Source organism: Lithobates pipiens, unplaced genomic scaffold (genome assembly GCF_037356315.1).
Source record: "Lithobates pipiens isolate NorthernLeopardFrog02 unplaced genomic scaffold, aLitPip1_a1.2 Scaffold_61, whole genome shotgun sequence".
Lineage (NCBI taxonomy): Eukaryota > Metazoa > Chordata > Amphibia > Anura > Ranidae > Lithobates > Lithobates pipiens.
Genome location: NW_027507883.1, coordinates 1,263,218 through 1,335,306, shown reverse-complemented (window position 1 = coordinate 1,335,306; position 72,089 = coordinate 1,263,218). Strand labels below are relative to the sequence as shown.

Sequence of the window (72,089 nt, the reverse complement as noted above, 5' to 3'; positions counted from 1 at the left end):
ATATATCACAGCTATTAAGGTTAATCATTAGGCTCTGGGCAATAGAGCAAGTAAATTACTGGCCTATATTTTAAAAGAACACAGAGCCCGTACCAGAATCCCTTATATTAAATGCTCTGTGGGCAACGGCAGGATCATTGATCCTAAGGGTATTGCTGATGCCTTCGCTAATTATTATTCTACCCTGTACAACCTCCAGCAGGATGGAAACACCTATCAACCCTCAGAATCAGACATACAAGGTTTTTTGGAGGAGATAGCTCTCCCGGCCCTTTCCCGGGAACAACTACAATCTTTAAATGCACCAACCTCACCACTAGATATACAGAAAGCAATCCACTCTCAACTGATTGGCAAATTCCCAGGTCCAGATGGGCTACCCAATGATTATTACAAAACATTCGCCTCCACTCTAGTGTCTCCTCTAAAAGATACATTTACTCATGCAATACACACATTTTCGTTCCCCCCCTGAAATGCTTAAAGCATACATTGTCACTATACCCAAACCGGGGAAAAGCCCTGATGAGCCCGCCAATTTCCGTCCAATTTCTCTTTTAAATACAGATGTTAAATTATACGCTAAAATAATTGCCCAGAGACTAGCCCAGTTTATTCCTCTTTTGATTAATCCTGACCAATCGGGTTTCACACCTGGTAGGCAGCCATCGGACGCAACTCGCAGGGTGGTGGATATCCTCCACTGTAAAAATTCCTGTCAGACGCCTTCTCTGCTCCTATCTTTGGATGTGGAGAAGGCGTTTGACAGGATACACTGGGAATACATGGTCCATACCCTTAAAAAGTTTGGCCTTGGGAGACCTATATTGTCAGCCATATTAGCCTTATACTCCTCACCTTCCGCACAAGTATACACATCCAATACACTATCGCGATCCTTTACAATCTCCAACGGGACTAGACAGGGGTGCCCCCTCTCCCCTTTTATTTTCAATCCTCTTATGGAGCCTCTAGCAGAAAAAATTAGATCCCACCCAAATATCACAGGTTTCTCTTTCCCCAATCATACTCATAAAATAAATGTATTTGCCGACGATGTTATTTTATTCCTAACCTCCCCGTCACATTCCTTAATCAATGCCCACACAGTCCTTAACGAATTTAGGAAAATCTCCTATTATAAAGTTAATTTCACCAAATCACTAATTCTCCCTATACATGTCCCACCTGCTCTTCAAAATCGACTACAACTCCAATTCCCCTACTCATGCACTGCAGAACAAATAACTTATCTTGGCCTCCAAATTACCAAAGACCCCTCTAAATTAGCAGATACTAACTATCATGCCCTTATACAGAAATGAACCTTACAAACCGCTCGACTTGCCAAATCCGAATTAACATGGTCTGGACGCCTAGCGTCTTTTAAGATGTTACTTCTTCCCCAAATCTTATACATCTTCCGCACCCTCCCAATACCCCTCAAGACCACCCATTTAAAAGCACTAGATTCCATACTGACAAAATATATCTGTAACTCAAAAAAAACTGAGATGTACCACAGTCATATTAGCTAAACAAAGAGGGGCAGGGGGTATGGGGTTCCCAGTCCTGCTGGACTACTACCGTGCATCTCTGCTCACTCAACTTAGAACATGGTTCCTATGTGGAGCGGACATTCCGTGGCGCAAACTAGAACAGACCCTAAGCCCCACCAGAGATCTTTCTCACCTTCTTTTCCTTGATAGTTGGAGCCATGTTCCTTTACAAAACTTACCCATGACCCTCCGGGCCTCATTAAAAGCTTGGAGGGATCTATGTGGTGCCTTAACCCCGTCGGATAAACAAATAGAAATACCAATACCCCTGGTTACAATTGAAGGTGCTATTCCAAACATTAGACTTATTAATTGGACGTCCAGGGGGATTACCCAGTTAAGTGATATGTTCCATAACGACTTCCTAAAAACATTCCCACAGCTGCAAGAACAATACGGTCTTCCAAGTAGTGAACGTTACACATATGATCAGATCTCCCATCTCTTAAAACCGTTAGGGGTTCATCATTTATATATTCAAGAAGCTGCATGGAAATGTTTCACAGTCTCTGCTGCTACCCCAAAAGGGATCTCCATTTTTTACACGCTTTTTCAACGCAAAACCACCTTTATTAAATCAGTACCATTTCAGAAATGGGAGACAGAAATGCAGACCACATTCACATCTCAACAATGGCAAAAAGCCCTAAACACTGTTTATAAATCATCAAAGTGTGTGAATCACTGGGAATTGACTCAGAAAATCACGTTGAGATGGTACTTGACTCCATACCGTCTTCATAAGTTTTTTCCAGGTCATTCCTCTTTATGCTGGAGGGGATGTGGAGAGGTGGGTAACATTATGCACATCATGTGGACCTGTAAACATATAACTAGTTTTTGGAATGCTGTGTTTCGATTAATTTCCTCTATTACCGGGTTGATTACATATCCAAAGAACAGCTTGGCTCTATTGAACCTGGGAATTTAGGTATTTCCGCCAGATTTTCGCACGGTGGTTACACATATACTAATTGCGGCTAGATTACTTATTACTAGGAAGTGGAAAAGTGATGTTCCCAAAAACATTTCGGACATATATCCTATCATACAAACACACTACAAATGGGAAGCCTTATGGGCTGTAAAATCAGGTTCCAAGAGACAGATTGATGGTAGGTGGAAATGCTGGCTGGAAAAATTTCCACAGTAGTCATGAGATTATACTGGTAAATACTGAAGTTTGCCCAAAAGGGTGAGTCCATTACTTTCAAGAGATAAGGCAGGAAGTTATTTATGCTGTACCATAGCGGATACATACCTATAGGTCCATACTGGAGGTCCAAATTGGTAATATAATACTCTTCAGATTATATTTTGTTAGAGGATTTGTTGCCAGACCACTTAAATCCTGGTCTTGGTTGTTCTCAGTTATCTTTTTCTTTTTTTCTATGGTCTTCTTTTTCTTTCACCTTTTCTATATATCTGCTTTCCTAACTTAGAGGCGTATATATCCTTTTACGTGTAAAGGAAAGTCTGCAACTGTTAAGTACTACATTAATCACCTGTAAAATTTTTGAATCAATGCTGTTGACTATTGATCCAAATGTTCCATGTGTGATATATGTATACGGTCTCAAGATTTACTGCTGATTGTTGATACTATCACGACATTCTGGAATTTTATACACCTATAACGACCTCTTGTAACAAATATGTATGGAAATGTATACTTCTGTTATGTTCTGAAAATATTTCTAATAAAAACTAAACTAAAAAAAAAAAAAAAAGAGGATTGAAGGTGCCCAAAGAGATTGACTACGGCCACATCACCCTGAAAGCGCACCATGTCATCTGATCTCGGAGACTAAGCAGTGGCGGTCCTGGTTAGTACTTGGATGGGAGACCGCCTGGGAATACCAGGTGCTCTACGCGTCTTTTTTTTTTTTTTTGCCATTGAAATGTTTTTACTTTGTTTTCCATGGTGGCAATCTTGGCGTTTGTCAAGAGGGTTGAGGGTGCCCAAAGAGATTGTCTATGGACTCATCACCCTGAAAGCGTCTGATCTCAGAGGCTAAGCAGATTCAGGCCTTCTTAGTACCTGGATGGCAGACCGCCTGGGAATACCAGGTGCCATAGGCTTCTTTTTTTTTTTTTTTGGGTTGTTTTTTTTTTTTTCCTTGTTTCCCAAGGTGACCATCTTGGCATTTGTCAAGAGGTTGAGGGTGCCCAAAGAGATAGCCTACGGCTACATCACCCTGAAAGATCCTGATCTTGGAGGCAAAGGAGGGTTGGGCCTCGTTAGTATCTGGATGATAGGTGACCATCTTGGCGTTTGTCAAAGAGGGTTGAGGATGCCCAAGAGATTGCCTACGGCCATATCACCATGAAAGTGCCCAATCTCATCTGATCTACCTGGATGGAAGACCACCTGGGAATACAAGGTTTTGTAGGTTTCCTTTTTTTTTTTTTTGGGGCGTTGACTTGTTTTTTCCCTTGTTTCCCAAGGTGAATCTTGGTGTTTGTCAAGGGGGTTAAGGGTGTCCAAAAAGATTGGCTACGGCCACATCACCTTGAAAGAGCCCCATTTTGTCTCACCTCGGAGGCTAAGCAGGGGCTGAGCCTGGTTAATACCTGGATGGCAGACCGCCTGGGAATACCAGGCCCCTGGGCTTCTTTTTTTTGCATTTACTTGTTTTTTTTCCCTGGTTTCCCAAGGTGACTATCTTGGCGTTTGTCAAGATGGTTGAGGGCGTCCAAAGAAATTTCCTATGGCCACATCACCCTGAAAGGGACCAATCTCGTCTAATCTCGGAGGCTAAGCAGGGTCAGGCCTGGTTAGAACCTGGATGGGAGACTGCCTGGTAGGGATGAGCTTCGTGTTCGAGTCGAACGTACGTTCGACTCGAACATTGGTCGTTCGGGCGTTCGGCGAATTCCGAACGTTTGGGCCGTTCGCGGCAAAATTCGTGTGGCCCACAATGCACTGCGATGGCGCAGTGCATTGCTGGCTCATGATTGGCCAAGCATGCACTGTGACCCCGCATGCTTGGCCAATCGCAGCGGCAGCAGCGAGGAGAGCCATGATTGGCCACGGGCGTCCTGCCTGTGGCCAATCATAGCTCAGGCTGTGTAGTGCACGCCCCACACTATATAAGGCCGCATTTGAGGCGGCCTCGTGTAGTGTGTTGGCATCTGAAGCAGTGGGTGTTCTGTGTACCTTCAACACAGTTACACACCAATCGTTTTTGGCTGATTTCCTATCTTGCTCTTGTGTAGTGGTTATTGTCTGTGCCCTGACCGTAGTATACACCACTATATTCACCTCACCTATATAGCTAGTGATCTATCTTTAATAATAGAGCTTGCAGTCAGTAGTGTTAGGAGATAGTGCGTGCTGTCTGCGTGCTCTGTGCCCAGTACATACCGCTATAATCCACCTACATAGCTGTTCTCTATTTGGGCCCAATTGTCATCTGCAGGAGTTATTGGAAGTTGTGTGTGCTTCCAGCACAGCACAGTATACATCTGTATATACCCCTTTAACTCTGCTGTTTTCTGGTTATTGTCTGCGTGCCCTGACCGCAGTATACACCGTGATATTCACCTCACCTATATAGCTAGTGGTCCATCTTTAATAATAGAGCTTGCAGTCAGTAGTGTTAGGAGATAGTGCGTGCTGTCTGCGTGCTCTGTACCCAGTACATACCGCTATAATCCACCTACATAGCTGTTCTCTATTTGGGCCCAATTGTCATCTGCAGGAGTTATTGGAAGTTGTGTGTGCTTCCAGCACAGCACAGTATACATCTGTATATACCCCTTTAACTCTGCTGTTTTCTGGTTATTGTCTGCGTGCCCTGACCGCAGTATACACCGTGATATTCACCTCACCTATATAGCTAGTGGTCCATCATTAATAATAGAGCTTGCAGTCAGTAGTGTTAGGAGATAGTGCGTGCTGTCTGCGTGCTCTGTACCCAGTACATACCGCTATAATCCACCTACATAGCTGTTCTCTATTTGGGCCCAATTGTCATCTGCAGGAGTTATTGGAAGTTGTGTGTGCTTCCAGCACAGCACAGTATACATCTGTATATACCCCTTTATCTCTGCTGTTCTATAAAAAAGGCATCTGCAGGAGTTAGTGGGTGTTGTGTGCCTCCAGCACAATATAAACTACCCAACTACTGTTTTACCCAACTCCCTTCAGGCCATTACCATGTCTGGAAGGCCAGCAAGGAGAGGCAGACAGGCGCGAGCCGATAAAAGAGGGCAAGCAGGCTCTGTGTCTAGAGACAACAGTGCTGGTCGTGGACGCGGTGCATTGTCATCAGCACGTGGCCATGGGACATGCTTGTCCTTCTTTTCTGCAGCTGGACATGTTGAACCGCAACATGCCAACGACTTGGTAGAGTGGATGACCAAGCCCTCTTCATCCTCCTCATCCTCTCTCACCCAGTCTCAGGGTAGTAGCAAAGCAGCTGCCAACACATCGTCTTCCCTCCTCTCAATGTCATCATCAGTGACTCCTTCCCTAGACCCACCACGTCCTCCTGAGGAGTCTCCTGAACTCTTTGAGCACAGTGTTGGGTACATGCTCCAGGAGGATGCCCAGTGTTTGGTGGGCTCTGATGATGACACTCAGCTAGAGGAAGGCAGTAGCGTGAGCGCAGAGAGAGGGGATGCTCAAGAAGGACAGCAATCTGGCAGTCATGTTCCACAAGCTGCAGCATACTGCCAGGTTTGCTACAGCGATGAAGAGGGAGGGGATGATGAGGGCACTGACTCCACGTGGGTGCCTGGAAGGAGGGAGGAGGAGGAGGAGGAGGCACATGTCCAACGAGGCAGGATGCCCTCCGGGGGTCAGCTTAGGGGCAGCACACCAACTGAATCACACCGCAGAGCTCCGCCTGCGCAGAGCGCTTCCTCTGCGCGTTATTCTAAAAGTTCTTTGGTGTGGGCCTTTTTTGAGACGAGTGCATCAGATTGCACCGCTGCTATTTGCAACATATGTCTCAAGCGTATCTCACGTGGCCAAAACATCAGCCGCTTGGGCACCACATGCTTGACCAGACATATGTTGACCTGCCATGCAGCTCGTTGGCAAGCGTACCTCAAAGACCCACACCAAAGAACAAAGCGGACCTCTCCTTGCTCCTCATCAGCTGGCATCTCCAACCCCACTAGACCTTCAGTCCTCTCTGAAACCTGCTCTGAGAGGAATGAAGGTGTAGAATTAGGTGTGTCACAGCCAAGTGCTTCCGGGAACTCTGCTAGTGGTACATCCACATCCGATTATAGCAGGCAAATGTCCCTGCCCCAGCTGCTGGACCGGCGGAAGAAGTTTACTCCCAGCCATCCACATGCCCAGCGGTTGAATGCTAGCTTGGCTAAATTGCTAGCACTTCAACTGCTGCCTTTTCAGTTGGTAGACTCGGCCCCCTTCCGTGAGTTTGTACAATGTGCGGTTCCTCAGTGGCAGGTCCCCAAACGCCACTTTTTCTCACAGAAGGCGATTCCGGCTCTCTACCGGCATGTGGAAGGCAATGTCCTTGCCTCGCTGGACAGGGCGGTCAGCGGTAAGGTGCATATTACCGCTGACTCATGGTCCAGCAGGCATGGACAGGGACGTTACCTGTCTTTCACGGCCCATTGGGTCACTCTTCTGGCTGCTGGGAAGGATGCAGGACAAGGTGCAGTAGTGTTGGAGGTTGTTCCACCACCACGCCTCCAAAATGCTACAGTTGGTTGTGACACACCTCTCTCCTCCACCCCCTCCTCTTCTTCTTCCTCCATGGCCTCTTCCAGTGCTCTGTCCTCAGAACCAGCGGTGCTCCGTAGGCGTTCCAGGGGCTACGCAAGTACGCAGGCAAAACGATGCCATGCCGTGCTTGCGCTGGTTTGTTTGGGGGACAGGAGCCACACTGGGGCGGATGTTTTGTCAGCTCTGCAGGGGCAGGCCGAGAGGTGGTTGACGCCACGCCAGCTTAAGCCAGGAATGGTGGTTTGCGACAATGGCACCAACCTCCTCTCTGCCCTCCGACAGGGACAACTGACCCATGTGCCCTGTGTAGCTCACGTCCTTAACCTGGTGGTGCAGCGGTTCTTGGGCAGGTACCCCGGCTTACATGATGTCCTGAAGCAGGCCAGGAAAGTCTGTGTGCATTTCCGCCGATCATTTAATGCCTGTGCTCGGCTGGCTGAGCTCCAAAAGGAGTTGAACCTGCCCAAGAACCGCCTTATATGTGACATGCCCACAAGATGGAACTCAACATTGGCCATGCTGCAGCGGCTGCACACGCAGCAGAGGGCCATCAATGAGTACCTGTGCGACTACGGCACCAGGACAGGGTCAGGGGAGCTTGGTTTTTTCTCACCACGCCAGTGGGGCATGATCAGGGATGCATGCACTGTCCTGTCACCGTTTGAGGAGGCCACAAGGATGGTGAGCAGTGACAGTGCATGCATCAGTGACACTGTACCTCTTGTCCACCTCTTGGAGCATACGCTGCGTGGAATAATGGACAGGGCACTTGAGGCAGAACAGAGGCAGGAAGAGGAGGACTTCCTTGCCTCTCAAGGCCCCCTTTATCCAGACAGTGTTCCTGCTGTGCCACCCATCACACAGGAAGAGGGTGAGGAGGAGGAAGAGGAGGAGGAGGATGATTGTGTCAGCATGGAGGTGGAGGCTGGCACTCAGCATCAGCATCAGCAGCAGCAGTCTTATAGGGATGATTTACAGTCCCAAGAAACACGTGGACTTGTACGTGGCTGGGAGGAGGTAGCTGCGGATCATGTTGTCCTTAGTGACCCAGAGGACTCCGGACCGAATGCCTTAGCTAACCTACGCTGCATGGCCTCCCTGATCCTGCAAAGCCTGTGGAAGGATCCTCGTATTCTTCGGATCAAGGAGAGGGACCATTACTGGCTGGCCCCTCTCCTTGATCCACGGTACAAGGGTAAGGTTGCCGACCTTATCTTGCCATCGCAGAGGGAGCAGAGGATGAGACATCTCCGGGAGGCCTTGCAGAAAGCTCTGTGCAACGCGTTCCCAGAGACTGGGAGGTCACAAACTCCTGGTCCTGGACAACGTGTTGCTGAGGCATCAGTCAGAAGGAGCGGTGGAGAAGGTGGCCGTCTGACTGATGCTTTCAGACAATTTTTTAGTCCGCAGCCCCAAGGTATGATTGGTTCCAGCACCCATCGCCAGCGTCTAATTTACATGGTGCAGGAATACCTAGGGGCAAGGTCAGACTTGGACACCTTTCCCACTGAAAATCCTCTGGCTTACTGGGTCTTGAGGATGGATCACTGGCCAGAGCTTGCACAGTATGCAATTGAGCTACTGGCCTGTCCTGCATCCAGCGTTCTTTCGGAACGCACCTTCAGTGCTGCTGGTGGCTTTGTTACCGATCACAGGGTGCGCCTGTCCACCGAATCAGTTGATCGACTGACCTTCATCAAGATGAATCAGTCTTGGATCACCCACAGCTACCAAGCACCTGAAGCTGATGTAACCGAATAATTTTTTTTGAAATACCACATCCCTTCAAGACTGCCTATGCTGATGCTGAGTGACTGTCCTGTTATGTTGATTGTCTATCCTCTTCCTCCTCCGCTGATATGTTGGAAGAACATTTTTGGTTCTGGGTGATGCCAGCAGCCCAATTTTTCTGCCCCTGTTTAACAGGGGCGTTTAATTACAATTTTTGATGCAATGCTTTGCAGCAGGGCTAATTCCTGCAATAAAACTAGAGTATATGGCAGAGGTTGGAGTGTGGTGGCACCAGCACCAGTGCCTAAGGCCCAATTTTTCTGCCCCTGATTAACAGGGGCGTTTAAGTACAATTTTTGATGCAATGCTTTGCAGCAGGGCTAATTCCTGCAATAAAACTAGAGTATATGGCAGAGGTTGCAGTGTGATGGCACCAGCACCAGTGCCTAAGGCCCAATTTTTCTGCCCCTGTTTAACAGGGGCGTTTAATTACAATTTTTGATGCAATGCTTTGCAGCAGGGCTAATTCCTGCAATAAAACTAGAGTATATGGCAGAGGTTGCAGTGTGATGGCACCAGCACCAGTGCCTAAGGCCCAATTTTTCTGCCCCTGTTTAACAGGGGCGTTTAATTACAATTTTTGATGCAATGCTTTGCAGCAGGGCTAATTCCTGCAATAAAACTAGAGTATATGGCAGAGGTTGCAGTGTGATGGCACCAGTGCCTAAGGCCCAATTTTTCTGCCCCTGTTTAACAGGGACATGTAATTACAATTCTTGATATAATATTTCACAGGAGGGCCCCTTCCTGTGCCCACCCAGAGTAACGGTGAGGACTTATAGTGTTGTGGCACCAGCACCACAACCACCAAGGGTCAATTTTTCTACCACTGTTCAACAATGGCATGTAATTACAATTCTTGATATAATCGTTCACAGCAGGGCGCTCCAGCGCCCACCAAGAGTCACTTTCAGGGCTTACAATGTTGTGGCAAAACCCAACACCTTGTTCCGCCATTTCTGCAGAGCATATAGGGCAGGCCCCTACTTTCAAACATCCAACAGCTAACAGTTTTTTTGGTAGCGTTTTATATTTAAATCCGGAAGGCAGTGCTTGGTTTTCGGGGCCTGTGTGTCTCTCCCCCTGTGTGTGTCCCCCTGTGTGCGTGTGTGTGTGTCCCTGTGTGTGTGTGTCTCCCACTGTGTGTGTGTCTCCCACTGTGTGTGTCTTCTCCTGTGTGTCCCCCTGTGTGTGTGTGTGTGTGTGTCCCCCTGTGTGTGTGTGTCCCCCTGTGTGTGTGTCCCCCTGTGTGTGCGTGTGTGTCCCCATGTGTGTGTGTCCCCATGTGTGTGTGTGAGTGTCCCCCTTTGTGAGTGTCCCCTTTTGTGAGTGTCCCCCTGTGTGAATGTCCCCCTGTGTGTGTCTAGTGTCCCCCTGTGTGTGTCTAGTGTCCCTGTAAGTGTGTGTGTGTGTCCCCCTGTGTGTGTGCCCCCTGTATGAGTGAGTGTGCGTGTCCCCCTGTGTGTGTGCGCGTGTGTGTGAGTGTGTATCCCCCTATGTGTGTGTGTATCCCCCTGTGTGTGTGAGTGTATCCCCCTGTGTGTGTGTGAGAGTGTATCCCCCTGTGTGTGTGTGTGTGTGTGTGTGTGCGAGTGTGTCCCCCTGTGTGTGTGTGTGTGTCCCCTGTGTGTGTGTGTGTCCCCGTGTGTGTGCGAGTGTGTCCCCCTGTGTGTGTCCCCCCTGTGTGTGTGTGTCCCCCTGTGTGAGTGTCCCCCTGTGTGAGTGTTTTCTCCTTGTGTGAGTGTCCCCCTGTGTTTGTGTCCCCATGTGTGTGTGTGTGTCCCTGTGTTTGTGTGTGTCCCTGTGTTTGTGTGTGTGTGTGTGTGTCCCTGTGTTTGTGTGTGTGTGTGTGAGAGTGTCCCCCTATGTGAGTGTCCCCCTGTGTGTGTCTCCCCGTGTGTGAGTGTCCCTGTGTGTGAGTGTACCCCTGTGTGGTGTGAGTGTGTGTCCCCCTGTGTGTGTGTCCCCCTGTGTGAGTGAGTGTGTGTGTCTCCCTGTGTGTGCGTGTGTGTCCCCCTGTGTGTGTGTGTCCCCCTGTGTGTGTGTGTCCCCCTGTGTGTGTGTGTCCCCCTGTGTTTGTGTCCCCATGTGTATGTGTGTGTGTGTGTGTCCCTGTGTTTGTGTGTGTGTGAGTGTCCCCCTGTGTGAGTGTCCCCGTGTGAATGTCCCCCTGTGTGTGTCTAGTGTCCCCCTGTGTGTGTCTAGTGTCCCTGTAAGTGTGTGTGTGTGCCCCACTGTGTGTGTGCCCCCCTGTGTGTGTCCCCCTGTGTGAGTGAGTGTGCGAGTCCCCCTTTGTGTTGCGCGTGTGTGTGAGTGTGTATCCCCGTGTGTGTGTGTGTGTGTGAGTGTATCCCCCTGTGTGTGTGAGAGTGTATCCCCCTGTGTGTGTGTGTGTGAGAGTATATCCCCCTGTGTGTGTGTGTGGTGTGAGTGTGTCCCCCTGTGTGTGTGTGTGTGTGAGTGTCCCCCTGTGTGTGCCTCCCCTTGTGTGTGTCTCCGCTTGTGTGTGTGTGTGTGTGTGTGTGTCTCCCCCTGTGTGCGTGTGAGAGAGTCTTCCCCCTGTGTGTGTGTGTGTGTGAGAGAGTGTCCCCCTGTGTGAGTGTCTCTGTGTGAGTGTGTCCCCCTGTGTGGTGTGTGTGTGTGTCCCTGTGTGTGTGTCCCCGTGTGAGTGTGTGTGTGTCCCCGTGTGATTGTGTGTCCCCCCGTGTGATTGTGTGTCCCCCTGTGTGAGTGTGTGTGCCCCCCGTGTGAGTGTGCGTGTCCCCCTGTGTGTGGTGTGTGTGTCTCCCCTGTGTGTGTGTGTGTGTCTCCCCCTGTGTGTATGTTTCTTCCCCTGTGTGTGTGTGTCTCCCCCTGTGTGTGTGTGTGTTTCTTCCCCTGTGTGTGTGTGTCTCCCCCTGTGTGTGTGTGTGTGTTTCTTCCCCTGTGTCTCTCCCCCTGTGTGTGTCTTTCCCCCTGTGTGCGAGTGTGTCCCCCTGTGTGTGTGTCCCCCTGTGTGTGTTTGTGTTTGTCTTCCCTTGTGTGCGTGTCCCCCTGTGTGCATCAGTGTGTCCCCGTGTGTGTGTGAGTGGTTCCCCCTGTGTGTGTGTGTCCCCCTGTGTGTGTGTGTGCGAGTGTGTCTCCTTGTGTGTGTGTGTGTGTCCCTGTGTGTGCGTGTGCGTTCTTCCTCCAGTTTCCCCCTGTGTGCTCCCCCGTGTCTCCCTGTGCTGGTGTGGCGCCCAAGGGGGCCCCATGAGCTTCTATTGCCTGGGGGCCCTATTAGTTGTCAGTCCGCCCCTGGTCACCGAGGACCCTTTTGGCATTCAAAGGTCAGGAGTGTGCCTTTTTTAGTCACCAAGGACCATTTTGGGCATTTAATCACTTCAGCACCGGACCATTTGGCTGGCCAAAGACCAGAGCACTTTTTGCGATTCGGGACTGCGTCGCTTTAACCACTTGCCGACCATTGCACTCTGATGTACGTCCCTACTTTGGGGGGTGGCCGTAGTCTGGGACCAATAGCCCAGAGTCTCGGTCCAGAATGCAGGGAACAGGGGCAGACTGAGCCATGGTTGGCTCCGGCTCCAGCTCCAGCTTTAGCTCTGCCTCGCTTCCACCCGACTTTACTCTTGGTCACTGATTGCTATAGCCGCCTGGCGGCTAGCAACCATTAACGTCACTGCCCACTGTGCCCACACTGCCCAACATTCAAAGCATAGGAGGATTCCACTTCCTCCTCCTCCGCGCTAGTGCTCGTGGGGCCTGGCCTACGACTTCTGGTCTGGATTGTCCCGCTGGAGGGAGAGAAAGGGATGACGCCACCATCCTGAGCAGAATTCGCAGCGGGTCCCTTAGCCTACACTCCTCCAATCTTAGTCCTCTCCCAGCTTGCTGTGCTGGAGCAGGAAGAAAGTGGAAATGACAACGCGGCGGCCGCACTACATCAATACCCACTTGGGCGGGCGGCTCTCCTCTTCTCCTCTGGCTGCCTTGCACACCAGCAACACGGATGAGCTGCTGCTGTAGTACCTGAACACATGAAGTCTATCTCCTCCTGGTCAGGTAGGTCAATCAGAGTGTGTGTGTCAGGTAGGTCAGTGTATGTCAGTGTGTGTCGTGTAGGTCAGTGTATGTATGTCAGGTAGGTCAGTGTAGGTCAGAGTGTGTCGCGTACGTCAGTGTGGGTCAGGTAGGTCAGTGTATGTATGTCGGGTAGGTCAGTGTGGGTCACGTAGGTTAGTGTATGTATGTCGGGTAGGTCAGTGTGGGTCACGTAGGTCATCTTTTTTTCCCACAAATAGAGCTTTATTTTGAAGGCATTTGATTGCCTCTGCAATTTGTATTTTTTTGCGATATAAACGGAAAAATCTAAAATATTGAAAGAAAATGATATTTTCTGCTTTTTGTTATAAGAAAAATCCAATAAACTCAATTTTATTCATACTTTTAGGTCAAGATTTATTCAGCCACATGTCTTTGGTAATGTAATAAGCGTATATTTATTGGTTTGCGCAAATGTTATAGCGTCTGAAAACAATGGTACATTTTCTGGAATTTACGCATCTTTTAGTTTATGACTGCCTATCTCATTTCTTGAGGTGCTAATATGGCATAGTTGACTTCTTTTTTTCCCTTGTTTCCCAAGGTGACCATCTTGGTGTTTGTCAAGAGGGTTGAGGGTGCCAAAAGTGAGTGCCTATGGCAAGATCACCCTGAAAGCATCTGATACTAAGCAGGGGCGGGCCTGGTTAGTACCTAGATGGGAGACCGCCTGGGAATACCCTCTTGAGAAATGCCAAGATTTTGTGGTACCTTGGGGAACCACAAAAAAAGGCGGTCTCCCATCCAGGTACTAAGCAGGCCCATCTCTGCTTAGCCTTCAAGACCAGATGAGATCGGGTGCTTTCAGAGTTGAGTGGCCATAGGCAATCTCTTCTGGCACCCAAAACCCTCTTGAGAAATGCCAAGAAGGTCATCTTGGGAAACCAGAAATAAAAAAACAGGTCAACTCCAAAAAAAAAAAACCTACAGCACCTGGTATTCCCAGACGGTCTCCCATGCAGGTACTAACCAGGCCCGACTCTGCTTAGCTTCCAAGATCAGGTGCTTTCAGGGTGATGTGGCTGTAGGCAATCTCTTTGGGCACACTCCACCCTCTTGACAAACGCCAAGATGGTCATCTTGGGAAACAAGGCAAAAAAAAAAAAAAAGATGCCTACAGCACATGCTATTCTCAGGCGGTCTCCCATCCAGGTACTGACCAGGGCTGACCCTGTTTAGCCTCTGAGATCAGATGAGATTAGGGCTTTGAGGGTGATGTGGCCTCAGGCAATCTCTTTGGGCACCGTCAACCCTCTTGACAAATGCCAAGATGGTCACAAGGGAAAAAAACAAGTCTAACGCAAAAAAAAAAAAAAGGAGACTGCAGCTCCTGGTATTCCCAGGCGGTCTCCCCTCCAGATGCTAATCAGGCCCGACCCTGCTTAGCCTCCGAGATAAGACGAGATTTTGAGCTTTCAGGGTGATGAGGCCATAGACAATCTCTTTGGGCACCCTAAACCTCCTTCACAAATGCCAAGATAGTCACCATGGAAAACAAGGAAAAATAAGTCAACGCCAAAAAAAATAAAAATAAAAGAAGCCTATGCTACCTGGTATTCACAGGCAGTCTCCCATCCAGGTACTAACCAGGTCTGAGCCTGCTTAGCCTCCAAGATTAGACGAGATTGGTCGCTTTCAAGGTGATGTGGCCATAGGAAATCTCTTTGGGTGCCCTCAACCATCTTGACAAATGCCAAGATAATAAACATGGGAAACAAGGGAAAAAAATAAGTCAAGGCCCCCCCCCCCGCAAAAAAAAAAAAAGGAAGCCTACAGCACCTTGTATTCCCAGGCTGTCTCCCATCCAGGTACTAACCAGGCCATACCCTGCCCATAGGCAATCTCTTTGGGCACCCTCATCCCTCTTGACAAATGCAAAGATGGTCACTAGGCCCGACGCTGCTTAGCCTCCGAGATCAGACGAGATTGGGCGCTTTCACAGTGATATGGCTGTAGGCAATCTCTTTGGGTATCCCCAACCCTCTCTGACAAACGCCAAGATGGTCACCTTGAGAAACAAGGGAAAAAAACAAGTCAAACAAACGGCAAAAAAATAAAAAATGACGGCACCTTGTATTCCCAGGCGGTCTTCCACTCAGGTACTAACCAGGCCCAACCCTGCTTAGCTTCTGAGATCAAACGAGATCGGGTGTGTTCAGGGTGTCGTGGCCATAAGCAATACCTTTGGGCACCCTCAACCCTCTTGACAAGCACCAAGATGGTCACCTAGGGAAAGTAGGGAAAAAAACAAGTAAACGCCAAAAAAAAAAAAGAAGCAAATGGGACTGGTTATTGCCAGGAGGTCTCACATTTAGTTACTAACCAGGGCAGACGCTGCTCAGCCTCTGAGATCAGACAAGATCAGGCACTTTCAGGGTGATGTGGCCATATTAAATCTCTTTCGGCACCCTCAACCCTCTTGAGAAACGCCAAGATGGTCACCTTGGGTAACAAGGGAAAAAAAACAAGTCAACAACAAAAAAAAAGAAACAAACGGAGGAGAAGCGAAAGCATGGAGAACTATTGAAAGATCCCATAATGGAAAGACTGGCCTCCTGGGGGGTTTAATGTTTAGATAGGCTCTGTAAATTGGATTACCAATGGGTGGAATGCCCACTTAGTATCTGTTTTAGCTGACAGAGCTGATACCTGAACCTTTAGGGTACTTAAGCTTAGACCCTTGTTGACCCCCGACTGGAGGAATTCCAGGACCTGAGAGGGTTGCGGAGAAAGGGAATTCCATCCTTTCTGTTGTGCCATGAAGCAGAATCTTCCCCAAACCTTTGAATAGATGGTATTGGTAGTGGCTTTCCTGGCTTGCATCAGGGTTGACTTCATGAGAACAGCCTTGCGCTCTTAGTCTAGCCCTCTCAATCTCCAGGCCATCGGGTGCAATTTCTCTGATGCAGGATGTAAAAATTTACCTTGAGACAGAAGATTCGGAGTTATTGGGAGAGGAACTGGAGGTTGAAGGCTGAGCTGTAAGAGTCGTGAACCACGGCCTCCTCGGCCACAGTGGAATAATCGTAAATACCGTCACCGAGGATCTCCTAAGCCTGGATAGGAACCTCACAATTAACGGAGTTGGAGGGAATATATACCCCAACTTGAAGTTCCATGGGTGAACTAGACAGTCCACTCCCTCCACCGATGGGAATGAACCTCTTGACAGGAATCTGTGGCACTTGGTATTCGTCGGAGTGGCTGCTAAATCTACTTCCGGCGTTCCCCAGATTTCCGTAAGGAGGGAGAAAGTCCGAGGGTTCAACCACCACTCGTTGTTGGATAGCGTTTCTCGACTCAGGCAGTCGGGTAGTATGTTCTGTGCCGCTGGGACATACACTGCTTTTAAACTTGTTAGATGTATCTGAGCCCATTCCAAGATGGGCCGAACTTCTTCCATCAAGGTGGCACTCCTGGTACCCCCTTGCTTCTGAACATAAGACACTGCTACTTGGTTGTCCATTCGAATGAGCACATTCTTGTCCGTCAGAAATGGTGCAAATGCCCTTAAGGCATAAACGGCTTCCCTGAGCTCTAAAATGTTTGAGACCAAACCTTGAGACTGAATATGCCACTGGCCCTGGGCTGCCTGGTCTTGATAGTGGGCCCCCCAACCGCTCTGGCAGGCATCCGAAGTGACTACTTCCGGGTCTGGAGGGACTATCGGTTTGTATTTCCTGAGATTGCTCGGGCGCGTCTACCACCATATTGATTGCTTCACCGATCTGGAGATGAAGATGGGCTGACGCATTGAGACTCCATCCCACTGCCTGAGGAATGAGTTCTGTAAGGTTCTCATGTGTCACTGTGCCCATCGCACCATGGGTATGGTTGCGGACATGGACCCTAGTACACTCAGACAGGCTCTGGCTGGTAAGTGATTCCTTGATAGCAGCTTCTACATTTTCTGTATCAGAGGCCGGATCTTCTCTTGTGGGAGCTGTATCTTGTTTGTTTTGGTGTTTAGATCTGCCCCTAAAAATATCATATTTTGTGTGGGTCGCAGACAGCTCTTTTCCCAATTGATTATCCACCCACTTCTGGAGGGTTGTAAGGAGGATCTCTCGGTGATGAATCAACGTCTCTTGATCCTTTGCTAAAAGTAGGATGTCGTCCAGATAATGGTGGACGCGTAATCCCTTTTCTCTGAGGAAAGCCACCAACGGTAACAATACTTTTGTAAATGTCCTGGGTGCCGAAGAGATGCCGAATGGGAGGCACTGGAATTGGAAATGATGTTGGTTTATGGCTAACCGGAGAAACTTTTGAAAGGCCGGATGAATTGGTATATGCAGATAAGCGTCCGATAAATCTATTGAAAGCATCCAATCGCCCAGATTTATTGCTAGAAGTATGGATTGAAAGTTTTCCATTTTGAAAGCCTCCACTTTGATATCCTTGTTGAGCATCTTGAGGTCTAATACAGGATCCAAATCCCCTGTCTTTTAGCAGAAACAAGGAAGAGTAGAACCCTCTTCCCTTTTGGCATGATGGGACCTCCAGGATCGCTCCCTTTTGTTTCAATTCTGCTACGTACTTTACTAGCAGAATCCTTTGGGGTACTGAGGATGGTACTCTGGTTGCCTGGAAATGATTTGGTGGGAGTCTGTTTTTGAATTTCCACCTGTGTCCGAATCGGATTGTGGACAATGTCCATAAATCCTTTATATGGTCTGACCAGATCTTGGTGAAGTTCCTTCTGTTCCCCTGCCGGGGTGGCCTTAGATTTCTGTATCCTTTGAAAAGAAGGTTTTGTGTTTTTCCAGTCCCTTCTAAATTCCCTACCAGGAGAGTAGGACCTGGACTCTTTATATTTGTCCGGAAGATTACGTCTGTAAACAGGTCCTTTCTGTGTCTTGGGTCTCCTGTCGGAGGGGATCAGGCCTGACTTCCCTCCTGTTACCTTGGATATGGCAGAGTCTAACTTGGCACCGAACAGATTTGCGCCATCATATGGAATTCTGCACCAATTTATTTTTGATGCTGTATCGGCCATCCACGGTTTGAGCTGTTACGGAGGCCAGCATAGCCTTGGCTGAAGATCTTATAATATCTACTGATGCCTCTGCTAGCTTGACTTCTTGCAGAGAGGAAATAATCTTTCCCATTTCAATGCCATCCTGTAGGTCTTTTTCTATTTTAGATGCCCATCCTGAGATGGCTGTGGCCACTGCTGCTGTGGTAATTGCTGGTCTACAGGCTCCCCCAGCCATGGAATATGCCTTCTTCAATTCTAGGTCCATCTTTCGGTCGAGCACATCCCGAAAGGAAACAGCATCCTCGATTGGTAGTGTGACGTGGCGGGTGAGGCACATTAATGAGGAATCGATGATGGGAGCATTAATTAAAGGCTTCACTTTTGACTCTTTTAAAGGGTACATCTTGGCTAATCTGTTTGTAAGACTAGATCTTTTGTCAGACCTCTCCCACTCGTCTTTAATGAGATCCTCCAGCTCCACTATAAATGGGAAGGATAACGGATCTCTTTTTAGGTTTGGAAAATATTTCCGTATTTTCTGAGGTTCCGCCGCATCATCTTGCCAGCCGAATGCTTCTTTAACGCCCTTTGCAAAGGGTTCCACCAGGGAAAAATCAAAGCCCACTGACATCTCCTGACCCTCATCTTCAGAGGAAGATTGTGATGCTTGAGTGAGATGGGGGTCTGCTGAAGATGTACTGGGAGCAGCTCTATCTAATGCTGGTGTTGTTGTTTCCAGTATGGACTCCCGCACTGATTCTCTTATGAGGTCTGTAGCAATTCTTGCGTCTGCGATAGGCTTTATTATCTGTTAGTTATCTGGCAGTGCCGGAGCGCCGCATACCCAGCAAGCGTTTGCTGCAGGTTGGGTGTGGCGGCTTTGACATTGTGAGGAAGGAGATCTCCTGCGACTTGATCGACTGTGGCGTGAGTAGCTATGTTGTGAGTGGCTGTGTCTTCAGTGCCATGAAGGAGATCTTGAGCGGCTCCTGCGGGACATCCTGCTAGACGTATGGCTAGACCTTCTCCCATGGCTGGAACTTGCGCCTCTTGATCTAGACGGGCTGCCAAAAAAATGCAGCATTTAACGTCTGGCACTCTTTTTTTCTCCCCTTCAATACTTACCTTGCCCGGTAAAGCCTCTTACCTAACTTGCTGATGGTGGTCTGCGTGGGCAGTGGACTCCATAGAAAAAAAAGGGGTGAAGGACAGTCTGAGATATACAGAGAAATAATGTGTACATATATACATATACACACACACACACATATATACATACACATACACATACACACACACAATTCACTTAAATATATATATATATAAATATATATATTATTTATTAACAAAGTTTATTTGCAAGAAACAATATAATAACAATAATAATAATATATATAATAATATATATAGGAGTCCCACAGGGACTTACCTGGAGACTGCAGAGTGATCTACATGCAGAGGCAGCAACCTTCCTTAAGTTTTGCAGATTGCACAGAAGAATCACAGAGAAATACAGCTCTGTATTTGAAAATAGCGCCATTGTGGCGGCTAATTGATGCTCTGCGCATGCACAGAAGCGTCCCGAGTGTTCCGGCGCCATTTTGGATAAGGGAACACACATTGAAAACATAGGGGGAAAAAAAAAGAGTGGCCGAACGGCGCCATCTAGGCTGAAATTACAGCATAGAGAAAACACCACTGAAGGAGAAACAAACGGCGGCCATGACAGGGGACTACAAGAGACAGCAATCCCAAAGGTAGAGAAAAAAAGGGAATATAAACCACCACTTACTATAGGAATAAAAGATGGATATTATTTAAATAAGAGGAATTAATAGGCAAAGGAAGAAGGGGAGTCCACTGCAAAGGTAAAAAAGCTTCTTTAAAGCTTTGGTAATGCCAGAAATCCAGTAGCCCCTTGAGACCACCAGAGCGGGGGTTCCCTCCATAGAAGCTCCTTTAGAGACTGTACAGGAGGGACTTCCAAACAGGAGAGGCTTGAACCTGCTGGGGCGAATGCGGTAGAGGCTTATTTATCTGTAACAGGAAAACTCCGTCCGTCCAACCTGTCAGGTGAGGATAAAAAAGAGAATGCAGCAGGGTGTCTCCCCTTCAAATTTATAGTTAATCCAATCCTGTCAGGTTGTGGGGGCGGAGTCACAACCCAGTGTGTGCTGCCATGAAGGCGTCAGGAAATTTATTTTATCATCATCCATGATTTTTATGTAGGTACCCACCATCTGCTAATGCTGCAGAAGCAGAAAAGGGATTCCGTCTTGCTTGGAGTGTGCCTGGCTTCCCATCTTGCTTTGAGAGATCATAGCTTCCCATCTTGCTTGAAGATTTCATGGCTTATCAAACAGTCATGAAAAAGAGAAAATTTACAATGGCATTATGCTTACTTATCCAGAGATAATGAAATCTGAGGTTTGGGTTAAAAATACACAATCGAAACCATGGCACGATATACATTTTTTTTACTGTTAACCTAAAATGCTTACTTCATGGTTAAACCTGGCTTAACCCTTTCATGACTAAGCCTATTTTTGGCATTTGGTGTTTACAAGTTAAAATCCATATTTTTTGCTAGAAAATTACTTGGAACCCCAAACATTATATATATATATTTTTTTAACAGAGACTCTATAGAATAAAATGGCGATTGTTGCAATATTTTATGTCACACGGTATTCGCGCAGCGGTGTTTTAAATGCAACTTTTTGGGAAAAGGGACACTTTCATGAATAAAAAAAAAAAACAGTAAAATTATCCCATTTTTTTTTTTGCATAATGTGAAAGATAATGTTACGCCGAGTGAATAGATACCAAACATGTCACACTTTATAATTGCACGCACTTGTGGATTGACGACAAAGTACGGTACCTAAAAATCTCAATAGGCGACGCTTTAAACATTTTTTACGGTTACCATGTTAGCGTTTCAGAGGAGGTCTAGTGCTAGAATTATTGCTCTCGCTCTGACGATCGTGGCGATACCTCACATGTGTGATTTGAACACCGTTTACATACGCGGGCACGACTTCCGTATGCGTTTTCTTTGCTTCGCGAGCTCGCGGGGACGGCGGGCGCTTTAATAAAATGTTTTATTATTTTTTTATTTATTTTAAAATGACTAAATTGTTTTTAAAAATAAAATAAAAAATGTGATCACTTTTATTGCTGTCACAAGGAATGTAAACATCCCTTGTGACAGTAATAGGCGGTGACAGTTTTCAAGTTGTTGTTGGTGATCTTTTTTTCCATTGATCCGGAAATAAAGTTGCGTGTCGTCAGCATAAGAGTGGAAGCAAAGATCTGAGCATCTGATGATTTGAAGGAGTGGGTGAATGTAAATGTTGAAAAGAACGGGTGACAAAGGAGAGCCTTGAGGGACTCCGCAGGTGACTGCCTGAGTTTCGGAGAGGAATTTTACTAGTTTCACTGTCTGTGACCGATTTCCTAGCAAGGACGCGAAACATTGGAGATCTATGTCTTGGACTCCGGCTACTTCTGTGAGTCGGACGAGTAGAGTATTGTGATCTACTGTATCAAACGCTGCACTTAGGTCTAGGGACATTCAGGGTGACATGACCGTAGGCGATCTTGCTGGCCACTCTCAAACCTCTTGACAAACGCCAAGATGGTCACCTATGCAAATGAGCAGAAAAATAAAACAGGTCGTCGACGCCAACAACATATTAAAAAACCTGCAGCCGGATGTTATTCCTGCGGCTCCGGTTTTCACTGTCTTCTATGCGGAGCTGGTGTTGCCGCAACCGGGAGAGGTGAGCCGCTTGATGATCGGCTTGCTCAGCGGGGATTGCTCCGTTTGTCCCTGCTGAGCCGGCGGATAACAGGGCGCTCCCCGCACACTGTGCAGGTACCGCCCTGTCAGCTCTCAGTTCTCCTCTATGGGGGATCGGATGAACACGGACCATCTGTCCATGTTCATCCGATCCGCTCTGCAGACGGATAGAAAAATAGTATTTTCTTCCGTCTGCAGAATCGGACAATGGCTGAGGCGGACTATATCGGGTGTCTGCGGATGTTCAACCACAGACACCCGCTATCCCATAGGAATGCATGTATGTCCGTATTTTATCCGCAAACGGATGGATGAAATATGGACGTACTGTCCACATGTGTGAAAGGGGCCTAAAACATGTATCCAATGACTGGATCTGAAAGGTAAACAAACTGATATTGTAGCAATCTAGGAATTGGTAAGAACAAGTCCAAGAAGCAACAAAGTAGCTAAGATAGTCCTCATAGTAGATGAAGGGAATACACACCTTGATCTGCAGAAAATTTGTAAGCAGCTGAAAGCAACAGACAGCCCCAAGACAACTGACTGCCTGTGAAGGATACCCTCTTGTAGAGCTAGACAGGGCTGCTCTATATACACACCCCAGACAGGTGTGTGGCTGACTTGGCCATCACCAAGGTGCACACCCACACCCCCTAGTGGCCAACAGCCAGAACTACCACTGATGGAAAAATGCCACTTAGAGCAGATGTGACCCATCAAACACGGAGGGGATGGTAAAAGGGGAGATAGTGGGGCAGAGGATGGTTGGCCTGTAAGATGACGAGAACAATTAGGGGGAGGAAAGAAGGGAACCACAAAGGCTCCGACCACAATGCACCCCACAATCAGATTATATAAATACTGTATTGCGGCTCCTTTTGCCACAAGTTGCAGGAATATTTAAAAAAAATTTTTTTTTTTTGCACAAAGTTGTCACTAAATGATATATTGTTCACACATGCTATGGGCATAAGTGAAATTACACAACAAAATTAATTCTGATGCTTCTCCCGAGTACGGGGATACCACATGTGGGGGACTTTTTGGGAGCCTAGCCACGTACGGGACCCCGAAAACCAAGCACTGCCTTCCGGATTTAAATGTAAAACGCTATCAAAACGTGGGTGTTAGCGGTACTGTCACTAACCTAGCGCTGCCTGGGGCGACGCAGACCCTCACCCTAAAACCTAATTGATATCACCCGCGATCAGGGGGTTAAACCTTTATTGGGTAATAAATGGTGGGTGCCCTGATGCTATAAAAAGCAAACTAACCAGAGTCACCCGTAACACTTACACGGTGATCACTGGTGAAAGGGTTAACTAGGGGCAATCAGGGGGTTCAAATTTTTATTAGGTAGTATATGGGGGTCCCTGGCATTAAAGTTGAAGATACCCACGATGCTTTTAATTTTTGCAATGGAGTGCCCTTTAATAATCAGACCATAATACTAGATGAGGGTCAGGTATTAAAGGGGAACCCACCAATTTTTTTTTTTTGTAAGCTCCGATGTTCCACTTTAATATCCATACTAGACCCTCATCTAGCATTAGTTCAAGTGAACATTCAAGTGAACCCCGTCACCCCTCAGGTAGAGCCAGTTATCCCCTTCCAATTCGGAATGGCGAACAGCAAGGCCACCATTCCGCACAAAAAATCTAGCCACCTCCTTATTGAGCTTGATCCGAGCCTTATTCAGCCTCTCCACCGATCTTGCTAGACGCCAGGAGGCCCTACCCACAATGTCGGACCAAACCAGAAGAGTCTGTGGAAAAAAGGAGCGTAAACGCAAAAAATCAAACTTTATGTCCCTGATCAATTCCCTAGCAGGACGGAGTCCTAGATCATTCCCCCCAGCGTGCACCACTAAAACATCAGGAGGCCGGTCCAATCTGGCATAGCGGTGAACCTCTGGCAACACCCTCGACCACACCATCCCCGGGACTCCAATCCAGCGCACTCTTGCCAACCTTCTAGGGAAACCGAGTTGGCGGCCGTCCGGGCGAACCGCAGCCCGCTTTGCACCCCAAAACACATAGGAGTGTCCGATAATCCACACCAAACACTCGCTCTCTGAAAGACAAAATACAGTAAAAACAAACAACACTTAGACAAACACCCACCAACATGTGGCAACACAGTACATAACACAACACGACCACCAACAACACACCCAGGTAAACACGATGCAGGTCTCATCACAGGAGATGTGGACGCACATACAAACGAAAACGCCGGGATTCCCAACGACCAATCCGCTGTAAGATTCGGTCGTCTAAACCCCACCTGGCCGCCTCAGTGGCTGCCCCAATACGAAATGAATGAGAGGCATAAGCCCCAGGATCCAAACCACCCGCCCGCAGACATTTCCGAAAAACCGCCACAAATTGAAAACGGGACAATGCAGAACCGTCAGCGTGAGTCAACAACGGGCCCGGGCCAGCCGTCCGCAACCCTAACCAACGGGCCACGGTCGCTACTGGGCAAGCCGGGGATGAACCCACCCGACCGAGCACCATGGTAACTCCGCGGCCCGCCTGATCAGTTTTAGATCTCCTTATACGCAAGTACAACCTTTCCCCTTGTAACCTAACGTCATCGACTCCTAAACCCCCGGCGACTTTAGTCGAGGGGCTCACCAACTCCCCTATTCTCATCGCCCCAAAAAAGGCCAAAACAAAAGCCGTCTTGAACAAGATCGCTTCCAAAGGCGACGAACAGACCCCTGGTAATTTGTCCAAAAGCATTCCCAAAATGTCAAAAGACACCGGGCGTCTAGAATCGGGCAACTGCTGCCCTTTTCTATAACCCCTCAAAGCCTTGCGCACCAAGAAAGATTTTGTCAGATCCCCCAACCCGTAAAGCTGGAAAAAGAAAGCCAGCCCCGCCATTTTCCTATTCAAGGACGCGATCGAAACCCCTTCTTCAAAGTTCTTTCCGATAAAATAGAGTAACACATGTAACTTATCCTCACTACTCACAACCTCACCTACCGAACTCACCAGCCTTAGCCATTCCTCCCAAACCCGCTCATAAGCTGCCCAAGTGCTGGAACAAACTGACCTGCGAATTAAACCAGTCACGGTGGAGAAACGATCTTCCACAAATAATCCAGGCAGGGAATTCCAAACCGCTCCGCCTCTGGCGCCAACTGACGGAATTTGTCCCACTGTTGACGAGAAAGAGCATCCGCCACCGTATTAGCCACCCCTGGTAAATGTACCGCATACACAAATAAATTCAAACTCAAACACTGCAGCACCAAATGCCGCAGCAAGCACACCACAGGCGGAGATGAAGAACTCACCGAGTTGATCGCTTGCACTGCTCCCAGATTATCGCAATGTAACCGCACGCGTTTGTTCCGAAAGTCCTGACCCCAAATGGCCACCGCTAGAACTATGGGGAACAGTTCCAGCAAAATCAAATTGCGAATGAAGGCCGAATCTCTCCATTCAGCCGGCCAACACCCTGCACTCCACCTCCCACCCAAATAGGCAGCATATCCGACAGACCCAGCCGCATCGGTATAAAGATCCAAATCAAAGCTGGAAACCGCCGCGTCCATCCACAGAGATCTCCCGTTATAATGATCAAGGAAAGACTTCCACACCCGTAAGTCCTCCCGATGCGACCGAAGCAGCCTAATGTAATGATGTGGAGAAGTCACCCCAGCGGTGGCCGCCGCCAACCGCCTGCAAAAAACCCTCCCCATGGGCATAATGCGACAAGCAAAATTCAGCTTGCCAAAAAGAGACTGCAGAGCCCTCAACTGCAATTTTTTACAATCGCACGCAAGCTCCACCTCTCTGCGAAGATCCGCCAATTTATCCACGGGCAGCCTACATTCCATCTTCCGTGTATCAATCGTGATACACAAAAATTTCAGCTCCTCTGACGGGCCCTCCGTCTTCTCAGGCGCCAACGGCACCCCGAATTTTTGGAACAGATGCTGCAAAGTAGACAGCAGGATCTGGCATATCCGAGTCCCAGGGGGACCCACTACCAGAAAGTCGTCCAAGTAATGCACTACAGATTGCCACCCGGAGACGTCACGGACAACCCACTCCAAAAAGGAGCTAAAAGTTTCAAAGAATGCACAGGAGATAGCGCAGCCCATGGGTAAACAGCGATCTACAAAATACCGCCCTTCCCAAACGCACCCGAGGAAACGAAAACTCTCCGGGTGAACCGGTAGTAGGCAAAAAGCCGATTCGATGTCAGTTTTCGCCATCAAGGCTCCTTGCCCAAAGGCCCGCACCCATTTGATGGCATCATCAAATGATGCGTACGAAACCCCACACAACTGAGGATCAATGGCATCATTGACCGAACCACCCCGCGGATGAGACAGATGGTGAATAAGACGAAATTTGTTGTGCTCTTTCTTGGGAACCACCCCAAGCGGTGACACCACCAAATTCTCAACCGGGGGGGAAGAAAAAGGCCCAGCCATCCGCCCAAGGGCCACCTCCTTTTCCAATTTGTCAGAAACCACCACCGAATGGACTCTAGCCGATCGCAAATTTTCGCTCTGGGAAGGCACCGTGGATAAAGTACAGGGAATCTCAAAACCTTCGGAAAAAACCTTGGAAAAGAAAACGCGCCGCGGCTCTATCGGGATATCTATTGAGGAAGGGAACCATGTTTTCCACCCTCACCGGGGTTTTCCCTTTTTCCAACCTCAGGTGCCTTACCTTTTCCGTGTTTAAAACACTTGGACAAAGGGTGGGCACCGCCACATCCGGAACACTCATGCCAGAAACGGCACGACACCCCGAACTTGCAAGAGCTGTCGTTGAAACGCCAGCAATACCCCTTCCGATTTGCGGCCGATGTTGAGGAGGCACTAGCACCCTCGGCCCCCCCAGGAAAGGGTTGCGGTGCCACTCTCGCTTGCGTCATCAGCTTCATCCACAACCCTATATCCTTGTGATCCCAGCGCAGCGAAGGCCGCACCGCCTTCCGTTGCCGAAATTGTTCATCGTAGAGCAGCCACGCTACGCCCCCATAAACCCGCTGAGCCTCACTAATGGAGTCCAGGTAGCAAAAAGGGGGGGAACAGCACTCCGGCGATTTTTCACCAATCACGCTAGCGTAAATGGTGAAAGCCTGTAGCCAGTTGTTGAAAGTTCTGGGAATCAAGCGATACCGGCGCCTTTCTTCATCCTCCTTTTTACTGTCGTCCGGCCTAACCTTGTCAAGATTACATTTTTCCAGCGGCAACAACGCGAAGATCTCCACGTAGTCCCCTCTCCAGATGCGTTCCTTCACCTCCGGTTTCAAGTGTGCTCCGAGGGGTCCCTCGAAGCACACATAAACCTCCCCTCTGGCAGCGTCCGCCATTCGAATCCCATCCGCCGTTCCTTCCGTAGGCTTGGGATCCACCGTAGCCTGCGCTGCACTTGGTCCCGCAACCGCCTCCACTGTCGTCATCGTCTGACCACTGGATCCATCCAGCGAGCTTCCCGCGGCGAGCTGTCCACTGTCCCCCGCCGACATCCAAGCACTCACTGGCGAAACCCCTGGGGCAGGAGCGCGGCCAGACCCGCCAGCCAGCAACTCCTTGCAGCCCGCCAACCAAGTGTGTAGCATGCGCTCCACCATAGGCATAGCTGCACCCCCCCCCCCCAGCCCTCCCCACTTACCGCATTACCTCCCCCCACCTGTCCCAGCTGGGACTCAGTAGTGCAAGGAACCAACACTGGAAGGGGAGGGGCGGGCAACGGAGGAGGGGGGACAGACACCGATACAGCAGGGGGCACATCAGACACAGGCACAACAGAAGGGGGATACATAGACAACACAGGAACAGACAAAGAACACTTACCAGGCTGCCCCGGAACAAGACTCCATCCAGCCGCCGTTCCAGCCTCCTGACGTTCAGCTTCCCCAGCCACAACCGATGCCTGACGGAGCTCCTCATCTTCGGACGCGCTGAGCTCCCCTTCAGAGCGATCGTCTCCTCCTCTCTGTGCTGTGGACTGGAAAGCGCTCGGACCGTCTCTCCCCGCCGGGCGCATGCCGATGACGTCATCCTCCTCAGCCGCCGACGCACGGCCGCACGCTCTGCTCCTCCCACGCTGTGCGCTCTGCCTCTCTCCTCCAGAGACATTCGCCGCTCTCCCCTCCTGCAGCGGAGATGGCGATCGGGACTCCTCACGTCTGCCTCCATGTCTTCTGTCCCGGGGGGTCGCAGCCGCCTCAGTAACCAGGCCAGCACCCGCCGAGGACACTCTCCCCCGCCGAGCTCTGCCAACAGGAAGGGGGCCCCCCCGCGTAGCAGCAGCCGCTGTTCGTCTCCTGGTGGGCTCAGTGCAGGCATCAGCAGGGTGGTCATTACACCTGCCTGGGTCCCGCCGAAGAAGAGGATTCCTCCCGGCCCCAGAGGCAGTAGAGGGAGTTTGCCTCTTAGCCCTGGGTGCCGAAGGGTCCCGTTTGCCGGGGCTCCTAGTGCGGCGGCCGACCCTGGGGGTCATTTCGGGGCTCAAACACTCAGGAGGGTGAGACCTCCTAGCGCGCTGCGTACGTGGGGCAGGACCAGCGTGAACCTGCCCTGACCCCTGCAGCATGCCAGCCAGCTGCTGTTCAAGCCACTGGGGCCCATTCACTAAAGCTGCCGCCCGCAGCCGGCCTAACATGCCCTCCACATCAGCCATCAAGAAATTTCCAGCACTGACCTTGAACTGTAAATTCTCCTTCCCTGGCTAATTCTTGACTGACCCTGTGAAACCCCCCTTACAGCCTACACCCTCTTAGACTCCGCCCTGACTTGACCTACTCCCCCTACCACGCCTTCCCCTGACCCAATGACTGTGTACCTCAAATTTTTGTCCTAACCCCTTTTAACATCTGCCTAACTACAGCCTACCCTGCCCCCCCAGTCATGAGGGCCTTCCACTATCAATGCTCTGCATTACATTCCAGGCCTTCTCCTGTATGACTGGGCTGCTGTTCGATCTGAAGTAAGTGAAGGGTACACATTATTTCTTAATTTTATACATTTATTTTTCTTTAAAGATGCATTTAGCCTTTAACTCCAGGGCACGTTCATCCCATTGGTGGTCAATGGGCAGCATGTCTCCCCTTGGTGGTCAATGATGGGCAGCATGTCTCCCCTTGGTGGTCAATGATGGGCAGCATGTCTCCCTTTGGTGTGTCAATGATGGGCAGAACGTCTCCCCTTGGTGGTCAATGATGGGCAGCACGTCTCCCCTTGGTGGTCAATGATGGGCAGCACGTCTCCCCTTGGTGCTCAGTGATGGGCAGCACGTCTCCCCTTGGTGGTCAATGAGGATTCACTATTGAGTTGGCCCACCCTTTTGCAGCTACAACAGCTTCAATTCTTCTGGGCAGGCTGACCACAAGGTTTAGGTGTGTGTCTTTGGGAATGTTTGACCATTCTTCCAGGAAGAGCATTTGTGAAGTCAGGCACTGATGTGGACGAGTAGGCTTGGCTCGGGATTCTCTGCTCTAATTCATCCCAAAGGTGTTCTATTGGGTTGAGGTCAAGAATCTGTCCAGCCCAGTAAAGCTCCTCCACCCCAAACTCGCTCATCCATGTCTTTTATGGATTATGCTTTGTACACTGGTGCACAGTCATGTTGGAACAGAAAGGGGCCTTCCTCAAACTTCCCACAAAGTTGAGAGCATGAAATTGTCCAACATTTCTTGGTATGCTGACACCTTAAGTGTTGCCTTCACTGGAATTCAGGGGCCAAGCCCAACCCCTGAAAAACAACACCACACCATAATCCCCCCTCCACCAAGTGATTTGGACCAGTGCACAAAGCAAGATCCATAAAGACATGGATGAGCGTGTTTGGAGTGGAGGAACATGACTGGAATGCAGAGTCCTGACCTCAACCCAATAGAATACCTTTGGGGTGAAATAGAGTGAAGGCTGCGAGATGGGCCTTTCTCGTCCAACATCAGTGCCTGACCTCACAAATGTACTATTGGAAGAATGGTCAAATATTCCCATAGACACACTCCTAAACCTTGTAGACAGCCTTCCCAGAATAGTTGAAGCTGTTAGAACTGCAAAGAGTGTGCCAACTAAATATTGAACCCTATGGACGAAGACTGATATTCCATTAAAGTTTGTGTGTGTTCGTGTGTAAAGGCAGGTGTCCCAATACTTTTGATAATATAGTGTATGTGTAAGGGGGCACTCTGCCACACTCTGATGCAAGGGGGCGATACTCTGCTATAAAGTGGGACTCTGATGTAAGGTGTTGTGGGTGATGCAATGGGCTTTGGGGAGATTCGATGTTCTGGGGAGATGCGATTGGGCGATGGGATTCGATGTGTTGGGGCGAAGCGATTCGATGTGCTGATGTGATTCGATGTGATGCGATATGCTGTGATGTGCTGGGGCGATGCGATGTGATGTGCTGGGGGCGATTTGAAGTTCTGGGGATATGTGATGCGATTGGGCGATGGGATTCTAGGTGTTGGGGTGAAGCGATTCGATGTGCTGATGCAATTCGATGTGTTGGGGGTGATGCAATGTGCTTTGGGCGATGCGATGTGCTGGGGGTGATTCGATGTTTGTGGGAGATGTGATTCGATGTGCTGGGGGAGATCCAATTCGATGTGCTGAGGGTGATGCGATTCGATGTGCTGTGGGAGATGTGATCCTATGTGCTGGGAGCAATGTGGTGCGATGTGCTGGGGGCGATGCGATGTGCTGGGGCGATGCAATTTGATGTGATGTGCTGGGGGCGATGTGATTCGATGTGTTGCGGGTGATGCAATGTACTTTGGGAGATGTGATGTGCTGGGGGTGATTCGATGTGCTGGGGAGATGTGATTCGATGTGCTGGGGGAGATGTGATTCGATGTGCTGGGGGAGATGCAATTCGATGTGATGCCAAGTGCTGGGGGGCGATGCGATGTGCTGGGGTGATGCAATTCGATGTGATGTGCTGGGGGCGATTCGATGTTCTGGGGAGATGTGATGCGATTGGGCAATGGGATTCGAGGTGTTGGAGTGAAGCGATTCGATGTGCTGATGCGATTCGATGTGTTGGGAGTGATGCAATGTGCTTTGGGCGATGCAATGTGCTTTGGGCGATGCGTTGTGCTGGGGGTGATTCAATGTGCTGGGGGAGTTGCGATTCGATGAGCTGGGGGAGATGCGATTCTATGTGCTGGGGGAGATGCGATTCTATGTGCTGGGGGCAATGTGATGTAATATGCTGGGGGCGATGCGATGTGCTGGGGCGATGTGATTTGATGTGATGTGCTGTGGGCGATGCGATTCGATGTGTTGCGGGTGATGCAATGTGCTTTGGGGAGAGTCGATGTTCTGGGGAGATGCGATGCGATTGGGCGATGGGATTCGATGTGTTGGGGCGAAGCAATTCGATGTGCTGATGCGATTCGATGTTTTGGGGGTGATGCAATGTGCTTTGGGTGATGCGATGTGCTGGGGAGATGCGATTCGATGTGCTGGGGCCAATGTGATGTGCTGGGGGCGAATCGATGTGCTGGGGTGATGCAATGTGCTGGGGGTTATGCGATTCGATGTTCTGGGGAGATGCGATTCGATGTGCTGGGGCGATGCGATGTGCTTGGGTGATGTGTTTCGATGCGATTTGGTGGGGCAAAGCGATTTGATGTGCTGATGTGATTCGATGTGTTGGTGGTGATGCAATGTGCTTTGAGCGATTTGATGCGCTGGGGCGATTCGATGTGCTGGGGGAGATGCAATGTGCTGGGGGAGATGTGAATCGATTTGCTGGGGAGATGTGATGTGCTGGGGGCGATGAGATGTGCTGGGGCTATGCGATTCGATGTGCTGATGCAATTCGAAGTGTTGGTGGTGATACAATGTGCTGGGGTGATGCGATTCAATGTTCTGGGTGAGATGCAATTTGATGTGCTGGGGCGATTCAATGCGATGTGCTTGGGTGATGCGATTTGATGCGATGGGTGATGCGATTTGATGTGCTGGGGCGATGCGATGTGCTTGGGCAATGCGTTTTGATGCTATGTGGTGGGGCAAAGCGATTTGATGTGCTGATGCGATTCGATGTGCTGGGAGATGCGATTCGATTTGCTGGGGCGATGCGATGTGCTGGGGCGATGCAATTCGATGTGATGATGCAATTCGAAGTGTTGGGGGTGATGCAATGTGCTGGGGTGATGTGATTTGATGTTCTGGGGGAGATGCGATTCGATGTGCTGGGGCGATTTAATGCGATGTGCTTGGGTGATGTGATTCGATGCGATGTTTTGGGGGCGGCGCGATTCGTTTTTCTGATGCGATTTGATGTGTTGGGGTGATGCAATGTGCTTTGGGCGATGCAATTTGCTGGGGGCGATTCAATGTGCTGGGGGAGATGCGATTCGATGTTCTGGGGAGATGCGATTCGATGTGCTTTGGGCATTTCGATGCGCTGGGGGTGATGCAATGTGCTGGGGGAGATGAAATGTGATGGGGGAGATGCGATTCGATTTGCTGGGGCGATGAGATGTGCTGGGGTGATGCGATTCGATGTACTGATACAATTCGAAGTGTTGGGGGTGATGCATAGTGCTGGGGGTGATGCGATTCAATGTTCTGGGGGAGATGCAATGCGATGTGCTTGGGTGTTGCGATTTGATGTTCTGGGAGAGATGCGATTCAATGTGCTGGGGCGATTCAATGCGATGTGCTTGGGTGATGCGATTTGATGCGATCTGTTGGGGGCGACGCGATTCAATGTTCTGATGCGATTTGATGTGTCGGGGTGATGCAATGTGCTTTGGGCGATGCGATGAGAAGTGTTGGGGGAGATGCGATTCGATGTGCTGGGGGCGTTGTGATGCAATGTGCTGGGGTGATGCGATTTTACGGGGAGGGGGGTGATGCGATGTGCTGGGGGAATATTTTCTTATTTTTAACCCGATTATCTATGTAACATAGAGAAAGTTGTTTGTGCAAATAGTTGTAAATAAGCAGTTTTTTTAAATACTCCCACCATCCCATCTAAGGCCCCATTCACACATGCGGACATTATGTGCGTATTTCATCCATCCGTTTGCGGATGAAGTACGGACATACATGCATTCCTATGGGATAGCGGGAGTCGGCGGATGAACATCCGCAAACACCCGATATCGTCCGCCTCCGCAATTGTCCGATTCTGCAGACGGAGGAAAATCCTATTTTTCTATCCGTCTGCAGAGCGGATCGGATGAACACGGACAGACGATCCCCCATAGAGGAGAGCGGAGAGCTGACACGGCGGTCCATGCACAGTGTACTGGGACCGCCCTGTTATCCTCCGGCTCAGCGGGGACAACAGAGCGATCCCCGCTGAGCAAGCGGATCATCACGGGGCGGATCATCACTGATCCATCCCGTGTGAAAGGGGCCTAACAGCAAAACACAAGCACAATTTTTCAAAATTAATATGCACAGTTTGAACTTCATAAAGTCGTCTTCAATACGTCTAGATGCATAAATGAATTGTGTTGCTGACATTATTATTTTTTTAATTATTTTTTTTTTCTTTTTAAATGAAAAGCTGTACAGAAAAAAGTATCAGCTGAGTGTAGATATGTGTGTGTGTGTATATGTACAGAACACGATATATATATATAGTGTGTGTGTGTGTTTCTTGAATAATATTTCTTGTACATGCAGTATATTTACTGGTTCCTGGAGGGAGGAGGGGTTTGCATAGATATGGGTGGCAACTTCCTCTAACACTGCCATTGCCATGGAAACCTGACCTGAAACTTATTACACTGCTTGTGCAGCATTGAGCATGTGCGAGATCGGCAAGGCTGAAATCCAGGAAGAAATACGGTCTGGCTTCAGATGCCCACACTTAAGATGGCCACAGTCTGCTGCTAGTTTATAAACTTTCAAAATGCTGTAATAACCTAACAAAACGGACCTTAGTTTACAGACCAACTTTACTGAATACATTAAGCTTGTGTATTATAGGGGTATTTTTATTTAAAAAGTGTAATTTTGGCCTGAGCACCACTTTAACCACTTGCTTACTGGGCACTTAAACCCCCCTCCTGCCCAGACCAATTTTCAGCTTTCAGCGCTGATGCACTTTGAATGACAATTGCGCGGTCATACAACACCGTACCCAAATGGAACTTTTATCATTTTTTTCCCACAAATAGAGCTTTCTTTTGGTGGTATTTAATTACAGCTGGGAGTTTTATTTTTTGCTAAACAAACAAAAAAAGATGCAAAAAAATAAAAAAATCATGTTTAATAGTTTGTTATAAAATTTTGCAAACAGGTCATTTTTCTCCTTCATTGAAGTGCACTGATGAGGCGGCACTGGTGGGCACTGATAGGCATAGTTAAGGCGACACTAATAGGCACAGATAAAGTGGCACCGATAGGCACAGATAAAGTGGCACCGATAGGCACAGATTGCCTATGAGTAGGGTCGGGCCTGGTAAGTACCTGGATGGGAGACCGCCTGGCAATACAAGGTGCTGTAGGTTTCCTTTTTTTTTATTTTATTTTTTTTGGAGCGTTGACTTATTTTTTCCCTTGTTTCCCAAGGTGAATCTTGGTGTTTGTCAAGGGGGTTGAGGATGTCCAAAAAGATTGGCTATGGCCACATCACCTTGAAAGAGCCCCATCTTGTCTCACCTCGGGGGCTAAGCAGGGGCTGAGCCTGGTTAATACCTGGATGGCAGACTGCCTGGGAATACCAGGCCCCTGTGCTTCTTTTCTTTTTTTGCATTTACTTGTTTTTTTCCCTTGTTTCACAAGGTGACTATCTTGGCGTTTGTCAAGATGGTTCAGGGTGTCCAAATAAATTGCCTATGGCCACATCACTCTGAAAGCGACCAATCTTGACTAATCTCAGAGGCTAAGCAGGGTCAGGCCTGGATGGTACTTGGATGGGAGACTGCCTGGGAATACCAGGTGGCATAGGCTTCTTTTTTTCTTTTTCTTTTGGCGTTGAATTTGTTTCCCTTGTTTACCAAGGTGACCATCTTGGCGTTTTTCAAGAGTGTTCAGGGTGCCCAAAGCGATTGCCTAAGGCCACATCTCCCTGAAAGCAACCGATCTCATCTGATCTCGGAGGCTTTGCAGGGTCGGCCCTGGTTAGAACCTGGGTGGGAGACCCCCTGGGAATACCTAGTGCCGTAGGTTTCTTTTTTATTAATTTTTTGGCGTTGACTTGTTTTTTGTCTTTTGTTTCCCAAGGTGACCATCTTGGTGTTTGTCAAGAGGGTTGAGGGTGCCGAAAGAGATTTCCTATGGCCACATCACCCTGAAAGTGCTCGATCTTGTCTGATCTCGGAGGCTGAGGAGCGTCTGACCTGGTTAGTAACAAATGGGAGACCTCCTGGGCAGTGGCGGTTGGTGAAGTTTTAGGATGGGGGGGCGCAAGACCACACCCCCTCAGATTTGCCCCCCCACTTATCACAAGCCACACCCCTTAGTGAATCAACATCATATAACAGGCTGCACATTATACACTGGGCTCTACTAAAGCAGATGAATCATGCCTATCTTGTGTATAACCACATCAGGCACCTTTTCTACAACCTGTAAATTGCACATATTTGCATTCTGCAACCTGTAAATCACACATATCTGCCTTCTGCAACCTGTAAATCACACATATTTGCATTCTGTAAATCGCACATAACTGCATTCTGCAAACTGTAAATTGCACATATCTGCATTCTGCAACCTGTAAATTGCCCATATCTGCATTCTGCAACATGTAAATCACACATATCTGCATTCTGTAAATCGCATTCTGTAAATCACACATATCTGCATTCTGTAAATCACACATCTGCATTCTGTAAATTGCACATATCTACAACCTGTAACTTGCACATATCTACAACATACAAATCGCACATATCTACAACCTGTAAATTGTACATATCTACAACCTGTAAATAGCACATATCTGCATTCTGTAAATCACATTCTGTAAATCGCACATATCTGCATTCTGTAAATCGTACATATCTGCAGCCTGTAAATAGCACATATCTACAACCTGTAAATCACACATATCTACCCTCTGCAACCTGTAAATCACACATATCTGCATTCTAAAAATCGCACATAACTGCGTTCTGCAACCTGTAAATTTCACATATCTGCATTCTGCAACTTATAAATTGCCCATATCTGCATTCTGCAACATGTAAATCGCAGATATCTGCATTCTGTAAATCGCATTCTGTAAATCGCACATATCTGCATTCTGTAAATCACACATCTGCATTCTGTAAATCGCACATATCTGCATGCTGTAAATCGTACATCTGCATTCTGTAAATCACATTCTGTAAATCGCACATATCTGCATTCTGTAAATCACACATATCTGCAACCTGTAAATAGCACATATCTACAACCTGTAAATCTTGTTTGGGGGGAGTATGCTGCCGACCACCGATAATAACCCTTTTTTTTTAAATCTTGTTTGGGGGATATGCTGCCAAACATCGATAATAAGTTATTATTGGTGGTCGGCAGCAAACCCCCCCAACAAGATTTAAAAAAAAAAGGGTTATTATCGGTGGTCTGCAGCATTAACCCCCATACCTGCCCCCCCAAACAAGAGTTTTTTTTTAAAAAGGGTTATTATTAATAACCCTTTTTTTAAAGCTTTTTGGGGGGGATGTATGCTGCCGGCCACCGATAATAACACTTTTTCTTTAAATTTTTTTAGCAGGGTGGGTGAAGGGGGTTGGGGTATGCTGCCGAGTGCGACCACCATAGTAACCCTGTGGATTTGGAGGGGGTACCGGCGGAGGCGCTGAATAAATAATAACGAATTTGTAAGCTGCCATGCGGCAGCCCCTTACCTGATCCTCTCAGGCGGGCAGAACAGAGAAGTGCTGTGCCAACGTCACTTCCTTGAGTGACGTCGGAAGCACCGCCCACCGCTCACTCAAAGTCTTTTTTTTTTTGGGTGTTGACTTGTTATTTTCCCTTGTTTACCAAGGTTAACATCTTGGCATTTTTCAAGAGGATTGCGAGTGCCCAATGCGATTGAATACGGCCACATCTCCCTGAAAGCAACCAATCTCATCTGATCTCGGAGGCTTAGCAGGGTCGGGCCTGGTTAGAGCCTGGATGGGAGACCCCCTGGGAATACCAGGTGCCGTAGGCTTTTTTTTATATTTTGTTGGCGTCGGCGACTTGTTTTATTTTTCTACTTGTTTGCCAAGCTGACCATCTTGGTGTTTGTCAAGAGGGTTGAGAGTGGCCACCAAAATCGCCTACGGCCACATCACCCGGAATGTGCCTGATCTCGTCTGATCTTGGATGCTAAGCAGGGTCGGGCCTGGTTAGTACCTTGATGGGAGACTACTTGGGAATAATAGGTGCCGTAGGCTTTTTTTTTTAATATGTTGTTGGCGTCGATGACCTGTTTTATTTTTCTGCTTGTTTGCCGAGGTGACCATCTTGGCATTTGTCAAGAGGGTTGAGAGTGACCGGCAAGATCGCCTACAGCCACGACACCCTGAATGTGCCCGATCTCGTCTGATATCGGATGCTAAGCAGGGTTGGAACTGGTTAGTACATGGATGGGAGACCACCTGGGAATACCAGGTGCTGTAGGCTTTTTTTAAATATGTTGTTGGTGTCTACGACCTGTTTTAATTTTCTGCTTGTTTGCCGAGGTGACCATCTTGGTTTTTGTCAAGAGGGTTGAGCGTGAGCAGTGATGTGGTGATGTGGCAATCTTGCTGACCACTCTCAACCCTCTTGACAAACGCTAAGATGGTCACCTCGGCAAACAAGCAGAAAAATAAAACAGGTCGTCGACGCCAACATATAATATATATATACAAAATAGCTTACGGCACATGGTATTCCCAGGCGGTCTCCCATCCAGGTACTAAGCAGGCCCAACGCTGCTTAGCATTCGAGATCAGACGAGATCAGGCGCATTCAGGGTGATGTGGCCGTAGGCAAACATTGTGGCCACTCTAAATCCTCTTCACAAACGCCAAGATGGTCACCTCGGTAAACAAGCCAAAAAATAAAACAGGTCGTTGACGCCAACAACATATTAAAAAAATAAGCCTACGGCACCTGGTGTTCACAAGCGGTCTCCCATCAGGCCCGACCCTGCTTAGCATCTGAGATCAGACGAGATCAAGCATATTTCAGGTGTTGGGGCCGTAGGCGATATTGCTGGCCACTCTCAACCCTCTTGACAAATGCCTAAATGGTCACCTTGGCAAGCTTGAGAGGGAATGGGATGTTTATCCCAGAGCGTGTGGAAACCGATGACCTTTTCCTTAAATAGTTTGTGTGTCTGCATGTTAGAGTGAATGATGTGGAGGGATGTTGGTTTGTGCGTACCGAGAAAGGGCCAATGTCACCTTAAGTCAGTCGGTTGAAACATGTGAATCAAAAAACAATTAACAGATGCATCATAGTAACTTTTAGAACCATAACTATAACCAAAAAATAAAAAAGAAAAGAAAAGAAAAAACAGCCGTCCAGAATTCAGCTGGGCGGTATTATCTCGTAGATGAGCTTGATCTCTGGGCACATGTATATAGAAGCCTGTCAGGTGGACGAGCCTGGTTCCGCAAGAAAGCCATAGGTAAGCAGTCCCCAGATAACAGTGACCATCTTGGCATTTGTCAAGAGGGTTTAGAGTGGCCAGAAAGTTTGCCTACGCCCACATCACCCTGAATGCGCCCGATCTCATCTGATCTCGGATGCTAAGCAGGGTCAGGCCTGGTTAGTACCTGGATGGGAGACCGCTTGGGAATACCAGGTGCAGTAGGCATTTTTTTAGTATGTTGTTGGCGTTGACGACCTGTTCTGTTTGTCTGCTTGTTTGCAGAGGTGACCATCTTGGCGTTTGTCAAGAGGGTCTAGAGTGGCCAGCAAGATTGCCTTTTCCACATCACCCTGAATGCACCCGATCTCGTCTGATCTTGGATGCTAAGCAGGGTCGGGCCTGGTTAGTACCTGGATGGCACACCGCCTGGGAACCCCAGGTGCCGTAGGCTTTTTTTTATATGTTTTTGGCGTGGACGACCTGTTTTATTTTTCTGCTTGTTTGCTGAGGTGACCATCTTGCCGTTTTTCAAGAGGGTTGAGAGTGTCCAGCAAGATTGCCTATGGCCTTATCACCCTGAATGCACCTGATCTCGTCTGATCTCAGATGCTAAGCAGTCGGGCTTGGTTAGTACCTGGATGGGAGACCGCCTGGGAATACCAGGTGCCGTAGGCTTTTTTTTAATATGTTATTGGCGTCGATGACCTGTTTTATTTTTCTGCTTGTTTGCCGAGGTGACCATATTGGCATTTGTCAAGAGGGTTGAGAGTGGCCAGCAAGATCGCCTACGGCCCCATCACCCGGAATATGCCTGATCTCGTCTGATCTCGGATGCTAAGCAGGGTTGGGCATGCTTAGTACCTGGATAGGAGACCGCCTGGGAATACCAGGTGCCGTAGGCTTTTTTATAATATGTTGACTTTGACGACCCTTCTTCTTCTTCTTCTTCAGATGTTGCCTCGTCGAGTCCTCCGCTCACTATAGCTCTGACCGGGCACGCGGCGACTTATATAGGGACATCACCGGATGATGTCCCCGCCCATTATGGTGTCACAGTCCCAGAGGATGCTGGGACTGTGACATCATAATAGGCGGGGACATCATCCGGTGATGTCCCTATATAAGTCGCCGCGTGCCCGGTCAGAGCCATTGTGAGCGGAGGACTCGACGAGGCAACATCTGAAGAAGAAGAAGAAGAAGAAGAGAAGAACAGAACAGAAGGCGGCGGCGGCAGCAGCGGTGACAGCGGCGACAGAAGACCGGGCCACCGCCTGTAAAAGAGCTATAAGAAGGCGCGGTAGCCCAGCAGAAGAACTGAAGAGGGGGGACAAGACCCCTGAAGTCGGAAGAAGAGGGCAGCGGCGAGGAAGAAAGCCGGACTCCTCCGCTAGTAAAAGAGCTACAAGAAGATAGCGGAGGAGTGCGGCGAGAAGACCCCCGAAGATGGAAGACCCCCGGAGCTGTGCAATAAATTATTTTACCTTGTGTGTTGTGTTTTTTTTTGTACTTTATTTTACAGGTGAATGGGTAAGGGTACATTGTACCCCATACTCATTCACATAGGGTGGGGGGCCGGTATCCAGGGGCCCCCTTATTAAAGGGGGCTCCCGGATTCCGATAAGCCCACGCCCGCAGACCCCGACAACCAACGGCCAGGGTTGTCGGGAAGAAGCCCTTGTCCTCATCAACATGGGGACAAGGTGCTTCAAGGTGGGGGGGGCCGCGCGGCCCCCACTTCCCCAAGGCACCCCCCATGTTGAGGGCACGTGGCCTGGTACGGCTCAGGAAGGGGGGGGGGGGCGCTCGCTCGCCCCTCCTTTCCTGGCTGGCTGGGTAGCGTGCTCGGACAAGGGTCTGTTGTGGACTTGGGGGGGACCCCCACGCGGATTTTTTTCAGCGTTGGGGTTCCCCTTTAAGTCCATACCAGGTGCCTACCTGGAGACCCGCTCGAAATGAGCGGACTTTTCTCCGGGCGGGAAAAGTCCATTCATTTCAAAAGTACGGCGGACTGGCACACACGCGGCCGGATTGTCCGCCGAAATGCGAGTCCAGCGGGAAGATTGGAGTGCAAAACTACTTTCTAAGTCCGCCGTACTTTCGGGTCAAAAAAGTATGCCAGAAGCCTACACACGGGGGGATTGTCCGGTGGACTTGAGTTTGCCGGACTTTTCCACCCGCTTGTTTGATCGTGTGTACGCGGCGTAAGAGTAACTAAAGATGAATTTGGATCCATGTGTACATGATCTGTATATTTTGACAGCAAGGTAGCCTTCCTGCTGTCAGAATTCAATAATACAGTGGAGAGGATTCCAGCACCCACATTGAGTGTGTGGATGGAGGAATCCAGTCAGGTGTTGTTTTTTAAATTTAACCCACTAGCTGAATAAAAAAAACTGACATGTGCATGGCCAGCGTTAGAGATTCAGGGGTTAAGTGACCTGGAGATATTGAAGCACAGTGGTTTGGGCAGCACAGTGGTGTAGTGGTTAGCACTCTCATCTAGCAGTAAGAACGGTTGCTGGTTTAAATCCCAACCATGACACTACCTGCCTGGAGTTTGCATGTTCTCCCTGTGCCTGTCTATATTCAACCTTATAATTAAGCCAGGTTTAACCATGAAGTAAGCATTTTAGGTTAACAGTAAAAAAAAATGTATATCGTGCCATGGTTTCGATTGTGTATTTTTAACCCAAACCTCAGATTTCATTATCTCTGGATAAGTAAGCATAATGCCATTGTAAATTTTCTCTTTTTCATGACTGTTTGATAAGCGATGAAATCTTCAAGCAAGATGGGAAGCTATGATCTCACAAAGCAAGATGGGAAGCCAGGCACACTCCAAGCAAGACGGAATCCCTTTTCTGCTTCTGCAGCATTAGCAGATGGTGGGTACCTACATAAAAATCATGGATGATGATAAAATAAATTTTCTAACATGCTATAGAAGCAGTGTCAGAGTTATGAGCTTTAATCATAACTCATTGTTTGGGTTTAGCCACTGAATTTTGTGGACCCAAAAATATTTCTAGACTGAGTTAGGAATGAAAAAGTATATAGCTCCAATCAACAGCAGTGTTCAGGTGCAATGAACATAGATTTTTTGCTGCCCATTTCTTGCAGCTAGGCTTTAAACAGGACCCCCCTCCCAAGCCCACTGTAGCCATGAAATCTTCAAGCAAGATGGGAAGCCATGAAATCTTCAAGCAAGATGGGAAGCCATGAAAACTTCAAGCAAGATGGGAAGCCATTAAATCTTCAAGCAAGATGGCAAGCCATGATCTCATCAAGCAAGATGGCAAGCCATGATCTCTTCAAGCAAGATGGCAAGCCATGATCTCTTCAAGCAAGATGGCAAGCCATGATCTCTTCAAGCAAGATGGCAAGCCATGATCTCTTCAAGCAAGATGGAATCCCTTTTCTGCTCCTGCAGCATTAGCAGATGGTGGGTACCTACATAAAACTCATTAACCACTTCAGCCCCAGACCAATTGTCAGCCTAAGGACCAGAGGTCTTTTTACAATTTCGCACTGCACTGCTTTAAATGGTAATTATGTGGTCATGCAATGTTGTACCCAAACGAAATTTACGTCCTTTTCTTCCCACAAATAGAGCTTTCTTTTGATGGTATTTGATTGCCTCTGCAATTTTTATTTTTTGCGATATAAATGGAAAAAGACCGAAAAGTTAGAGAAAAAAATATATTTTCTACTTTTTGTTATAAGAAAAATCGAATAAACTCAATTTTAGTCATACATTTAGAGCAAAATTTATTCAGCCACATGTCTTTAGTAAAAAAAATGTCAATAAGCGTATATTTATTGGTTTGCGCAAAAGTTATAGCGTCTACAAACTAGAGTACATTTTCTGGAATTTACACAGCTTTTAATTTATGACTGCCTATCTCATTTCTTGAGGTGCTAAAATGGCAGGGCAGTACAAACCCCCCCCCCCAAATGATCCCATTTTGGAAAGTAGACACCCCAAGGAAATTGCTGAGGGGCATGTTGAGCCCATTGAATATTTTTTTTTTCCCAAGTGATTGAATATTGACACAAAAAAAAAATGTTTACAAAAAGTTGTCACTAAATGATATATTGCTCACACATGCCATAGTCATATGTGGAATTGCACCCCAAAATATATTCTGCTGCTTCTCCTGAGTACGGGGATACCACATATGTGGGACTTTTTGGGAGTCTAGCCGCGTACGGCACCGGTTCCAAAAAAATGCATTGTTAGCGGGATCAGCCCAGATACCTGCTAGCACTTGCGTTTTGCCCCTCCGCCCAGCCCACCCAAGTGCAGTATCGATCAATCACTGTCACTTACAAAACACTAAACACATAACTGCAGCGTTCGCAGAGTCTGGCCTGATCCCTGCGATTGCCAACTTACAAACATCAGACAGCAGCAAGTGAGATGAAAAAAGATGGACGACAAAACAAATTATACAGGGGTGATAACCCTTCCCTATGTTTTCCAAAAAGCTTAAAAATAGTTTTTTTTGACTGGAGCTACACTTTAAAAATGTACCAGTTGAAAATTACAAACAGATTCAACTTAACACAACAAACCTACACAGTCCCTGTCTTGTTTGCACCGCCTGTATACTGCTGTTCTGAGTATATAGGGCCTGGGGGCCACACGCATTTCCTTTTTTTAATATGGGTACGGGGTTCCCCTTAATATGCGTACAAGACCCAAATAGGCTGGTAATGGGCAGGGAGGGCTACCCATGCCATTTTTCTGAATGATTTTCAACCATATTGCAGGAACCAGATATAACATTAAAACCGCAAGCAGTTTTAAATGGTGTTATTTCCGTTTACCGTATATACTCGAGTATAAGCCGAGATTTTCAGCCTCTTTTTTGAGGCTGAAAGTGCCCCCCTCGGCTTATACTCGAGTCACCGCTGTCTGAATGCCCGAACAGCGTGTCGAGCAGACAGACAGCGGCCATTCTACCTTTCAAAAGCCGCGCCTCCGCCTCCGCCTGTGATAGGCGGAACACTCAATTTCCCAGCAGTCAGTGTTCCGCCTATCACGGACATCGGCTCATCCTCGTACTACGGACGAGGATGAGACGATGTCCGTGATAGGCGGAACACAGACTGCTGGGAAATTGAGTGTTCCGCCTATCACAGGCGGAGGCGGAGGCGCGGCTTTTGAACAGGGGAATGGCCGCCAGGGCGCCGACGAAGAGCGGCGATCCTGGCATGGGACGACACGGAGGCTCGGGACGGGACGACACGGAGGCTCGGGACGGGACGACACGGAGGCTCGGGACGGGACCGGACGGAGGCTCGGGACACAGGTAGGCTGGACACACAAGGCTGCACGGACACACACACACACACACACACACACACACACACACACAGATGGATGGACACACACACACACACACACACAGGGAGGGATGGATGGATGGACACACACACACACACAGGGATGGATGGATGGATGGACACACACACACACAGGGATGGATGGATGGATGGACACACACACACACACAGGGATGGATGGATGGATGGACACACACACACACACACACAGGGATGGATGGATGGATGGACGCACACACACACACACAGGGATGGATGGATGGACACACACACAGGGATGGATGGATGGACACACACACAGGGATGGATGGATGGACACACACACAGGGATGGACGGACACACAGGGATGGACGGACACACAGGGATGGACGGACACACACAGGGATGGACAGGCATATCTCACCCTCGGCTTATACACGAGTCAATAGGTTTCCCAGTTTTTTGGGGGTAAATTGGGGGCCTCGGCTTATACTCGGGTCGGCCTATACTCGAGTATATACGGTAATGTCATTTTGTGCAGGGACTGTTCTAAACACGGGAAACACGTGGCACTTCACAGGCATACTACAGACACCCCCCAGGCACCATATTTAAAGGAATATTTCACTTTTTTTTTTCACTTTAATCGTCATTAAAATCAGTGCTCCCGCCAAAACGGCCGTTTTTAAAACCTTTTTTTGCATTGACCCATGTCCCCTGAGGCAGGAGTCAGGTCCCCAAACCCTTTTTAGGATAGTATCTTGCATATTAGCCGTTAAAATTAGCACTTTCCATTTCGAACGTTCGAGTCCCATAGACTTCAATGGGGTTCTAACATTCGTTTCGAACGCGGGGTCCGTTCGAAAGTTCTGGTGCGAACCGAACCGGGGGGTGTTCGGCTCATCCCTACTGCCTGGGAATACTAGGTGGCATAGGCTTCTTTTTTTTTTTTGGCGTTGACTTGTTATTTTCCCTTGTTTACCAAGGTGACCATCTTGGCGTTTTTCAAGAGAGTTCAGGGTGCCCAAAGCTATTGCCTAAGGCCACATCTCCCTTAAAGCAACCGATCTCGTCTGATCTCGGAGGCTTAGCAGGGTCGGGCCTGGTTAGAACCTGGGTGGGAGACCCCCAGGAATACCATGTGCCGTAGGTTTCTTTTTTTTTGGGCGTTGACTTGTTTTTTCCTTTTTTTCCCAAGGTGACCATCTTGGCGTTTGTCAAGAGGGTTGAGGGTGCCCAAAGAGATTGCTTGTGGCCACGACACCCTGAAATCAACCGATCTTGTTTGATCTCAGAGGCTAAGCAGGGTCATGCCTGGTTAGAACCTGGATGGGAGACCCCCAGGAATACCATGTGCCATAGGTTTCTTTTTTTTTTGCCATCGACTTTGTTTTTTTCCCTTGTTTCCCAAGGTGACCACCGTAGCGTTTGTCAAGAGGGCTGAGGCTGCCCAAAGAGATTGCCTATGGGCACATGACCCTGAAAGCGCCTGATCTCAAAGGCTAAGCAGGGTTGGGCCTGGTTAGTATCTGGATGGGAGACTGCCTGGGAATACCCATTGCCACAGGCTTCTTCTTTTTTTTTTTTTGGCGTTGACTTGTTATTTCCCTTGTTTCCCAAGGTGACCATCTTGGCATTTTGTCAAGAGGGTTGAGCATGCGCAAAGTGGTTGCCTAAGGCCACATCACCCTGAAAGAGACAAATCTCGTCTTATCTCGGAGGCTAAGCAGCTTTGGGCCTGATTCGTACCTAGATGGGAGACTGCCTGGGAATACCAGGTGCCGTAAACATTTTTTTTTTTTTTTTTTGGTGTTGACTTGTTTTTTTCCTCTTGTTTCCCAAGGTGACAATCTTGGTGTTTGTCAAGAGAGTTGAGGGTGCCCAAAGCAATTGCCTATGAGCACATAACCCTGAAAGCACCCCATCTCGTCCGATCTCGGAGGTTATGCAGGGTCGGGCCTGGTTAGTACCTTTTTAATTTTTTTGGTGTTGACTTGTTTTTTTCCCTCGTTTCCCAAGGTGACAATCTTGGCATTTGTCAAGAGGGTTGAGGGTGCCCAAAGAGATTGTCTACGGGCACATCACCCTAAAAGCGCCCCATCTCGTCGCATCTCCGAGGAGAAGTAGGGGCGGGCCGGGTTAGTACGCAGATGGGAGACCGCCTGGGAATACTAGGTGCTGTAGGTTTCTTTTCTTTTTTTCTCTTTTTACCCATGGATACCATCTTGGCATTTGTCAAGAGGGTTGAAGTTGCACAAAGAGATTGCCTACGGCCACATCACCCTGAAAGCGCACCATCTCATCTGATCTCGGAGACTAAGCAGTGGTGGGCCTGGTTAGTACTTGGATGGGAGACCGCCTGGGAATATCAGGTGCTATAGGCTTCTTTTTTTTTTCTTTTTCTTTTTGGCATTGACTTGTTTTTTTCCCTTGTTTCTCAAGGTGACCATCTTGGCGTTTGTCAAAAAGGGTTGAGGATACCCAAAGGGATTGCCTACAGCCATATCACCGTGAAAGAGCCCAATCTCATCTGATCTCGGAGGCTAAGCATGGTCGGGCCTAGTGACCATCTTTGTGTTTGTCAAGAGGGATGAGGGTGCCCATAGAGATTGTCCACGGGTAGGGTCGGGCCTGGTAAGTACCTGGATGGGAGACCACCTAGGAATACAAGGTGCTGTAGGCTTCCTTTTTTTTTCATTTGGGGCGTTGACTTGTTTTTTCCCTTGTTTCCCAAAGTGCATTTTGGCATTTGTCATGGGGGTTGACGGTACCCAAAAAGATTGGCTATGGCCACATCACCTTGAAAGCGCCCAATCTTGTCTCACCTTGGAGGCTAAGCAGGGGCTAAGCCTGGTTAATACCTGGATGGCAGACCGCCTGGGAATACCAGGTGCCGTAGGCTTATTTTTTTTTGCGTTTACTTGTTTTTTTCCCTTGTTTCCCAAGGTGACTATATTGACGTTTGTCAAGATGGTTGAGGGTGTCCGAAGAAATTGCCTATGGCCACATCACCCTGAAAGTGACTAATCTCGGAGGCTAAGCATGGTCAGGCCTGGTTAGTACCTGGATGAGAGACTGCCTGGGAATACCAGGTGCCACAGGCTTCTCTTTTTTTCTTTTTTTGGCTTTTTTTTCAAGAGGGTTCAGGGTGCCCAAAGCAATTGCCTACAGCCACATCTCCCTGAAAGCAACTGATCTCATCTGATTTCGGATGCTTAGCAGGGTTGGGTGTGGTTAGAACCTGGATGGGAGACCCCCTAGGAATACCAAGTGCTGTAGGTTTCTTTTTTTTTTTGTTGTTGACTTGTTTTTTTTCCCTTGTTTCCCAAGGTGACCATCTTGGCGTTTGTCAAGAGGGTTTAGGGTGCCGAAAGAGATTGCCTATGGGCACATGACCCTGAAAGCGCCTGATCTCGGAGGCTTAGCAGGGTCGGGCTTGGTTAGAACCTGAATGGGAGACCCCCTAGGAATACCAAGTGCTGTAGGTTTCTTTTTTTTTGTTGTTGACTTGTTTTTTTTCCCTTGTTACCCAAGGTGACCATCTTGGCGTTTCTCAAGAGGGTTGAGGGTGCCGAAAGAGATTTAATATGGCCACATCACCCTGAAAGTGCCTGATCTTGTCTGATCTCAGAGGCTGAGCAGCGTCTGCCCTGGTTAGTAACAAATGTGAGACCTCCTGGCAATAACCAGTCCCATTTGCTTCTTTTTTTTTTTTTGGCGTTTACTTGTTTTTTTCCCTACTTTCCCTAGGTGACCATCTTGGTGCTTGTCAAGAGGGTTGAGGGTGCCCAAAGGTATTGCTTATGGCCACGACACCCTGAACACACCCGATCTCGTTTGATCTCAGAAGCTAAGCAGGGTTGGGCCTGGTTAGTACCTGAGTGGAAGACCGCCTGGGAATACAAGGTGCCGTCATTTTTTATTTTTTTGCCGTTTGTTTGACTTGTTTTTTTCCCTTGTTTCTCAAGGTGACCATCTTGGCGTTTGTCAAAGAGGGTTGGGGATACCCAAAGAGATTACCTACAGCCATATCACTGTGAAAGCGCCCAATCTCGTCTGATCTCGGAGGCTAAGCAGCGTCGGGCCTAGTGACCATCTTTGCATTTGTCAAGAGGGATGAGGGTGCCCAAAGAGATTGCCTATGGGCAGGGTATGGCCTGGTTAGTACCTGGATGGGAGACAGCCTGGGAATACAAGGTGCTGTAGGCTTCCTTTTTTTTTTTTTGCGGGGGGGGGGGCCTTGACTTATTTTTTTCCCTTGTTTCCCATGTTTATTATCTTGGCATTTGTCAAGATGGTTGAGGCTAAGCAGGCTCAGACCTGGTTAGTACCTGGATGGGAGACTGCCTGGGAATACCAGGTAGCATAGGCTTCTTTTATTTTTATTTTTTTTGGCGTTGACTTATTTTTCCTTGTTTTCCATGGTGACTATCTTGGCATTTGTGAAGGAGGTTTAGGGTGCCCAAAGAGATTGTCTATGGCCTCATCACCCTGAAAGCTCAAAATCTCGTCTTATCTCGGAGGCTAAGCAGGGTCGGGCCTGATTAGCATCTGGAGGGGAGACCGCCTGGGAATACCAGGAGCTGCAGTCTCCTTTTTTTTTTTTTTTTGCGTTAGACTTGTTTTTTTCCCTTGTGACCATCTTGGCATTTGTCAAGAGGGTTGACGGTGCCCAAAGAGATTGCGTGAGGCCACATCACCCTCAAAGCCCTAATCTCATCTGATCTCGGAGGCTAAACAGGGTCAGCCCTGGTCAGTACCTGGATGGGAGACCGCCTGAGAATAGCATGTGCTGTAGGCATCTTTTTTTTTTTTTTGCCTTGTTTCCCAAGATGACCATCTTGGCGTTTGTCAAGAGGGTGGAGTGTGCCCAAAGAGATTGCCTACAGCCACATCACCCTGAAAGCACCTGATCTTGGAAGATAAGCAGAGTCGGGCCTGGTTAGTACCTGCATGGGAGACCGTCTGGGAATACCAGGTGCTGTAGGTTTTTTTTTTTTGGAGTTGACCTGTTTTTTATTTCTGGTTTCCCAAGATGACCTTCTTGGCATTTCTCAAGAGGGTTTTGGGTGCCAGAAGAGATTGCCTATGGCCACTCCACTCTGAAAGCACCCGATCTCATCTGGTCTTGAAGGCTAAGCAGAGATGGGCCTGCTTAGTGCCTGGATGGGAGACCGCCTTTTTTTGTGGTTCCCCAAGGTACCACAAAATCTTGGCATTTCTCAAGAGGGTATTCCCAGGCGGTCTCCCATCTAGGTACTAACCAGGCCCGCCCCTGCTTAGTATCAGATGCTTTCAGGGTGATCTTGCCATAGGCACTCACTTTTGGCACCCTCAACCCTCTTGACAAACACCAAGATGGTCACCTTGGGAAACAAGGGAAAAAAAGAAGTCAACTATGCCATATTAGCACCTCAAGAAATGAGATAGGCAGTCATAAACTAAAAGATGCGTAAATTCCAGAAAATGTACCATTGTTTTCAGACGCTATAACATTTGCGCAAACCAATAAATATACGCTTATTACATTACCAAAGACATGTGGCTGAATAAATCTTGACCTAAAAGTATGAATAAAATTGAGTTTATTGGATTTTTCTTATAACAAAAAGCAGAAAATATCATTTTCTTTCAATATTTTAGATTTTTCCGTTTATATCGCAAAAAAATACAAATTGCAGAGGCAATCAAATGCCTTCAAAATAAAGCTCTATTTGTGGGAAAAAAAGATGACCTACGTGACCCACACTGACCTACCCGACATACATACACTAACCTACGTGACCCACACTGACCTACCCGACATACATACACTGACCTACCTGACCCACACTGACGTACGCGACACACTCTGACCTACACTGACCTACCTGACATACATACACTGACCTACACGACACACACTGACATACACTGACCTACCTGACACACACACTCTGATTGACCTACCTGACCAGGAGGAGATAGACTTCATGTGTTCAGGTACTACAGCAGCAGCTCATCCGTGTTGCTGGTGTGCAAGGCAGCCAGAGGAGAAGAGGAGAGCCGCCCGCCCAAGTGGGTATTGATGTAGTGCGGCCGCCGCGTTGTCATTTCCACTTTCTTCCTGCTCCAGCACAGCAAGCTGGGAGAGGACTAAGATTGGAGGAGTGTAGGCTAAGGGACCCGCTGCGAATTCTGCTCAGGATGGCGGCGTCATCCCTTTCTCTCCCTCCAGCGGGACAATCCAGACCAGAAGTCGTAGGCCAGGCCCCACGAGCACTAGCGCGGAGGAGGAGGAAGTGGAATCCTCCTATGCTTTGAATGTTGGGCAGTGTGGGCACAGTGGGCAGTGACGTTAATGGTTGCTAGCCGCCAGGCGGCTATAGCAATCAGTGACCAAGAGTAAAGTCGGGTGGAAGCGAGGCAGAGCTAAAGCTGGAGCTGGAGCCGGAGCCAACCATGGCTCAGTCTGCCCCTGTTCCCTGCATTCTGGACCGAGACTCTGGGCTATTGGTCCCAGACTACGGCCACCCCCCAAAGTAGGGACGTACATCAGAGTGCAATGGTCGGCAAGTGGTTAAAGCGACGCAGTCCCGAATCGCAAAAAGTGCTCTGGTCTTTGGCCAGCCAAATGGTCCGGTGCTGAAGTGATTAAATGCCCAAAATGGTCCTTGGTGACTAAAAAAGGCACACTCCTGACCTTTGAATGCCAAAAGGGTCCTCGGTGACCAGGGGCGGACTGACAACTAATAGGGCCCCCAGGCAATAGAAGCTCATGGGGCCCCCTTGGGCGCCACACCAGCACAGGGAGACACGGGGGAGCACACAGGGGGAAACTGGAGGAAGAACGCACACGCACACACAGGGACACACACACACACACAAGGAGACACACTCGCACACACACACACAGGGGGACACACACACACACAGGGGGAACCACTCACACACACACGGGGACACACTGACGCACACAGGGGGACACGCACACAAGGGAAGACAAACACAAACACACACAGGGGGACACACACACAGGGGGACACACTCGCACACAGGGGGAAAGACACACACAGGGGGAGAGACACAGGGGAAGAAACACACACACACACACAGGGGGAGACACACACACACAGGGGAAGAAACACACACACACAGGGGGAGACACACACACACAGGGGAAGAAACATACACATAGGGGGAGACACACACACACACACAGGGGAGACACACACACCACACACAGGGGGACACGCACACTCACACGGGGGGCACACACACTCACACAGGGGGACACACAATCACACGGGGGGACACACAATCACATGGGGGGACACACACACTCACACGGGGACACACACACAGGGACACACACACACACCACACAGGGGGACACACTCACACAGAGACACTCACACAGGGGGACACTCTCTCACACACACACACACACAGGGGGAAGACTCTCTCACACGCACACAGGGGGAGACACACACACACACACACAAGCGGAGACACACACAAGGGGAGGCACACACAGGGGGACACTCACACACACACACACACAGGGGGACACACTCACACCACACACACACACAGGGGAATATACTCTCACACACACACACACACAGGGGGATACACTCTCACACACACAGGGGGATACACTCACACACACACACACACACACGGGGATACACACTCACACACACGCGCAACACAAAGGGGGACTCGCACACTCACTCACACAGGGGGACACACACAGGGGGGCACACACACAGTGGGGCACACACACACACTTACAGGGACACTAGACACACACAGGGGGACACTAGACACACACAGGGGGACATTCACACGGGGACACTCACACAGGGGGACACTCACACACACACAAACACAGGGACACACACACACACATACACATGGGGACACAAACACAGGGGGACACACACACACACAGGGGGACACACACACACAGGGGGACACACACGCACACACAGGGAGACACACACACTCACTCACACAGGGGGACACACACACAGGGGGACACACACTCACACCACACAGGGGTACACTCACACACAGGGACACTCACACACGGGGAGACACACACAGGGGGACACTCACATAGGGGGACACTCTCACACACACACACACAAACACAGGGACACACACACACACACACAAACACAGGGACACACACAAACACAGGGACACACACACACACATGGGGACACAAACACAGGGGGACACTCACACAAGGAGAAAACACTCACACAGGGGGACACTCACACAGGGGGACACACACACACAGGGGGGACACACACAGGGGGACACACTCGCACACACACGGGGACACACACACACACAGGGGGGACACACACACACACAGGGGGACACACTCGCACACACACACACAGGGGGATACACTCTCACACACACACAGGGGGATACACTCACACACACAGGGGGATACACACACACACACACACATAGGGGGATACACACTCACACACACGCGCACACACACAGGGGGACACGCACACTCACTCATACAGGGGGCACACACACAGGGGGACACACACACACACTTACAGGGACACTAGACACACACAGGGGGACACTAGACACACACAGGGGGACATTCACACAGGGGGACACTCACAAAAGGGGACACTCACAAAGGGGGACACTCACACACACACATGGGGACACACACACATGGGGACACACACGCACACACAGGGGGACACACACACACAGGGGGACACACACACACACAGGGGGACACACAGGAGAAGACACACACAGTGGGAGACACACACACAGTGGGAGACACACACACACAGGGACACACACACACGCACACAGGGGGACACACACACAGGGGGAGAGACACACAGGCCCCGAAAACCAAGCACTGCCTTCCGGATTTAAATATAAAACGCTACCAAAAAAACTGTTAGCTGTTGGATGTTTGAAAGTAGGGGCCTGCCCTATATGCTCTGCAGAAATGGCGGAACAAGGTGTTGGGTTTTGCCACAACATTGTAAGCCCTGAAAGTGACTCTTGGTGGGCGCTGGAGCGCCCTGCTGTGAACGATTATATCAAGAATTGTAATTACATGCCATTGTTGAACAGTGGTAGAAAAATTTACCCTTGGTGGTTGTGGTGCTGGTGCCACAACACTATAAGTCCTCACCGTTACTCTGGGTGGGCACAGGAAGGGGCCCTCCTGTGAAATATTATATCAAGAATTGTAATTACATGTCCCTGTTAAACAGGGGCAGAAAAATTGGGCCTTAGGCACTGGTGCCATCACACTGCAACCTCTGCCATATACTCTAGTTTTATTGCAGGAATTAGCCCTGCTGCAAAGCATTGCATCAAAAATTGTAATTAAACGCCCCTGTTAAACAGGGGCAGAAAAATTGGGCCTTAGGCACTGGTGCTGGTGCCATCACACTGCAACCTCTGCCATATACTCTAGTTTTATTGCAGGAATTAGCCCTGCTGCAAAGCATTGCATCAAAAATTGTAATTAAACGCCCCTGTTAAACAGGGGCAGAAAAATTGGGCCTTAGGCACTGGTGCTGGTGCCATCACACTGCAACCTCTGCCATATACTCTAGTTTTATTGCAGGAATTAGCCCTGCTGCAAAGCATTGCATCAAAAATTGTACTTAAACGCCCCTGTTAATCAGGGGCAGAAAAATTGGGCCTTAGGCACTGGTGCTGGTGCCACCACACTCCCACCTCTGCCATATACTCTAGTTTTATTGCAGGAATTAGCCCTGCTGCAAAGCATTGCATCAAAAATTGTAATTAAACGCCCCTGTTAAACAGGGGCAGAAAAATTGGGCTGCTGGCATCACCCAGAACCAAAAATGTTCTTCCAACATATCAGCGGAGGAGGAAGAGGATAGACAATCAACATAACAGGACAGTCACTCAGCATCAGCATAGGCAGTCTTGAAGGGATGTGGTATTTCAAAAAAAATTATTCGGTTACATCAGCTTCAGGTGCTTGGTAGCTGTGGGTGATCCAAGACTGATTCATCTTGATGAAGGTCAGTCGATCAACTGATTCGGTGGACAGGCGCACCCTGTGATCGGTAACAAAGCCACCAGCAGCACTGAAGGTGCGTTCCGAAAGAACGCTGGATGCAGGACAGGCCAGTAGCTCAATTGCATACTGTGCAAGCTCTGGCCAGTGATCCATCCTCAAGACCCAGTAAGCCAGAGGATTTTCAGTGGGAAAGGTGTCCAAGTCTGACCTTGCCCCTAGGTATTCCTGCACCATGTAAATTAGACGCTGGCGATGGGTGCTGGAACCAATCATACCTTGGGGCTGCGGACTAAAAAATTGTCTGAAAGCATCAGTCAGACGGCCACCTTCTCCACCGCTCCTTCTGACTGATGCCTCAGCAACACGTTGTCCAGGACCAGGAGTTTGTGACCTCCCAGTCTCTGGGAACGCGTTGCACAGAGCTTTCTGCAAGGCCTCCCGGAGATGTCTCATCCTCTGCTCCCTCTGCGATGGCAAGATAAGGTCGGCAACCTTACCCTTGTACCGTGGATCAAGGAGAGTGGCCAGCCAGTAATGGTCCCTCTCCTTGATCCGAAGAATACGAGGATCCTTCCACAGGCTTTGCAGGATCAGGGAGGCCATGCAGCGTAGGTTAGCTGAGGCATTCGGTCCGGAGTCCTCTGGGTCACTAAGGACAACATGATCCGCAGCTACCTCCTCCCAGCCACGTACAAGTCCACGTGTTTCTTGGGACTGTAAATCATCCCTATAAGATTGCTGCTGCTGATGCTGAGTGCCAGCCTCCACCTCCATGCTGACACAATCATCCTCCTCCTCCTCTGGATAAAGGGGGCCTTGAGAGGCAAGGAAGTCCTCCTCTTCCTGCCTCTGTTCTGCCTCAAGTGCCCTGTCCATTATTCCACGCAGCGTATGCTCCAAGAGGTGGACAAGAGGTACAGTGTCACTGATGTATGCACTGTCACTGCTCACCATCCTTGTGGCCTCCTCAAACGGTGACAGGACAGTGCATGCATCCCTGATCATGCCCCACTGGCGTGGTGAGAAAAAACCAAGCTCCCCTGACCCTGTCCTGGTGCCGTAGTCGCACAGGTACTCATTGATGGCCCTCTGCTGCGTGTGCAGCCGCTGCAGCATGGCCAATGTTGAGTTCCATCTGGTGGGCATGTCACATATAAGGCGGTTCTTGGGCAGGTTCAACTCCTTTTGGAGCTCAGCCAGCCGAGCACAGGCATTAAATGATCGGCGGAAATGCACACAGACTTTCCTGGCCTGCTTCAGGACATCATGTAAGCCGGGGTACCTGCCCAAGAACCGCTGCACCACCAGGTTAAGGACGTGAGCTACACAGGGCACATGGGTCAGTTGTCCCTGTCGGAGGGCGGAGAGGAGGTTGGTGCCATTGTCGCAAACCACCATTCCTGGCTTAAGCTGGCGTGGCGTCAACCACCTCTCGGCCTGCCCCTGCAGAGCTGACAAAACATCCGCCCCAGTGTGGCTCCTGTCCCCCAAACAAACCAGCGCAAGCACGGCATGGCATCGTTTTGCCTGCGTACTTGCGTAGCCCCTGGAACGCCTACGGAGCACCGCTGGTTCTGAGGACAGAGCACTGGAAGAGGCCATGGAGGAAGAAGAAGAGGAGGGGGTGGAGGAGAGAGGTGTGTCACAACCAACAGTAGCATTTTGGAGGCGTGGTGGTGGAACAACCTCCAACACTACTGCACCTTGTCCTGCATCCTTCCCAGCAGCCAGAAGAGTGACCCAATGGGCCGTGAAAGACAGGTAACGTCCCTGTCCATGCCTGCTGGACCATGAGTCAGCGGTAATATGCACCTTACCGCTGACCGCCCTGTCCAGCGAGGCAAGGACATTGCCTTCCACATGCCGGTAGAGAGCCGGAATCGCCTTCTGTGAGAAAAAGTGGCGTTTGGGGACCTGCCACTGAGGAACCGCACATTGTACAAACTCACGGAAGGGGGCCGAGTCTACCAACTGAAAAGGCAGCAGTTGAAGTGCTAGCAATTTAGCCAAGCTAGCATTCAACCGCTGGGCATGTGGATGGCTGGGAGTAAACTTCTTCCGCCGGTCCAGCAGCTGGGGCAGGGACATTTGCCTGCTATAATCGGATGTGGATGTACCACTAGCAGAGTTCCCGGAAGCACTTGGCTGTGACACACCTAATTCTACACCTTCATTCCTCTCAGAGCAGGTTTCAGAGAGGACTGAAGGTCTAGTGGGGTTGGAGATGCCAGCTGATGAGGAGCAAGGAGAGGTCCGCTTTGTTCTTTGGTGTGGGTCTTTGAGGTACGCTTGCCAACGAGCTGCATGGCAGGTCAACATATGTCTGGTCAAGCATGTGGTGCCCAAGCGGCTGATGTTTTGGCCACGTGAGATACGCTTGAGACATATGTTGCAAATAGCAGCGGTGCAATCTGATGCACTCGTCTCAAAAAAGGCCCACACCAAAGAACTTTTAGAATAACGCGCAGAGGAAGTGCTCTGCGCAGGCGGAGCTCTGCGGTGTGATTAAGTTGGTGTGCTGCCCCTAAGCTGACCCCCGGAGGGCATCCTGCCTCGTTGGACATGTGCCTCCTCCTCCTCCTCCCTCCTTCCAGGCACCCACGTGGAGTCAGTGCCCTCATCATCCCCTCCCTCTTCATCGCTGTAGCAAACCTGGCAGTATGCTGCAGCTTGTGGAACATGACTGCCAGATTGCTGTCCTTCTTGAGCATCCCCTCTCTCTGCGCTCACGCTACTGCCTTCCTCTAGCTGAGTGTCATCATCAGAGCCCACCAAACACTGGGCATCCTCCTGGAGCATGTACCCAACACTGTGCTCAAAGAGTTCAGGAGACTCCTCAGGAGGACGTGGTAGGTCTAGGGAAGGAGTCACTGATGATGACATTGAGAGGAGGGAAGACGATGTGTTGGCAGCTACTTTGCTACTACCCTGAGACTGGGTGAGAGAGGATGAGGAGGATGAAGAGGGCTTGGTCATCCACTCTACCAAGTCGTTGGCATGTTGCGGTTCAACATGTCCAGCTGCAGAAAAGAAGGACAAGCATGTCCCATGGCCACGTGCTGATGACAATGCACCGCGTCCACGACCAGCACTGTTGTCTCTAGACACAGAGCCTGCTTGCCCTCTTTTATCGGCTCGCGCCTGTCTGCCTCTCCTTGCTGGCCTTCCAGACATGGTAATGGCCTGAAGGGAGTTGGGTAAAACAGTAGTTGGGTAGTTTATATTGTGCTGGAGGCACACAACACCCACTAACTCCTGCAGATGCCTTTTTTATAGAACAGCAGAGATAAAGGGGTATATACAGATGTATACTGTGCTGTGCTGGAAGCACACACAACTTCCAATAACTCCTGCAGATGACAATTGGGCCCAAATAGAGAACAGCTATGTAGGTGGATTATAGCGGTATGTACTGGGTACAGAGCACGCAGACAGCACGCACTATCTCCTAACACTACTGACTGCAAGCTCTATTATTAATGATGGACCACTAGCTATATAGGTGAGGTGAATATCACGGTGTATACTGCGGTCAGGGCACGCAGACAATAACCAGAAAACAGCAGAGTTAAAGGGGTATATACAGATGTATACTTTGCTGTGCTGGAAGCACACACAACTTCCAATAACTCCTGCAGATGACAATTGGGCCCAAATAGAGAACAGCTATGTAGGTGGATTATAGCGGTATGTACTGGGCACAGAGCACGCAGACAGCACGCACTATCTCCTAACACTACTGACTGCAAGCTCTATTATTAAAGATAGATCACTAGCTATATAGATGAGGTGAATATAGTGGTGTATACTGCGGTCAGGGCACAGACAATAACCACTACACAAGAGCAAGATAGGAAATCAGCCAAAAACGATTGGTGTGTAACTGTGTTGAAGGTACACAGAACACCCACTGCTTCAGATGCCAACACACTACACGAGGCCGCCTCAAATGCGGCCTTATATAGTGTGGGGCGTGCACTACACAGCCTGAGCTATGATTGGCCACAGGCAGGACGCCCGTGGCCAATCATGGCTCTCCTCGCTGCTGCCGCTGCGATTGGCCAAGCATGCGGGGTCACAGTGCATGCTTGGCCAATCATGAATTTTGCCGCGAACGGCCCAAACGTTCGGAATTCGCCGAACGCCCGAACGACCAATGTTCGAGTCGAACGTACGTTCGACTCGAACACGAAGCTCATCCCTACCAGGCAGTCTCCCATCCAGGTACTAACCAGGCCTGACCCTGCTTAGCCTCCGAGATTAGACGAGATTGGTCCCTTTCAGGGTGATGTGGCCATAGGAAATTTCTTTGGACGCCCTCAACCATCTTGACAAACGCCAAGATAGTCACCTTGGGAAACCAGGGAAAAAAAACAAGTAAATGCAAAAAAAAGAAGCCCAGGGGCCTGGTATTCCCAGGCGGTCTGCCATCCAGGTATTAACCAGGCTCAGCCCCTGCTTAGCCTCCGAGGTGAGACAAAATGGGGCTCTTTCAAGGTGATGTGGCCGTAGCCAATCTTTTTGGACACCCTTAACCCCCTTGACAAACACCAAGATTCACCTTGGGAAACAAGGGAAAAAACGCCCCAAAAAAAAAAAAAGGAAACCTACAAAACCTTGTATTCCCAGGTGGTCTTCCATCCAGGTAGATCAGATGAGATTGGGCACTTTCATGGTGATATGGCCGTAGGCAATCTCTTGGGCATCCTCAACCCTCTTTGACAAACGCCAAGATGGTCACCTATCATCCAGATACTAACGAGGCCCAACCCTCCTTTGCCTCCAAGATCAGGATCTTTCAGGGTGATGTAGCCGTAGGCTATCTCTTTGGGCACCCTCAACCTCTTGACAAATGCCAAGATGGTCACCTTGGGAAACAAGGAAAAAAAAAAAAACAACGCAAAAAAAAAAAAAAAGAAGCCTATGGCACCTGGTATTCCCAGGCGGTCTGCCATCCAGGTACTAAGAAGGCCTGAATCTGCTTAGCCTCTGAGATCAGACGCTTTCAGGGTGATGAGTCCATAGACAATCTCTTTGGGCACCCTCAACCCTCTTGACAAACGCCAAGATTGCCACCATGGAAAACAAAGTAAAAACATTTCAATGGCAAAAAAAAAAAAAAAAAGACGCCTAGAGCACCTGGTATTCCCAGGCGGTCTCCCATCCAAGTACTAACCAGGACCGCCACTGCTTAGTCTCCGAGATCAGATGACATGGTGCGCTTTCAGGGTGATGTGGCCGTAGTCAATCTCTTTGGGCACCTTCAATCCTCTTTTTTTTTTTTTTTTTTTAGTTTAGTTTTTATTAGAAATATTTTCAGAACATAACAGAAGTATACATTTCCATACATATTTGTTACAAGAGGTCGTTATAGGTGTATAAAATTCCAGAATGTCGTGATAGTATCAACAATCAGCAGTAAATCTTGAGACCGTATACATATATCACACATGGAACATTTGGATCAATAGTCAACAGCATTGATTCAAAAATTTTACAGGTGATTAATGTAGTACTTAACAGTTGCAGACTTTCCTTTACACGTAAAAGGATATATACGCCTCTAAGTTAGGAAAGCAGATATATAGAAAAGGTGAAAGAAAAAGAAGACCATAGAAAAAAAGAAAAAGAGAACTGAGAAAAACCAAGACCAGGATTTAAGTGGTCTGGCAACAAATCCTCTAACAAAATATAATCTGAAGAGTATTATATTACCAATTTGGACCTCCAGTATGGACCTATAGGTATGTATCCGCTATGGTACAGCATAAATAACTTCCTGCCTTATCTCTTGAAAGTAATGGACTCACCCTTTTGGGCAAACTTCAGTATTTACCAGTATAATCTCATGACTACTGTGGAAATTTTTCCAGCCAGCATTTCCACCTACCATCAATCTGTCTCTTGGAACCTGATTTTACAGCCCATAAGGCTTCCCATTTGTAGTGTGTTTGTATGATAGGATATATGTCCGAAATGTTTTTGGGAACATCACTTTTCCACTTCCTAGTAATAAGTAATCTAGCCGCAATTAGTATATGTGTAACCACCGTGCGAAAATCTGGCGGAAATACCTCAATTCCCAGGTTCAATAGAGCCAAGCTGTTCTTTGGATATGTAATCAACCCGGTAATAGAGGAAATTAATCGAAACACAGCATTCCAAAAACTAGTTATATGTTTACAGGTCCACATGATGTGCATAATGTTACCCACCTCTCCACATCCCCTCCAGCATAAAGAGTAATGACCTGGAAAAAACTTATGAAGACGGTATGGAGTCAAGTACCATCTCAACGTGATTTTCTGAGTCAATTCCCAGTGATTCACACACTTTGATGATTTATAAACAGTGTTTAGGGCTTTTTGCCATTGTTGAGATGTGAATGTGGTCTGCATTTCTGTCTCCCATTTCTGAAATGGTACTGATTTAATAAAGGTGGTTTTGCGTTGAAAAAGCGTGTAAAAAATGGAGATCCCTTTTGGGGTAGCAGCAGAGACTGTGAAACATTTCCACGCAGCTTCTTGAATATATAAATGATGAACCCCTAACGGTTTTAAGAGATGGGAGATCTGATCATATGTGTAACGTTCACTACTTGGAAGACCGTATTATTCTTGCAGCTGTGGGAATGTTTTTAGGAAGTCGTTATGGAACATATCACTTAACTGGGTAATCCCCCTGGACGTCCAATTAATAAGTCTAATGTTTGGAATAGCACCTTCAATTGTAACCAGGGGTATTGGTATTTCTATTTGTTTATCCGACGGGGTTAAGGCACCACATAGATCCCTCCAAGCTTTTAATGAGGCCCGGAGGGTCATGGGTAAGTTTTGTAAAGGAACATGGCTCCAACTATCAAGGAAAAGAAGGTGAGAAAGATCTCTGGTGGGGCTTAGGGTCTGTTCTAGTTTGCGCCACGGAATGTCCGCTCCACATAGGAACCATGTTCTAAGTTGAGTGAGCAGAGATGCACGGTAGTAGTCCAGCAGGACTGGGAACCCCATACCCCCTGCCCCTCTTTGTTTAGCTAATATGACTGTGGTACATCTCAGTTTTTTTTGAGTTACAGATATATTTTGTCAGTATGGAATCTAGTGCTTTTAAATGGGTGGTCTTGAGGGGTATTGGGAGGGTGCGGAAGATGTATAAGATTTGGGGAAGAAGTAACATCTTAAAAGACGCTAGGCGTCCAGACCATGTTAATTCGGATTTGGCAAGTCGAGCGGTTTGTAAGGTTCATTTCTGTATAAGGGCATGATAGTTAGTATCTGCTAATTTAGAGGGGTCTTTGGTAATTTGGAGGCCAAGATAAGTTATTTGTTCTGCAGTGCATGAGTAGGGGAATTGGAGTTGTAGTCGATTTTGAAGAGCAGGTGGGACATGTATAGGGAGAATTAGTGATTTGGTGAAATTAACTTTATAATAGGAGATTTTCCTAAATTCGTTAAGGACTGTGTGGGCATTGATTAAGGAATGTGACGGGGAGGTTAGGAATAAAATAACATCGTCGGCAAATACATTTATTTTATGAGTATGATTGGGGAAAGAGAAACCTGTGATATTTGGGTGGGATCTAATTTTTTCCGCTAGAGGCTCCATAAGAGGATTGAAAATAAAAGGGGAGAGGGGGCACCCCTGTCTAGTCCCGTTGGAGATTGTAAAGGATTGCGATAGTGTATTGGATGTGTATACTTGTGCGGAAGGTGAGGAGTATAAGGCTAATATGGCTGACAATATAGGTCTCCCAAGGCCAAACTTTTTAAGGGTATGGACCATGTATTCCCAGTGTATCCTGTCAAACGCCTTCTCCACATCCAAAGATAGGAGCAGAGAAGGCGTCCGACAGGAATTTTTACAGTGGAGGATATCTACCACCCTGCGAGTTGCGTCCGATGGCTGCCTACCAGGTGTGAAACCCGATTGGTCAGGATTAATCAAAAGAGGAATAAACTGGGCTAGTCTCTGGGCAATTATTTTAGCGTATAATTTAACATCTGTATTTAAAAGAGAAATTGGACGGAAATTGGCGGGCTCATCAGGGCTTTTCCCCGGTTTGGGTATAGTGACAATGTATGCTTTAAGCATTTCAGGGGGGGAACGAAAATGTGTGTATTGCATGAGTAAATGTATCTTTTAGAGGAGACACTAGAGTGGAGGCGAATGTTTTGTAATAATCATTGGGTAGCCCATCTGGACCTGGGAATTTGCCAATCAGTTGAGAGTGGATTGCTTTCTGTATATCTAGTGGTGAGGTTGGTGCATTTAAAGATTGTAGTTGTTCCCGGGAAAGGGCCGGGAGAGCTATCTCCTCCAAAAAACCTTGTATGTCTGATTCTGAGGGTTGATAGGTGTTTCCATCCTGCTGGAGGTTGTACAGGGTAGAATAATAATTAGCGAAGGCATCAGCAATACCCTTAGGATCAATGATCCTGCCGTTGCCCACAGAGCATTTAATATAAGGGATTCTGGTACTGGCTCTGTGTTCTTTTAAAATATAGGCCAGTAATTTACTTGCTCTATTGCCCAGAGCCTAATGATTAACCTTAATAGCTGTGATATATTTATCATAGCGTTCTAAAAGCATACGTCTAAGATCACAACGGAGTTTGGTCAATTTATCTGCCAGAGAAACCATGGGTGCGACCTTATTCTGGATTTCAAGTGATTTAATCTCTTGTAATAGGAGATCTAGTTGTTTAGTTTTTTGTTAATTAATTCTCAAATTTAGTTGTATCATTATGTCCCTTATGTATGCCTTATGGGCACACCACAGAACTGACGGGTCAGAGACTGAGGATGAATTCATTTCAAAATATTCCTTTAATTTGTTTGATATGAAGGTCGCATGTTCGGGTACCCTGAGCAGATTAGAATTGGCCCTCCACACAAAATCTCCCAAATAAGCGTTCCCCTCCGCCACCGCGACTGACACTGGAGTGTGGTCAGACCATGAGATGTCGTGGATGGTGGAGGAGGACAGCTGTTGCAACAAAACTCTATCTACTAAAATCATGTCAATACGAGAGTAGGAATTATGTCTGGCAGAGTGGAATGAAAAGTCCCTTTCTCCTGGGTGCTGACACCTCCAGGCATCGTAGAGCTCTTCCGAATGAAAGAGCGTTTGTAGGGGAGACAAAGGGCATCTGGACTTAGTGGTAGTGTCGATTGCATAGTCGGCGGTAAGATTGAAATCTCCAAAAACCACCAAGGCCCCTTTCTTAACAGTGGATATCCTCTTTAATAGCCGTTTTAGGAAACGCATCTGGTGGGAGTTTGGAGCATAGAGACAAACGATCGTGTAGGTTTTGTTGTTTATATCTCCTATTAAGATCAAATACCTCCCTTCCTTATCCGGGATTGTCTCCAGTACTTTAAAAGAAACAGTATCTCTAATGGCGATGGCAACTCCTCTGGTTTTTTGTGTAGCAGAAGCAAAAAAGATTTGGGGATATCTGGGATGTTTTCATCGAAACTGATCAGATGGTAGCAGATGGGACTCCTGGATGCATAAAATATCAGCCTGCAGTTTCAGAGCTTCCTTCCATAGAGCAGTTCTTTTCACAGGGTGATTTAAGCCGTGAGTGTTAAAAGAGATTATGTTCAACATTTTACCTTACTATCGGATGATAGGTAGTTGCGTTCGTATTGGACGTGATTACGTCTATAAAAGATCCACGAGTCCATATTCGAGGGTTCAGTTCCGCAGAGTGACAAGAAGTAAACATGCTTGGTACTGAGGTCCATCCTGGAGAGAGAGGAGGAGTAAAAACAAAAAAGCAAACCAAAACTAGCAAAAATAAACATAGTAGAAACAGGTAAAGGTCTGTATCCCAAACAGTAGGAGTAAAAAGAGGGATTACGAATTGAATTCTGAGGCAGTAGGACTGCCCAACAATATTTGGGGTGAAGTATAATGTCTTAGCCATCTAAGTGGCCATGGGAACTAAAACGTTGCGTTAAAGTGGTAGCGTAGGGTGTTCAACCAGTGTATTTTCATTTCTTAGCTTTGTGCTTGCGAGAAACTGTTTGGCCAGGATTTATCGGTGTAGCAGTGGAAGCTTGGGTAACTGTTTAAGATTCTGGAATGATGTCACATGTCCGTAATAGAGCCAGCCCTTCTTCTAACGTAGTCACTACTTCAGTGTGATCATCTCTTGAAATAGTTTGCTTTGAAGGGTATCCCCAGCGATATACAATGGCATGGGATCTGTGTTTTGTTCCTGGATCTTTACACTGGTTGTTCCCACGTCTGTACACCTGCTGGCTGCTGTGGCCATTATGAGTGGTACATACCATCCCTCTGCTGAGCTCTTGAGTCTGTACACCCGCTGACCCCATTATGAGGGGGTTCTCACCATCCCTGTGCAGAGTTCCTGCATCTGTAGACATGTGCACATTGAGGAGTTCTCACCGTTGCTGTGCTGAGCTCCTGGGTCTGTACAGCTGCTGGCTGCTGTGCCCATTAAGAGTGGTTCCAACCATCCCTGTGCTGAGTTCCCAGTTATGTACACCTGCTGTGCCCATTCTTAATGGTTCCCACCATCCCTGTGCTGTGTTCCCAGGTCTGTATAACTTTTTCCCCATTATGAGGGGCTCCCATGTTTGTACACCTGCTGGCTGCTGTGCCAGTTGTGAGTTGTTCCCACCATCCCTGTGCTGAGCGCTTGGGCACAGGTGTACAGACCCATGAGGGGTTCTCGCCATCCCTGTGCTGTGCTCCCAGTTCTGTAAACCTGCTGGCACCAAACCTGTTATGATTTCCCAGGTCTTTACACCTGATGTGATTATGAGGGGTTTCCACCATCCTGGTGATGTGTCCCACGTCTATACAACTTACAACTGCTATGCCCATTATGTAGGCTTCCCACCATCCCTGTGCTGAGTTTCCAGGTGTGTACACCTGCTGTGGCCATTATTAGGGGTTCCCAGGGCAGATGGAAGAATTTGGCACATTAGAGTATATATTTAAGAATTTTAAGACCCTTTTGCATTTACCCAACTTTGAAGCATCAGCATGCAAGAAAAATCCATGCGTTTTAGGCTACTTTCTCACTGAGGCGTTAAAAATAGCACTTGCAAAGCGCTCTGAAGAAGCGGCTCCTCACACTGTAGCGGATGTTGTTAGGCACCTGTGGACCTGTAACCTGTAATTATCCTGTGTTAGGAGGGTAACTTTGTGCTTTTTTTATAGTAATTCCTTGAATCAGACAAGACAAAGAGGGCACTTCGTTATCCAACAGTTGGTCCAGATGTTAAGTTATCCATCCAGTCAGCATTGTGTATACGATACTTTTGTGAGATAATGTACATACAGCTACACACCACAATGAGGATTACACCCGTCACATTTTTGTAAATATTTTATTATATCTTTTCATTCAACAATACTGGAGAAATGCACATGCTCAGCGTCATATCCTGAGGTTATGCCTTTGGGATCAGCCGGTCATTGCTCAGACCATACACTGCATCAAATTGGTTTGCATGGCAGTCATCCTGGAAGAAAGCCCGCAAACAGTTTGCTGAAGATGAGCAGACTAAGGACATAGATTATTGAAACCAAGATACATTTATTTGGTTCACATGGTGTCAAGCGTGTGCGGTGGCAACCAGGTGAGGAGTACAAAGACGAGTGTGTCTTGCTTACAGTCAAGCGTGGTGGTGGGAAGGTCATGTTTGAGACTGCATGATATCTTCTGGCAATGGGGAGCTACAGTTCATTGAGGGAACCATGAATGCCAACATGTACTGTGACGCCGGCCAGTATTCCAGCAGGACAATGGCCCCAAAAACACCACCAAGATGTCCACTGCCTTGCTAAAGAATCTGAGGGTAAAGATGATGGAATTGCAAAGTATGTCTCCAGACCTAAATCCTATTGAACATCTTCAAACGGAAGGAAGAAAAGTGCAAGGTCTCCTGTGGCAACCTGTGAAGCTCTGGTGAACTCCATGCCTAAGATGGTTATGGCAGTGCTGGAAAACGATGGGGCTTCGTACATCTTGTGTTGTGTGCCAACTTTAAATTCACCAACTTTAAATTCACCAAATATTAGCATTAAAGCTGCTCAGTGGCACATCTCTTGGATGGTTGATTCTTGCCATTCCTTTTTATTGCCCAACTGCATCATTTTCATACTGTACATTGACAGTGTTGCTTGGTCCCGCTCTCCCCTCACTGGCAGGAGCCAAATACACTGGCTGCTGCAGCCACCGGATTGTGTGCGATAACCCCTGCTGTCAGGTCTGTATGACATATGGACCAGACAGTGAAAGGGTTCAAATAGATTGTACACTGTATGGTCAGCCTCAGCCTGTCACTTTACATAGTCCATACCAGACAAGCAATTTATTCTCCCAAACAATATTCAGGTATCAATGGAAGCCCAAAGATACATGCATGTTCCCTAACCAAATAGTAAAATGTATAGTGTAAACATGTTAGGTCACATGTCCCTGCAGCCATTCATTGCTGTCCATTTTTCACATTTGGGGAAAACGTATAATATTTTAGTAATATAAAGCCTAGCTCTTAAGATTCAATGTTGAAACCTGGATGCAGTCAGCTTTGTCCAAAATCATACATCCGCCCTTAAACACACTTCACCCCTTGGTGTGTGACTACATGAAAACATGATCAGTTGCTGTCGGCCTGACATGTTTGTATTGGCTGAGCGGCCATTACTCTTTGCATGCATTTCACTCCAGCCTCAATGTGCTCACTCTTGCTCCTGGAATCGCGTGTATGCTGCTGAACTGCCTTGTGAAGAACAAGCGAGTACTGTTGTGATACTGCCTTGTGAAGAACAAGCGAGTACTGTTGTGAAGCTTTCAGGCAGCCCAAGGAGTACTGCTTGGTTGATAATCCCCAAAAATTGGATGCAGTAATGCAGCTACAATTTTCTCATGGAGACTTATGGATTTTCACCCCTTTATAAAAAAGGGATTTTACACTCATTGTTGCGCTTCCAGAAGATTAAATGAAGTGAAATCTCCAACCAGGTAAGGAGTACCTTTTAACTCTTCTCTGAAAAAGTAATAACATGTGGTTGTTCTAGACCAGAGATCTCCAAAAGTTCCAGTGTACTGCCTGTGGCACAGGGGAGTAGAAAATGTCTCAGCATTGGGGGTAAGCAATAATTTAGGATTGGAGTGCAAGCCTGTGATCAGTAGGACAAAATATTGCCCCATCCTTGTTGGGGGTCAGTGTATTTATGATAGTTGGTTGTCGGTAGAAAGAATAGTGCCCCAAGAGCCACAGTTTGAAGACCCATGGTCAAGATCAATAAAAAAAGACATTGCGTCTCCAGGGATATCCACTGTAGAGCCACTCTGAAAGATACCCACACATACGTTTACAGAAGCACTGTGTCCATAAATGGATGTTGGAGTAATCCAACTTTATTGAAGAATCAAGCTAAAAATTGTGGTATTTTTCAGAAAGTATTGGATCTAACAGTCAGTCAATCGCAGACAGGTGACTGCTAGAGTAGGCCATAGGCTGCCGAAACCCACCACTCTAGAGCATCAAAGACAGTGCAATTAGAATCAGGACTATTTGGGAAACTGAGCCAATGCCAGCAATGTACAGAACAGGCAGCCGAGTAGGTAAAAAAAAATACTCGGTGGTGCTGGCTGCAGTGTCTGACGGAGCAATATCAACTATACTCTGCCCATTATTCCTGCAAGCAGCATAACCGACAGAAAAAGTAAATTCAGGTCAGTGTCTTAAGCATGTCACTGGGCATAATAAGCAGCTATACTTAGCAATGAACATAATAGCACCTAGAAAACAAAAATGGAGCTAACAGCTATTATGCCACTTTCACACTGATGCCGTGCAGTTTACCAGCATTTTGTGGGGTATTTTTGCTAAAAAAAAAAAAAAAAAAAACTTCAAATAACCCAAGCACATGTTTGAAAGGATCCTAAAAAAATAAATTCCAAGAAAATAATTTAAAATACAGAATTAGTGTCATCTTCCATACAGAGCCGCTGGCAGAGGTGTGCATCAGTGTCATGCTGGCTGGCCATAGAAGTGGGTACACAAGCACGGACACAAATGCATGTCATCTTGGACAGGCAAACTGGAGCAGGCACACAACTGACAGCATCTCTGGATGGTGGATTATCGCAATCTACCCTCTGTATGAGCCTTGATAGGGCTGGGAACAACTGGACTGGTACAAGATAACCTTTCTATGGTATAAAGGTTCACTGTAAGATAACATTTTAACCATGTTTTTAAACCTATGCATTTTTTTAATTGATAATTTAAGAAGAATTTTACTGTAAACCTGAAAGTGGGTCTAACTATTCTCCATTTTACTGGAAAAAAATAAATAACTCCCCCCCCCCCCCCCCCCACAAACCACACCTGGACACCTCTCTACCCATTTTTTTTTTTTTTCAGCCATTATTAGTTTTGTCAAAGAACTTCTTGTAATGGCTCTAACTACCTAGAACTCTACACATAGGGTTATTTGTGAAGTAAATGTAGCCCATTGTACATGAAACCTTAAGCATGAAAGTACTGCGTTTTTTGCCACAATTTGCATTTCTTCAATTTTTTTTTTCACTGTATATAGCTGGTTGCTAAGCAACCACAGTGTAAAAAATAAATAAAAATAAGCAAAATGCGGTAAAAACGTGTGTCCAAAAATGCGGCAAGCACCGCAAAAGGCACTGCAGAAACGCTCAAAAGCAACATGCATAGATGGGAACTCAGCCTTAGATGTTCCTGCTTCAAAAGAGTTTTAGGCTCAGTTCACACTGGTGCGATGTGGGAAACTCTGTGAATCCAGTGCACCTGAATTGCCAGAAGTTTACACTGCCCTCGGCGAACCACTGCATGTGTCGATACAAAGTTGACTCCCGGATTGGATTACAGTGCAAACTGTGAATTCAGACAGGAATCATATCGCATGAGCGTGAATACCCATGGGATCCATTTCTGGTTCAGATTAAAAAAGAGTCTTGCATGAGTTTGCTCAGAATGCAATGCAAATTCAGCCATACCATTTGTAAGGCTATTCAGCCAAACAAACTGGTTGCATTTGCATGACATGTGATCTGCACAGCAATGCGGTGCAAATTGCATGCAATATCTGGCATTGCACCCAATGTGAACCAAGCCTTGGTGGCATTGTATATGCATTTTGAGCATCTAATTGGCTCCTGGATGCACACAATTCTATTTTCTCTCAAAGCAACTGACTGCACCTAAAATGCATTCAAAACCAGTGTGCATACCCTTTCACACTAGGGCGGTGCGGGTGTCGGCGGTAAAGTGCTGCTATTTTTAGCGGGGCTTTACCGTCGTTTTAGCGACGGTATGCGGCCACTAGTGGGGCAGTTTTAACCCCCGCTAGCGGCCAAAAAGGGTTAAAAGTGCCCGCAAAACGCCGCTGCAATGGCGCTTTGCCGGCAGTATAGCCGCACTGCCCCATTGATTTCAATGGGTAGGAGCGGTGAATAAACCGCTCCAAAGATGCGGCTAGCAGGACTTTTTTCACTGCCCTGCTAGCGCACCACTCGAGTGTGAAAGCCCTCCGGCTTTCACACTGGAGTGAAAGGGGCTGTTTTTTTCAGGCGCCACATAAGCGCTATTTTTAGCGCTGTAGCTCCTGAAAACCACCCCAGTGTGAAGGGGGCCTTAGGCTCGATTCACATCTATGCATGTTGCTTTTGAGCGTTTTTGCAGTGCTTGTTGCTTTTTTGGACATGCGTTTTTGCCGCGTTTTTATTTTTTTTTCTTCTCTGTGGTTGCTTGCCAACCAGCTATATACAGTGAAAAAAACCTGCAAATCGCAGTAAAAATGCAGTGCTTGCGTTTTTTGATGCAGCTCCATTGACTTCTATTACATGAAAAAACGCTGCATTTTTGCATGAAAAAAATGCCCCGCCCTTTCCAAAAATGCAGAGGCACAAAAATGCATTGATGTGAACATGTTCCATAGGAACCCATGTTAAAAAAAAAATGTCCCTGCATTTCTGCAAAATGCATCAAAAAACGCGTTAGTGTGAATCCAGCCATAAAATCCATTATATTTTATTTAGAAATTTCCTCTAAATGACTATAGATGCAGCCTTGACAGTGCCAGTGTAAATGAGGCCTAATAGTCAATAGTCTGGTGTAAAATGCATAAAAAAGCACACCTATGCTTTTTTTTTTGTGCATTTTCAGTTTTGCATAAACACCCTACAGTCCATTTAACATGGTTTCCTATGGATGTAGTTCACATCTGTGCATTTTTTGGAAAGGGCCAGGGATTTTCTGTTTTTTGGTTACATTAGATGGTTTAACCACTTCCCGACCAGCGCATGACGATGTACGTCGACAGAATGGCACGGGCAGGCATATTGGCGTACAGGTACGTCCAATATTCAATGCCGCCCTGCCATCGGGAGCGTGCCGCCGGCGGCGCGCTCCCGCGCTGGTCGGGACCCCCGTGAGTCCGGTTGCGGGACCCGCGGACTCGATCGCCGCGGGCATCCCCGCGATCGTCTCACGGAGCGGTCGAATGGAGGAAATGCAGAGTAAACAGCATTTCTCCATTCTGCCTAGCAACTAGTGACACTGATCTCTGCTCCATGTGATTGGAGCAGAGATCAGTGTTCACTAAATGAAAGCCCAACCCCCCCACAGTTAGTAACACACCCCTAGGAACACTTAACCCCTACACTGCCACCCACTGGTTAACCCCCTCACTGCCAGTGTTTACACAGGAATCACTGCATTTATATAGCAGTGATTACTGTGTAAATGACAATGGTCCCAAAAATGTGTCAAAAATGTCCGATGGGTCCCCCACAATGTCGCAGTCACAATAAAAATCACTGATCGCCGCCATTACTAGTAAAAAATAAATAATAAAAAATGATTAATAAAAATGCTATAAAACTATCCCTATTTTGTAAACGCTATAACTTTTGCGCAAACCAATCAATAATCGCTTATTGCGATTTTTTTGACCAAAAATATGTAGAAGAATATGTATCGGCCTAAACTGAGGGAAAAAAATGTTTTTTTATATATTTTTGGGGGATATTTATTATAACAAAAAGTAAAAAATAATGCGTTTTTTTCAAAATTGTTGCTCTATTTTTGTTTATAGCGCAAAAAATAAAAACCGCAGGGGTGATCAAATACCACCAAAAGAAAGCTCTATTTGTGGGAAAAAAAGGACCTCAATTTTGTTTGGGAGCCACGTCGCATGACCGCGCAATTGTCAGTTAAAGCGACGCAGTGCCGAATCGCAAAAAGTGGTCTGGTCTTTGACCAGCAAATTGGTCCGGTCTGAAAGTGGTTAAATGGTCTAAAGATGTGCATTGAAAAATGCTAAATACACCTGCAATATGCAAACTGCAACCTGCACAAGTGTGAATCAGACATTGGTGCATTTTGGAGATTTGTACTACAGAACGTGTTCCATATGAAAACATGTTAAGTGGACTGTAATGAAAATCTGCAGAATGAAAAAAGCACAAAAAATGCATGGGTGTGAATCAAGCCTTATAGCGTATGAAGAAAAAACTATCCAAGGAAAAACCCTTACCTTTTTTTTTATGTATAGGTTTTGCTTGCAAAAGCTTTCTTCTGTCTCCCAGGATGCCAGTTTTTCCAACAAGAGATTGGCAGCATTTTTTTTAAATTTGGAGCACTGGCCTTTGCTTGTGACCAGACAGTGAACCCTAACTTGTTACAATGTTGTATCCTCCTATCAGGACAGGTTTTGGACTTTTAAACCCAGGTGACTCTGTGCTGTTTCTTACTTTCCATTTTGGATTTTATCTAGAGTGGATTGAATTTATCAGAGTCTGTGACCAGATCATCCAGTGCGTTGGAAGAAGTGAATATCAAGTCATGTTGTGAAGTTTGTCAGTCACTAGAGAGGTGACATGTGGGCTTATTTTTGAAGTGCAGTTTGCCGCTTTTGTAAACTTGCGTGATGCTATGAATGAGGGATTTATCTGGAAAGTTGGTTTGCAGGGTTTCTTCTTCCTTTTTTATTTTTCAATGTTATATACTTAGAATGCAAGGGTAGAGCATACTACTGTATACTCTATATTGTGTAGTATGTGATATTTAATGCAAACATCTTGCTTTCTGTAGTTTTTCTGTATTTTAAGCACACTTAAGCTTGCCATACACTGTACAATGTGATTTTACAACCTTCTTTAGAACTACCGGAAACTATACGGTGCAAGTGACTGTCCATTTGTGTTCTTTCGCATATTTTTATTCAAGCC

The 72,089-nt window shown here is 47.8% G+C and overlaps 15 pseudogenes; 12 read left to right on the top strand and 3 right to left on the bottom strand.

Moving 5' to 3' along the window:
* Positions 1-14,058: 14,058 nt before the first annotated feature.
* On the bottom strand, positions 14,059-14,167 carry LOC143958527 (5S ribosomal RNA; annotated as a pseudogene).
* A 1,028-nt stretch (positions 14,168-15,195) lies between these two features.
* On the bottom strand, positions 15,196-15,314 carry LOC143958504 (5S ribosomal RNA; annotated as a pseudogene).
* Positions 15,315-36,929: 21,615 nt separating this feature from the next.
* Positions 36,930-37,048, top strand: LOC143958664 (5S ribosomal RNA; annotated as a pseudogene).
* Positions 37,049-37,155: 107 nt separating this feature from the next.
* Positions 37,156-37,274, top strand: LOC143958385 (5S ribosomal RNA; annotated as a pseudogene).
* Positions 37,275-37,384: 110 nt separating this feature from the next.
* On the top strand, positions 37,385-37,503 carry LOC143958397 (5S ribosomal RNA; annotated as a pseudogene).
* A 233-nt stretch (positions 37,504-37,736) lies between these two features.
* Positions 37,737-37,855, bottom strand: LOC143958367 (5S ribosomal RNA; annotated as a pseudogene).
* A 712-nt stretch (positions 37,856-38,567) lies between these two features.
* On the top strand, positions 38,568-38,686 carry LOC143958523 (5S ribosomal RNA; annotated as a pseudogene).
* Positions 38,687-38,794: 108 nt separating this feature from the next.
* On the top strand, positions 38,795-38,912 carry LOC143958623 (5S ribosomal RNA; annotated as a pseudogene).
* A 107-nt stretch (positions 38,913-39,019) lies between these two features.
* On the top strand, positions 39,020-39,136 carry LOC143958571 (5S ribosomal RNA; annotated as a pseudogene).
* A 108-nt stretch (positions 39,137-39,244) lies between these two features.
* On the top strand, positions 39,245-39,363 carry LOC143958439 (5S ribosomal RNA; annotated as a pseudogene).
* A 5,462-nt stretch (positions 39,364-44,825) lies between these two features.
* Positions 44,826-44,943, top strand: LOC143958820 (5S ribosomal RNA; annotated as a pseudogene).
* Positions 44,944-46,055: 1,112 nt separating this feature from the next.
* Positions 46,056-46,174, top strand: LOC143958494 (5S ribosomal RNA; annotated as a pseudogene).
* Positions 46,175-46,953: 779 nt separating this feature from the next.
* Positions 46,954-47,072, top strand: LOC143958753 (5S ribosomal RNA; annotated as a pseudogene).
* A 517-nt stretch (positions 47,073-47,589) lies between these two features.
* Positions 47,590-47,708, top strand: LOC143958503 (5S ribosomal RNA; annotated as a pseudogene).
* A 963-nt stretch (positions 47,709-48,671) lies between these two features.
* Positions 48,672-48,780, top strand: LOC143958620 (5S ribosomal RNA; annotated as a pseudogene).
* Positions 48,781-72,089: the final 23,309 nt, after the last annotated feature.